Consider the following 54,370-nt stretch of genomic DNA (forward strand, 5'->3'; position numbering starts at 1 on the left):
CGAGGAACGGCCGAGCATGTCTTGGGTGGCGTAAAGCCGAAGGGCCGAGGAGCGGCAAGGTATGTCTTGGGTGGCGTAAAGCCGAAGAGCACGACGCAGGCGGGCAGGCCGCGCAGGCGTGGTCTCGGGTGGCGTAAAGCCGAAGAGCCGAGGAGCACGACGCAGGCAGGCAGGCCGCGCAGGCGTGGTCTCGGGTGGCGTAAAGCCGAGGAGCACGACGCAGGCGGGCAGGCCGCGCAGGCGTGGTCTCGGGTGGCGTAAAGCCGAAGAGCCGAGGAGCACGACGCGGGCAGGCAGGCCGTGCAGGCGTGGTCTCGGGTGGCGTAAAGCCGAGGAGCACGAGGCAGGCGGGCAGGCCGCGCAGGCGTGGTCTCGGGAGGCGTAAACCGAAGAGCCGAGGAGCACGACGCAGGCGGGCAGACCGCGCAGGCGTGGTTGCGAGGGCCATGCGGCCGAGTGACACGGCGCCGGACGAGGTGATAGGCTCGGCCGAGAGACAACTTAAGCGGGGAGGTCGCGCTGAGGTGAACTCGACGGCGAAGGGCCGAGAAGCTTGGCGCAGGTAGGCTGCAGCCGAGTGACACCGCTCAGAGGGGCAGGCCGCTCTGAGGGGAGCTCGGGAGAGTGTGGCCGAGGGGTTCGGCGCAGAAGGGCCGACCGCGCAAGCGTGTCTCTGGAACATGGGGCCAAGGAACACGACGCAGGCGGGCAGGCCGCGCAGGTCTGTCTCGGGAACATGGGGCCAAGGAACACGACGCAGGCGGGCTGGGGCCGCGCAGGTGTGGTCTCGGGTGGCGTAAAGCCGAAGAGCCGAGGAGCATGACGCAGGCGGGCAGGCCGCGCAGGCGTGTTCGCGAGGGCCATGCGGCCGAGTAGCACGACGTGCGTCGGGCTGATCGCGCAGGCGTGGTCACGAGGGCCATGCAGCTGAGTAGCATGACGCAGGCCGTGGAGGTAGGCTGGGGTCGAGCGAAAACTCAGCCGGGCAAGCCGTGCTGAGGTGGACTTGACAGTGCATGGCCAAGGGGCTCGGTGCAGGAGTGTCGACCGCGCAAGCGTGTCTCGGGAACATGGGGCCAGGGAGCACGACGCAGGCGGGCAGACCGCGCAGGTCTGTCTCGGGAACATGGGGCCAAGGAACACGGCGCAGGCGGGCTGGAGCCGCGCAGGTGTGGTCTCGGGTGGCGTAAAGCCGAAGAGCCGAGGAGCACGACGCAGGCGGGTAGACCGCGCAGGCGTGGTCACGAGGGCCATGCGGCCGAGTAGCAAGACGTGCGTCGGGCTGATCGCGCAGGTGTGGTCGCGAGGGCCATGCGGACGAGTGACACGGTACAGGGGGACAGACCACGCAAGTGCGTCTCGGGCATTATGCAACCGATGAGGTCGGCTCGAGCCGAGGAGGTCTCGGACAGGCCGTGGCCGAGGAAGTCTCGGGCCGAGAGATTACTCAGGCGGGCAAGCCGCGCATGGGGCCGAGGTAGCAGGTTGCGCCGTCAGCCGAGGAGCTAGCGCGGGCTGGCCGCGCATGGGGCCGAGGCAGTAAGCTGCGCTGTCAGGCGAGCAGCTGAGGCGTGCTGTCGCGCATGGGGCCCAAGGGTCAAGGCAGCGGGCTGCACCGTCAGCCGAGCAGCTGACGCGGGCTGGCCACGCATGGGGCCGAGGAGCCGAGGCAGCGCATGAGGTCGGCTCGGGTAGAGGAGGTCTCGGACAGGCTGTGGCCGAGGGAGTCTCGGGCCGAGAGGTTACTCAGGCGGGCAAGCTGCGCAAGGGGCCGAGGGGCCGAGGCAGCGCATGAGGTCGGCTCGGGTAGAGGAGGTCTCGGACAGGCTGTGGCCGAGGGAGTCTCGGGCCGAGAGGTTACTCAGGCGGGCAAGCTGCGCAAGGGGCCGAGGAGCCGAGGCAGCGTGCAGCGTGTTTGCTGCGCATGGTGCCGAGGGGCCGAGGCAGCGTGGTGCTGCGCACGGGGCCGAGGGGCCGAGGCAGCGGGCTGCTTGCTGCGCATGAGGCCGAGGAGCCGAGGCAGCGCATGAGGTCGGCTCGGGTAGAGGAGATCTCGGACAGGCTGTGGCCGAGGAAGTCTCGGGCCGAGAGGTTACTCAGGCGGGCAAGCTGGGGCCGAGGAGCCGAGGCGTGCGGGTTGGTCACGCGCGTGGGGCCGACGCGGGCGGGTTGGTCGCGCGCGTGGGGCCGAGGGGTCGAGGAACCGAGGCGCGCGGGGTGCCGACGCGGGCGGGCTGTTCGCGCGCGGGGTGCCGACCCGGGCGGGCTATTCGCGCGCGGGGTGCCGACCCGGGCGGGCTGGCCGCGCGTGTGTCAGCCGAGGAGCTCTCGGGCATACCGCGCAAGTGCGCCTCGGGCATTATGCGACCGAGGTGGTAGGCTCGGGCCGAGCGACAACTCAGCCGGGCAAGCCCGGCTGAGGTGAACTCGACAGCGTATGTCCGAGAAGCTCGGCGCAGGCGGGCGGACCGTGCATGGGGCCGAAGGCCGAGGCAGCGTGCAGCGTATTGGCTGCGCATGTGGCCGAGGAGCCAAGGCAGCGGGCTGCTTGCTGCGCTTGGGGCCGAGGAAGCGTGTTGCTGCGCACGGGGCCGAGGCGCCGAGGCAGCAGGCTGCTAGCGCGGGCTGGCCGCGCATGGGACCGAGGCAGCAGGTTGCGCCGTCAGCCGAGGAGCTGAGGCAGCGTGTTGCCGCGCACGGTGCCGAGGGGCCGAGGCAGCGTATTGGCTGCGCACGGAGCCGAAGGGCCGAGCGGCGCCGAGAGGCCGAGGTAGCGTGGGGCCGAGGCAGCAAGCTGCGCTGGCTGGTCGCGCGCGTGGGACCGAGGGGTCCAGGCGCGAGGGGCCGAGGCAGCAAGCTGCGCTGGCTGGTCGCGCGCGGGGCGCCGACGCGGGCGGGCTGTTCGCGCGCGGGGTGCCGACGCGGGCGGGCTGGTCGCGCGCGTGGGACCGAGGGGTCCAGGCGCAAGGGGCCGAGGCAGCAAGCTGCGCTGGCTGGTCGCGCGCGGGGCGCCGACGCGGGCGGGCTGTTCGCGCGCGGGGTGCCGACTTGGGCGGGCTGGCCGCGCGCGTGGGGCCGAGGCAGCTCGGCGCAGGCAGAGACCAGCCCCAGAAGTCGCTGCTTCTGGTGCAGGTCGGTTGCAGCGAAGCAACCAAAGAGAAAGCTAACGTACCGTCATTCCGGGCCCTCCTTCTAGCGCCAAAATGTTACGGTGAGTAACTTTTTAAGCCGTGGCCTCGGAGCCGACGCGGCTCGGTTCTGGGGCTCGGAATGTCGGGGATCTCGGGCTTAGCTCCCTCGGGGTCTCCCGGTCGGGATCGGTCGTTCAGGGCGGTAGATCGGGTCGGCAGCTCCGCAGCAGCGCCAGGAAGAGGCCACTTCGTCTTCGTTCCTGCACACAGGTCGGGTCGGAAGCTCGGCCCGACCCCTCCGACGAACAAGTTAGAGGAAGATGTGGAGGGGGTTTTGGAGGACGAAATGCCTCCATACAAGGGTGGTTTGTGAGTGTGTCCTCCTCCTCTCCTAATGGATGAGAGGGTATTTATAGGGGAGTATTCTGCAGGATGCACCTCGGTCAGCGTGTTCGGCCTGCCTTTTGCAGGATGTACCTCGATCAGCGTGTTGGACCTCGGTCAACGTGTTCGGCCTGGCTTTTGCAGGATGTACCTCGGTCAGCGTGTTGGACCTGGCTTTTGCAGGATATTAGTGTGCCTCGGTCAGCGTTTTGATCAATTCCGAGGTGCATGATGTCATTTGGAGCAGCTGAGACTGTTTGCCATTTTTTCCCTTAACAGGAGGTTTCGGGGAGACTGACCTTTGCGGACGAACACGCAAGGGTGCCGCATGACTTAGGCAAAACTAGCTAAGTCTGTGACAGATGGTATCAGACTGGGACAAGCACCCATATAAACACCTGGCATACAAATCTGAGGGACCTATTGGGGTTGCGTTGAGGGCAGTCAGCACACGCGCGACCGTTTGGGAGAAAACGGGCATGAAGATGTAGGAAAAAGGAGTCGCTCGGAGGAGCGAGCATCTGAGACTGGCATTCGGAGGAATGGCAAACCCTTCGCGCAAGAGGCACCACGAGGACAAGCAAGCTGGGAAGAATGTGAAGCGCACAAAGGTTCGGATGGCTGAGTTCGAGCTACGGCTCAACGTTGACAACAACACTTGATGGTGCTCAAGGCAAGTGAGGCGCTTGGTAAATGATGAGACAATGCAAGGTGGAAAGAGTTGCTCAGCGATCGAAAGAGCTGTGCAAAGCTCACAGAGGTGAGAGGAATTGCTAACTCAAAGAATTCGGTGCTCATGTAAGGGCTTGCATGCGGATGATGGAATGTTCGTGGCCATCCCAAGGCGACCGAAACTCGGTGCCAAGGAGCATTGAAACTTTCTCTTCGGCATGTGAAGGATACGTCCGTGGAAGGCTAAAGTATGCAGCAAGTTCAGCATGTTGCTAGGGCTTGAGTGATGCAGCGGGGGCTGTATTGACGTAGAGTCGCAATCTAGCAAGTGCGTTTGCAGGAGGCGGAACAATGCACAGTTTGTTCAGCAAATCGGAGTAGTCTAAGGGGATGGTGGTCTCCGAAACGAAGAGAGATGTTGCTACAATATGACAGTTATTTAGGAGGGATAGATCTCGGTTATCCAGAGGGAGAATCATGTGCAACAGATCGCACATGTTGAGGAGGAGTACCTAAAAAACAACAACTCCACGAAGCTCAATGGACCGAGCGAGCGATGAGGAGTCGTTGAATGATCTCACTTAAGAGAATGCATTGGTGGATGCATTGCGAGATCAAGTGAGAGAGCGATCTAAAGCAACATAAATGAAAGCACACTTGGGAGTAGATATGATGATCAGACTCAAGGAAGGGCTGACCCGAGGAATGGTGGGCGTGAGGGCCACCATCAACTCAATGCAAAACGAGGAGCGGAGCAACTTGGGTGTAACTTGGCGAAGTACCCAAGCCGTATGAAGTGAGCTGGCATAAAAGATGGAACATGGAGCGGAGGCACAAAGCTTTCCTTGGACAGAGGTCAAGGATATGAACTCTTGCAAAGGCAAGAGTAGGATCATGTTGTTCCATGGGTCATTCATTCTGACGGAGCGGACTCATCTTGTATGGTGCCAAAGACGAAAGAAGTTTATGGGCACATGCACCTTATCTCAGAGAAGCATTTGATGGAGGAACTAAGGCAACTCAACTTGCGGAGGCGAAGTTGGGTTCAGAATGCCTTGGCATGGGGCAAGAGGATGCGGAGGCAGGTATTCTTGAAGAATATGCCATAGTGATGCCATTCAAGTTACTTGAAGGAAACGATACGCAGTGGAGATTGTGCTTGTAGGGGCAGAGGCCCAGGATCCAGACAATGGTGCACTAATTATAGCGAAGTTGGTGGACTTCGGGAGCTACTAGGCGATGGATTGTCCTAGAGCGATGCTTCAACTAAGTGTGACCTAAGAGCGGGTGGATGAAGGTCGATTGTCAAAAGAGCGAACAAAACGAAAGTGGAGACCCTGCGATGTATTGGCAGAGGCTACACATAGAGGGTTCACAATTCAAGTTCATCCCACAATGATCAGAATGCATTGGAGATGTCACCAGGAGGCGACATGGTGCAGCGGATCGTGGTGGAAGCAGTTCGTGGCAATGCGATTCACACGACACAGTCCCGTGAGGGACTTTATCATATGGAGGTATGATCGGGAGCTACTGGGAGCTCCACTTCGGTGAACAACACGACGGTAAGAAGAGCGAGTTCCTACCTTATCGGTGCGCTACCTTAGTAGTTGTCGTTCTTGTTTCTTTAGTCCCTTCAGTAGTTCCTATACCTGTCATGTTTCTTGGATTATTTACAAGTGGTATTCAAGCTCTTATTTTTGCAACGTTAGCTGCGGCTTATATAGGTGAATCCATGGAGGGTCATCATTGACTAGCTTTCAAAATAGTCTTTTTATTATTACAAAATAGTCTTATTATTATTATTATTAAGTAAGTTTATCCCAATTCATGCGTGGTTCAAGATAATCCAATTGGTTGGGGAACATAATAACGTATTACTATATGACTTAGAGTTTTAGGAGAAAAGATGGACGGTATTACAGAATTGTAAAAAAAAAAAGAAGGGTTGGGGAGGTTATACTAGATGTATGTAATGTCTATAAGCTCAGACCCGTCTATGTTTCTAGGAATGATTCTAGAATCCGATTTAATCTAAAAAAAATACGGGTGATTTACGTTATGGAAGAAACAAATATATATGTTATATTAGAATGACATTAGATATTCATTAGTTATATAAGGCTATCCCTATCATCCTATATAACATCACTATATTACATAATTACATGCTATTACTTAATTACATACTATTACTATTTTTTATAATCATAACTTCTACTCTGTAATCATAATATAATCCTATACATAATATAAAATATAATCCTATACATAATATAATCCTATAATGATAATATAATATAATAATAATATTAATATAATAATAATATAATAATAAATATAATAAATATAAGTAAATAAATATAAGTAATAAAATAAGTATTAGTTAACATTAATAATTAGTTTAATAGTTAATATTAATATAAGTATTAATATTCATATGTAAAATATCTAAGTATCAATTAAGTATTAGTTAATATAATCATTTATAATTATATTATCGATAATTATTAGTATTAATTATTACTATATATTGATATTGGTACTACTTCATACTTTTATATTACTACATATTGATATATTGATATTGATTTGTATTGGTATTAATTTGATTGATATGGATTGCAGCTCACACTGCATTTAGTCACACTCCATGAGCGGGGCCTTGCTGGAGGAACTCCGGGCGCGCTATAGCATCTCGGAGGACCATATCCTCAGTGCTCCCGAACCGGGCCAACGGGCGTATGACCCAGTCCAGAAGGGCTTCGCCTTGACCCTCGACGCCCTGGAGGCGGGCTTGCGTTTTCCTCTTCACCCCCTCATAGCATCCTGCCTGTCTCTCTGGCGGATTTCGCCATCTCAGGTGGCGCCAAACTCTTGGCGTTACCTGGTGGTATTCCTGGGGGAATGCCATTATGCCAACATCACCCCCACTCTTAACCTCTTTCTTTCCTGCTACCGCCTCTGCAGGGGTTCGTGGGGCTATTTTTTGTCAGCCCGGACGGGTTTTCGAGTCGGTGGTGCCCCTTCCAGTAACAAGGGATGGAATGGGAGGTTTTTTTATGTCAGCCGTGCGCAGGACTGGGGTTTCGAGGTTCGGTGGTCCGCGAGGGCGATCGATAACACCACCCCATGTTTGGGCGAGGCAGAGCGCCAAGCTCTGGTGAGGCTCAAGGAGATTCTCCCTAGGTCGCAGGCCATCCGTACCATGACCGAGCAATGGCTGGTCGAGGCGGGCCTCAGCCCGACGCCTATGGGTATGTTTGGTTACGTTTTGTCCGGGCGTTTTGCGTGGTTGGCTCCGGGTACTAACTTCTTTTGTTTTTCGTAGATATGGTGAACCTGCACTCGCTCCTGGGGGGTCAGGGTTCGGAGCCCCCCCTTCCAGCTTCGCCAACCGATCCGCAACCTCCTACTCCCGCTCCGTTGACCGACCCGCTACCCGGCTCGGCGGGCGCCCCGCTGGAGGTCGAGGCTGGGCGCCCTTCGAAGAAGGCGAAGACAACCCCGTCGAAGGGGCCCGAGGCGAGCTCTCATCGTGGAGGGGCAGTCCCCAGTCGTCGGATGGCCGGGAAGGGTCTTCGCTCTGTCTCCGTGCGCGACCTCTGCCGGCTTCCTGCTAGAGACGGGGAGCCGTACCTGACGCGGCTAGCGAGCGAGATCCTACCCGGTGAGCTCAGCGACCCTCTAGTTCCCCGCTGGGAGGGTTTGTCCCGAGGGTCTAAGGTGTGGGCCGGAGGGGATCCCTCCGCGACGTTCCTCCGAGGCGCGCTCCATCCCGATATGGCTCGGGACTTGTATGTCCTGCCCTCGGAGGCGTTGCTCAACAAGTCGGCCCAGTCACTGACCTGGGTAAGCGTGCTCCTGCTTTGCCGATTCATTTGTCCGATGCCGGCCTCCTTGACCTGTTTCCTTCTATGCAGGGTCTCCACTACGCGGTGGCCCTGATGGACAGGGTGCGCGACGCCGGCCGGGTCATCGGGGGCCTGGCCAGCCGCAACGCTGAACTCGTCCTGCCAGGTTGAAGAGGTTCGAGCCGAAGCTGGTCCAGAGGCCGTGGTGGCTGCCGAGCAGCATGCGTTGGACCTGGAGGCGGAGGCGGCGTGCCTCCGGTCGGGGCTCGAGGCCTCTAAGAAGGCGAATGAGGGACTCCAGAAGACAATAAGGGTGGAGCGGACTGAGCTCCGCCTGGTGAAGACGGAGGCGAGCGCCCTCAGCAAAAAGCTGGAGGAAGCGAAGGTTGAGGCGAAGACGGCCTCGGAGGCGCTGGCGGAGGAGGCCCGTCTCCGACCCGCGAGGGACAAGGAGCTCCTCGAGGCCTACAAGAGGTCGGAGGGGTTCGAGCTTGGGCTGACGCGGACGGGGCGGGTATCCTTTGAATATGGATACTGTATCGCTACGTCCCGTTTCTGTGCTCGTCACCCGGGTCTCGAGGTGGAGGAGGACCCTTTTACCCCTCACCCCGAGGACCGGGGGGTGGATATGTTAGGATCGAGAGCACTAAGAGGGGGGGGGGGTGAATTAGTGCAGCGGATATCTTTCTGTGATTAAAAACGAAAGCTGCGTTTGTTCGATAAAAACGATTTCGATGTAAAAGCTGATTCTAAGATTACTTAAGATCAAGCGCAGTTTACGTCTAAACACAGTTTACGTTTAAACTCAGTTTGCGTCTAAATACAGTTTGCGTATAAACGCAGTTTTGTGTCTAAACGTAGTTTTACGTCTAAACGCAGTTTTGCGTCTAAACTCAGTTTACGTCTAAACGCAGTTTTACGTCTAAACGCAGTTTGCGTTTAAAAGTAGTTTTACGTCTAAAACACAGTTTTACACAGTTTACGTCTAAACGCAGTTTTACGTCTAAACGCAGTTTGCGTCTAAACGCAGTTTTACGTTTAACGCAGTTTGCGTCTAAAAGTAGTTTTACGTCTAAAACACAGTTTTACGTTTAAACACAGTTTCAAAGAGATCTGATTTTAGAAACTCGTTCGTAAAAGCGCAGAAGACAGTTTTGCAGAATCAAAACGTAAATGTAAATTGATCGTACGAAAAACAGAGATTTACGTCTGAATGCAGATTCGAAAAGATCAGCACTTAGAACTTGTTCGTAAAGGCGCAGAGAGCAGTAGTTATGTAGGAGGTTTGCAGCAATGATAAGGAACTCAAAAATAAACGCAAACCAGAGATTTAGAGTGGTTCGGTCAGTCTTGACCTACTCCACTTTTGGCTTCCTCTACCGACGAGGTCACCGACGTCAACTAGCTGCCTTCCTTCAATGGGCGAAGGCCAACTGCCCTTTTACAGTTTCACTCCTTTTGACGGGCTCAGGAGACAACCCTTACAGATCCTTTCTCTCCTCTCTTTACAACTCAAGACTTGAAGAACAGAAAGAGGAGAACTTTTGGACTTTACACAAGTTTGAGCTCTTAGAATCACAGAAAAGATCAAGAATTCGTAGTGGATCTATATGCTTTCTGTGCTGAATGGGTGGGGTATTTATAGGCCCCAACCCAGTTCAAACTTCGAGCTCAAACCGATCAAATCCCGGAATTCCGGGATCAGGCGGTTGCACCTCTTGACTGGAGAGGTTGCACCGCCTGGCAGAGCTCGAAGTCTGAGCTCAGGCGGTTGCACCTCTTGACTGGAGAGGTTGCACCGCCTGGCAGAGCTTGAAGACTGAGCCCAGGCGGATGCACCTTCTCTGTCAGGGGTGGTTGCACCTCTCTGCCAGAGCTCGAAGACTGAGCTCAGGCGGTGCATCTCCTGATCAGAGAGGTTTCACCTCTCTGCCAGAGGTGGTTGCACCTCTCTACCATAGGTGGTTGCACCTCTCTGCCAGAGCTCGAAGACCGAGCTCAGGCGGTGCATCTCCTGGCCAGAGAGGTTGCACCTCTCTTCCAGAGCTCGAAGACCGAGCTCGGTGATTGCATCACCTAGCAGAGCTCGAAACTTGAGCTCTGGCGGTGCTACCTCTTGACAGAGGAGGTTGCACCGCCCAGTCTCGTTTGGAGACTAAGTCCTGGGCGGTTGCACCTCTTGGCTGGAGCGGTTGCACCGCCCAGTCTCGTTTGGAGACTAAGCCCTGGGCGGTTGCACCTCTTGGCTGGAGCGGTTGCACCGCCCAGTCTCGCTGGGAGACTTAGCCTGGGCGGTGCTACCTCCCTGCCTGGGCGGTTGCACCTCCCACAGCTTCTTGGGTCCGAATGGGTTGAACCATTCGACCCAACATGAGTTCTTCAGGGGCCCAATTGCCCCAGGATTAAGCTAATGGGATCACCTCCCATTTCTAACTTAATCACCGTGCTAACTACGATTAAATTTAAGACAATTTCTGCAGCTTTGCTTCGGTACGTCAATCGCTTCTTCCGGCGAGTTTCCGGCGAACTTCCGTCGATCATCCGATGAACCCTCGGTGATGCTTCTGCGGACTTCCGGCAAACTCCTGGACTTTGCGACGATCCACTTGGCGAGTTCCAACGAGCTTCGCTTGGCAAGCTTCCGGACTTCTCGGATCTGTTCTCGCAGAACCTCCGACGACCGTCCGAACTTCCGTCGAACTCTCAAACTCCCAACGTGATCATGATCTTGACTCTGGAGCAACTCCTGCTGCTTGTCTATCTTTCATCATAGTTAATCCTGCACACTTATCTCAACACACAGATTAAACAACAAATGACAATTGACTTCATCATCAAAATCCGAGATTCAACAGGATATGCCCGAGGAAGTCCCCTTCGACGATCGCCTAGAGGTCCCCCAAAAATAAAGGGTTTTTGAATTTGTTTTTGTTGGTCGGGTTTTGTAAGTCGGGTCCTGTATTTTGGTTTGCTGTCTTCAATAAAAGGAAAGACTTTTCTCCATCCGCTTTATTGTTCCCTTCTTCGTTTCCTAGGCAAAAGCTTCTTCCTTCGGGAGAGAGTTCTTCTTCTTTAAACGGAAAAGGTTTCTTCGTTTCAGACGAAAAACTTCTTAAGGTTTCCGACGTTCCAGGTTCTCGGCAAAGGAGAACTGTCCATCGACGTGAGGTGGTAAGCACCCAGTCGGACTACCTTGATGACCCGATAAGGTCCCTCCCACTTGGGGGCCAGCTTTCCCCTTGCTCGGGTCGGGTCGCTAACCTCGACCCTTCGTAGGACTAGATCGCCTAACTTGATCGGTCGGGGTCATACCTTTTTATTGTAGACCCTCGCAACGGCTCTCTGGTAAGAGAGGGCTTTCAGGTGCGCGTCAGCGCGTCGCTCCTCGAGCACGTCGAGGCTGGCACGAAGTCCTTCGTTCGAGACTTCCTCGTCATAGCTCTTTGTCCGAAGGGTGGCGACAGCCATCTCGGGTGGCAAGACGGCTTCGGTCCCGAACGTCAAACTGTACGGGGATTCTCTGGTCGCGGCCTTAGGAGTGGTGCGCAGTGACCATAGTACGCTGGGGAGCTCGTCTATCCAGGCCGACCGGGCTGCGGACACTCTTCTTTTGAGTCCGTCCAAGATGGATCGGTTGGTTACCTCTGCCAGCCCATTCGTCTGGGGTTGAGCCACGGAGCTGAACCTCAGTTGAATGCCATGATTGGCGCAGAATTCCTGGAACCTTCTGCCGGCGAACTGAGGTCCGTTGTCCGTGATAATGGCCTTGGGCAACCCGAACCGAGTTACCAGGTTCTTCCACACGAACTTCTCCATTTGATGTTCCGTGATCGTCGCCAGCGGCTCAGCCTCAACCCACTTTGTGAAGTAGTCCACTCCTATAATTATGTACTTCCGCTGTCCAAAAGCCGGTGGGAAAGGTCCGAGGAGGTCCAAACCCCACTGCGCAAATGGCCATGCGCAGTCGATGGGGCTGAGCGGGACCGCGAGTTGTCGGGGAGTGCGGGCGTGCTGTTGGCACGAGCTGCACCGCTGTACGTAAGCTTTCGCGTCCCGGCACATGGTCGGCTAGTAGTAGCCTTGGCGAAGTATTTTGTGCGCCAAGGTTCGCCCGCCGATGTGCTCGCCGCAAACCCTTTCGTGGGTTTCGGCTAGGACCGCCTGGGCTTCGTCAGGCTCCAAGCATCGCAGGAGGGGATAGGTGAAGGACCGTTTGTAAAGTCGGCCGCTCTCCTCGGTGTACCATACGTGTGTGCGACGCAGGCGCCGAGTCGCGGCTTCGTCGAGGGGAAGGGTTCCGTCCCGCTTGAAGCGTAGTAGCTCCTGCACCCACATGATCGGGGCGTTGCCTGAGGCCGTAGTCGCCACTTCAATGGCGCGAGCAGGGAGCTCCTCAACCTCTGGCCGTGCCTTGGAGGTCGGTTTTGACACCAGCTTAGCTAGGACATCGGCTCGTTCGTTTTTCTTCCTCAGAACATTGGATAAGGTAAAGTAGCGAAACTTTGGGGGTCAGGTCCCTTACCCGTGCCAGGTATTTCGCCATGGTCGCGTCCCGAGCTCTGTATCCGCCATTGAGCTGCTCGGCCACAAGTTGTGAGTCGATGAGGACGCGTATCACGGCCACCTGCATTTCGAGGGCCAGCCTTAGTCCCGCTAAGAGTGCCTCGTACTCCGCCTCGTTGTTGGTGGCTTTGAACCCGAAGCGAAGGGATCGCTCGAACGAGCGTCCGTCAGGGGCGAGGAGGACCAGCCCTGTGCCTGCGCCCTTTGAGTTGGCCGAGCCGTCGACGTGTAGGGTCCAAGCTTCGGGGGCCCGCTTGAGATCTTATGTCATGTTCGCCGAGCTCCACCGCCCATTTGAGGAGCCGTCCCGCAACATCAAATTTCGTTAAGACCTGTTGAAGGGGTTGGTCGGTGACGACCTCCACCGGGTGTTCTTGGAAGTAGGGGCGCAACTTCCGAGCTGAGAGCACTAGGGCGAGCGCGAGCTTCTCTATCGGCGGGTAACGCTCCTCAGGTCCACTCAGGACGTGGCTGACGTAGTAGATCGGGAGTTGTTGGCCGGAGCTTTCCTTGACCAGGACAAAGCTGACCGCATGCTGGGAAGCCGCCAAGTAGAGGCCCAGCCTCTCGCCCGGAGAGACGGAGGCGAGCCGGGGAAGGCTGGCCAAGTGCTGTTTCATTTGTTTGAAAGCCTCCTCGCATTTTGATGTCCACTGGAAGTTCTTCGGGCTTTTGAGCGCTTTGAAGAACGGGAGGCAGCGATCGCCCAATCGGGCGAGGAAGCGAGACAGGGCGACAAGTCTCCCGTTAAGTCGCTGTAGGTCTTTGACCATCCGGGGAGACTGCATATTGATTATCGCTTGAACCTTCTCCAGGTTGGCATCGATTCCTCTCTCGTGCACAATGAATCCAAGGAACTTCCCGGAGGGGACGCCGAAGGCGCACTTCGCGGGGTTGAGCCGCATGCCGAACTTGCGTAGCGTGGAGAAGGCCTCGGCTAGGTCGGCGAGGTGTGCTCCGGCCTCCTGGCTCTTCACGATCATGTCGTCCATGTAGACTTCCATGTTCCTTCCGATTTGATGGGCGAACATCTTGTTTACCGTCCTCTGGTATGTGGCCCCGGCATTTTTTAACCCGAACGGCATGACTTTGTAGAAGTACACGCCTCGATCGGTGAGGAAGCCTGTGTGCTCTCTGTCGCCGGGTGCCATCCTGATCTGGTTATACCCTGAGTAGGCATCCATGAAAGAGAGTCGCGCGTGATCGGCTGTTGCGTCGATGACACGGGAGTGTCTAATTTACTACAATCTGATTAATGAGCCTTGATTATGATCTAGTATCTTTTTTTCAGTCAATAATGATGCCTCATAATCTTTATCTCAGCACACTCAAATATGACAGCTCATCAGCATATTCTCTGCACAAAGTTAAAGCTGTTTGAAGGTGCTTTTCTTCAAGACAAAGGAATGCATTAAAGGAGTTGGTTGGCAGCTGTGAACATTTCTTCATTACCAATGAGTGCATTAAAATAGTTAGTTAGTAGCTGTAAACACTTAATTTCGAAATTTCCTATGCATGAAGGGTTGTTTCATGCACCAGTATTTATTTTGGTGTTTAGAACTTAGAAAGGAGTTTAGAAACTGATGATATCTGGGCAGAAGCTCTTAGAGAACCCCTTAAACTCTGTATCTCTTGGCTGCGTCCTTGAGTGGTGAGTCTTTTATTTTCTAGTTCTGTATCCTCGTTTAATTTCCGTTGGGTGGTGAACTTTCTGTATCCCATTGCGATTTTAAACTTGGTGGTGAGCAACTTTTTCTCTCTGAACGAATTTTCCATCGGTATTATTTGGAAATCCATTCTGTATTTTTACCCTCCCCGGTATCAGATTGGTATCAGAGCTAAAGGCTAGAGATCATGGCAAGGCGGAATGGAAAAGGTGTAGTTGGTGAAGGTAGCGACCATGGAGATGACGCTGAGTCGTTGAGGCTGCAGCTACAAAAATTGCTGCATAGCCTACAAGAAAAAAATGAAATAATCGACGAACTTCAATGTAGACACAACAAGCATGAAAATGACACTCGAGAGTTTACTTCTGATGATGAAACACCTTATCTTCCAAGGGAGTCAAGAAGATGTCGGAGAAGAAATGAAGTCCAAGACGAGTGGCAGAATAAATATAATCCTAGATTTGATATTCCAGAATTTGAAGGAAAAATAAATGTTGATGACTTTATCGATTGGCTTAATACAGTAGAAAGAATCTTCGATTTTCATGAACCACCAGAACAAAAGAAGGTCAAACTTGTGGCACTCAAACTCAGGCGGAATGCATCTTTTTGGTGGGAAAATCTGAAGAAACAAAGAGAACGTGAGGGGAAGAGTAAGATCGTTACATGGGAGAAAATGAAAAGGGAGCTAAAGAGAAAATATTTACCTGATAATTATAGACAAGAGATCTTTCTCAAAATACATGATTTCAAGCAAAAAGATCTTAGTGTGGAGGAGTACACTGCAGAATTTGATAATTTGATGTTAAAAGGAGAGCTTGTGGAACCGGAAGAGCAAACAATTGCAAGATACTTAGGAGGTCTGAAGTATGAGATTGCTAAAGTTGTTCAGTTACAGCCATATTGGTCTTTAAATGATGTGAGCAAGCTGGCATTAAAAGTTGAAAAGCAACAGAAGTTTGAAAAGAGTTTTCGGTATGGATCAAAAGAAGGCTACACAAAAGGAGGAAGTTCCAAGCCTACTGTCCAAAGCAAGGTGATATCGAAGGTGCAAGAAAAGGGTGAAGAGTCTGCTAGCAACAAAAAAACACCTAATTCTTCTACCCCAAGTGGCCGAAAATGCTTCAAATGTCATGGTTTTGGGCATATTGCTTCGGATTGTCCAAATAGGAGGATTGTAACTTTGGTTGAAGATCATAGTGATGGAGGCGAAGATGAAGCTGACGACGAACCAAAATACGATGATGATGAGGAAGAGATTACTTATGCTGATCATGGTTTGTCTATTGTATTGCAACGTAGTTTACAAGTGTCATATGTGGCCGACGATGAAAGTTGGGTGAGAAAAAATGTGTTTCACACTAAATGCACTTCTCTTGGCAAGGTGTGCTTGGTGATCATCGACAGTGGTAGTTTTGAGAACGTGGTTTCTTTGGAGATGGTGCAGAAGCTGAAGTTGGATACGATCCCTCATCCACATCCATACCAATTATGTTGGTTGCAAAAAGGAAATGACATCAAGGTAACTAAAAGATGTTTAGTTTCATTTTCTATTGGCAAGTATTATAAAGATAAAGTGTGGTGTGATGTTGCCCCTATGGATGCTTGTCATTTACTATTGGGAAGACCATGGCATTATGATAGAAGAGTGTTGTATGATGGATATAAACATACTTATTCTTTTAAAGTGAATGAAATGAAGATTATCTTAGCTCCATTACAACCTTCTGAAATCAGTGCGCCAAAGAAGGAAGTTAGTGCTTTTATTTCTTATAGAGAATGCAGATATGAATTGGACAAGGGTGGTCATGTTTTGGCCCTAATGGTAGTAGAGGAGAACGAACAACATAAGGAGACACCGAAAATCATGCAACCAATCCTAGAAGAATTTCAAGATGTTATACCGGAAGAGATTCCACATGGCCTTCCACCTTTGAGAGACATTCAACATCACATTGATCTTATTCCGGGAGCTGTTCTACCTAATAAGGCTGCATACAGAATGAGTCCTAAAGAACATGAAGAACTTCAAAGGCAAGTTGATGAATTAGTGAAAAAGGGGTTAATTCGGGAGAGCATGAGTCCTTGTGCAGTTCCAGCCTTGTTGGTGCCTAAGAAAGATGGTTCTTGGAGAATGTGCGTGGACAGTCGAACCATCAACAAAATCACAGTAGACTATCGCTTTCCCATTCCAAGGTTAGATGATTTACTTGATCAATTGTGTGGTGCTTATATTTTCTCTAAAATTGATTTGAGGAGTGGCTATCACCAAATAAGAATAAGGCCCGGAGATGAGTGGAAAACAGCGTTTAAAACTAGAGAAGGCTTATATGAATGGTTGGTTATGCCATTTGGACTATCTAATGCTCCTAGCACATTCATGAGATTTATGAATCACATACTTAAGCCATGCATTGGAATATTTGTTGTAGTTTATTTTGACGATATATTGGTGTACAGCAAAAGTGAAGAGGAGCATATGAGTCATCTGAAAGAGATCTTTCTTATTTTGAGGCAGCAAAAACTTTATGCTAATCTAAAGAAATGTGATTTCTTTACTTCTAGTGTGGTGTTTTTGGGGTATGTTGTTTCAAAAGACGGAATCATGATGGATCAAAGTAAAGTTGAAGCTATTCTCAACTGGCCAACACCTGCTTCATTACATGATGTGAGGAGTTTCCATGGCTTAACATCTTTTTATAGAAGATTTATCAAGGGTTTCAGCTCTATTGTCGCTCCAATCACCGAATGTTTGAAATGTGATAAGTTCAAATGGACTAGTGAGGCTAACGATGCTTTTGAGCTTTTGAAAAGAAAAGTTACTGAAGCTCCTATCTTAGTTCTACCAAATTTTGATAATGTGTTTGAAGTTGAATGTGATGCATCTAATGTGGGAATTGGTGCTGTTTTGAGTCAAGACGGAAAGCCCATTGCATATTTTAGTGAAAAGCTGAATGATACAAGAAAGAAATACTCTACTTATGATAAGGAGTTTTATGCGATTTATCGAGCTTTGTCTCATTGGAGTCAATATCTTCTTGCCAAGCCATTTGTTCTATATTCTGATCATGAGGCATTAAAGTTCATTAATCACCAGCACAAGCTAAACAAGAGGCATGCAGCTTGGGTAGAGTTTTTACAATCTTACAACTTTACAATCAAGCACAAATCTGGTGTTCAAAATGTAGTTGCTGATGCATTGAGCAGAAAACATGTAGAGTTTAATGCAGGAGATTTGGTCTGGATTCATCTAAGGAAGGAGAGGTTTCCACCGGGCAAATTTGGAAAATTGAAACCAAAGGCTGATGGTCCATTCAAGGTACTTAAGAGAATTGGCAGAAATGCTTATGAGATAGAGCTACCTGAAGATTACGGAGTTTCCCCAACATTTAATGTGGCTGATTTGAGTCCTTTTTATAATCATATTGATGAATCAAACGAAGACTTAAGGACAAGTCTCATTCAACAGGGGGAGATTGACACGGGAGTGTCTAATTTACTACAATCTGATTAATGAGCCTTGATTATGATCTAGTATCTTTTTTTCAGTCAATAATGATGCCTCATAATCTTTATCTCAGCACACTCAAATATGACAGCTCATCAGCATATTCTCTGCACAAAGTTAAAGCTGTTTGAAGGTGCTTTTCTTCAAGACAAAGGAATGCATTAAAGGAGTTGGTTGGCAGCTGTGAACATTTCTTCATTACCAATGAGTGCATTAAAATAGTTAGTTAGTAGCTGTAAACACTTAATTTCGAAATTTCCTATGCATGAAGGGTTGTTTCATGCACCAGTATTTATTTTGGTGTTTAGAACTTAGAAAGGAGTTTAGAAACTGATGATATCTGGGCAGAAGCTCTTAGAGAACCCCTTAAACTCTGTATCTCTTGGCTGCGTCCTTGAGTGGTGAGTCTTTTATTTTCTAGTTCTGTATCCTCGTTTAATTTCCGTTGGGTGGTGAACTTTCTGTATCCCATTGCGATTTTAAACTTGGTGGTGAGCAACTTTTTCTCTCTGAACGAATTTTCCATCGGTATTATTTGGAAATCCATTCTGTATTTTTACCCTCCCCGGTATCAGTCGACCAGCTGGTCGATCTTTGGGAGGGGGTAGCAGTCTTTAGGGCATGCATCGTTGAGACTGGTGTAGTCAACACACATCCTCCAGCTTCCATTGTGTTTCTTCATGAGGACTACATTGGACAGCCACTGAGGATATTTGGCTTCTTCTATGAAGCCCGCGGCCAGGAGCCGGTCCACCTCCTCTTATATCGCACGTTGTCGATCAGGGGCCTGGCGCCGGGCCTTTTGTTTCACCGGGCGGGCGTCAGGTGGGATGTTGAGATGGTGCTCTGCGACCTCAGGGTCGACGCCCTGTTAGGATCGAGAGCACTAAGAGGGGGGGGGGGTGAATTAGTGCAGCGGAAATCTTACAGCGATTAAAAACCAAAAGCTGCGTTCGTTCAATGAAAACTATTATGATGCAAAAGCTAATTCTCAGTTTGTATCTAAGTGCAGTTTGCGTCTAAGCGCAGTTTGCGTCTAAACACAGTTTGCGTCTAAGCGCAGTTTGCGTCTAAGCGCAGTTTGTGTCTAAACTCAGATTTACGTCTAAACGCAATTTTACGTCTAAACGCAGATTTACGTCTAAACGCAGTTTTACGTCTAAACGCAGATTTACGTCGAAACTCAGATTTACGTCTAAACTTTGAAACTCGTTTGTATACTCGCAGAAGACAGTATGCAGTTGAAATCAAGACGTAAACGTGAACTGAGAACTAATGATTGTGAGAGGAAAGCCGATTTACGTCTAAATGCAGTTTTACGTCTGAATGTTGAAACTCGTTCGTAAAATTGTAGAGGACAGTTTGCAGTTATCAATAGGATCAAAATGTAAGTGTAAACTGCAAAAAAACTATTTCGTAAAAGCACGGAAGACAGTTCTGCAGAATCAAACGTAAACGTAAACTGTAATGTACGAAAATACGAATTTACGTCTGAATGCAGATTCGGAAGAACAACACTTAGAACTTGTTCGTGAAAGTGCAGAGAGCAGTAGTATTGAAGGAGGTTTGCAGTAATGATAAAGTGCTCAAAGATAAACGCAAACCAGAGATTTAGAGTGGTTCGGTCAGCCTTGACCTACTCCACTTTTGGCTTCCTCCACCGACGAGGTTGCCGACGTCAACTAGCTGCCTTCCTTCAATGGGCGAAGGCCAAACTGCCCTTTTACAGTTTCTCTCCTTTTGACAGGCTCAGGAGACAACCTTTACAGACCTTTCTCTCCTCACTTTACAACTGAAAACTTGAAGAACAGAAGGAGGAGACTTAAAGGCTTTACAACACTTTTGAGCTCTTAGAATCACAGAAAAGATCAAGATTTCGGTGTTGGTCTGTGTCTTTTCAGTGCTGAATGGGTGGGGTATTTATAGGCCCCAACCCAATTCAAATTTCGAGCTCAAAACGATCAAATCCCAGAATTCCGGGATCAGGCGGTTGCACCTCTTGACTGGAGAGGTGGCACCGCCTGGCAGAGCTCGAAGTCTGAGCTCAGGCGGTTGCACCTCTCGACTGGAGAGGTGGCACCGCCTGGCAGAGCTCGAAGACTGAGCTCGGACGGTTCCACCTTCTCTGTCAGGGGTGGTTGCACCTTCCTGCCAGAGCTCGAAGACCGAGCTCAGGCGGTGCATCTCCTGACCAGAGAAGTTTCTCTTCTCTGCCAGAGGTGATCGCACCTTTCTGCCAGAGGTGGTTGCACCTCTCTGCCAGAGGTGGTAGCACCACTCTGCCAGAGCTCGAAGACCGAGCTTAGGCTGTGCATCTCCTGGCCAGAGAGGTTGCAGCTCTCTGCTAGAGCTCGAAGACCGAGCTCGGTGGTTGCATTGCCTGCCAAAGCTCGGAACTTGAGCTCTGGCGGTGCTACCTCTCGACAGAGGAGGTTGCACCGCCCAGTCTCGCTTGGAGACTTACCCCTGGGCGGTTGCACCTCTTAGCTGGGGCGGTTGCACCGCCCAGTCTCGCTGGGAGACTTAGCCTGGGCGGTGGCACCTCCCTGCCTGGGCGGTTGCACCTCCCACAGCTACTTGGGTTCGAATGGGTTGAACCATTCGACCCAACTTGAGTTCTTCAGGGGCCCAATTGCCCCAGGATTAAGCTAATGGGATCACCTCCCATTTCTAACTTAATCACCGTGCTAACTACGATTAAATCTAAGACAATTTCTGCAGCTTTGCTTCGGTACGTCAATCGCTTCTTCCGGCGAGTTTCTGGCGAACTTCCGTCGATCATCCGATGAACCCTCGGTGATGCTTCTGCGAACTTCCGGCAAACTCCTGGACTTTGCGACGATCCACTTGGCGAGTTCCGACGAGCTTCGCTTGGCAAGCTTCTGGACTTCTCGGATCTGTTCCCGCAGAACCTCCGACGACCGTCCGTACTTCCGTCGAGCTCTCGAACTCCCAACGTGATCATGAACTTGACTCCGGCGCAACTCCTGCTGCTTGTCTATCTTTCATCGTAGTTAATCCTGCACACTTAAAACAAAACTTCGATCGAGACAATTAATCCTAAGCAATTAACCAAGTTGTCCGGCATGTCATTGGTCCCTCGACGCTTCGTCTGATTCTTCGGCGCATCGTCCTCTCCTGCGGCCTATTGCCCAATCGGCCAGTTGACTCCGCAACTCCGATATCCTTGGCACAATACCCGCTCTTCTTGGCCCGATGCCCGAGTCCACGGCCCGAAGCCTTCTGTCGATACGTCGACCGATCCACCAGCTCGACATCCAATCTTCTGACATGTTCCTCCGGCACAACATGATTTTCCTGCTTTAATTGTCTCATCCTGATCAAAGCATCCTGCGTCACTCAAAACGCAGATTAAATCACAAACATATATCAAGTAGTTTCATCATCAAAATACGAGATTCAACAATCTCCCCCTTTTTGATGATGACAACCACTTGATGACGGAGTTAAACTTAACTCCCGGAGTTTAAACAAACTCCCCCTATCAATATGCCATATTGATAGAACCTTGACTTCAAACTGAATTCAAGTCATTGCAATATTCATCATGAATACTTGCAACACGTCAACATGAACATATGCATAAACTTATGCATCACATGTCATGTCATCAACATACTTCTCCCCCTTTGTCATCAACAAAAAGGAGAAGTACCACAATCAAGTGTTTGTGATATGGTTTAACTCATTGCATGAAAAACATATTATCAAGTTTTATCATCATGCATTTTTGAAGCCAGAAAAATTTAGCAAAGGTTACATCATGCTTCGAACATTCAAGCTATCAAGTTTTAGATATGCAAGTTTTGCAGCATACAAGATAGCACTTTTAGAACATGCAAGCTAGCAGTTTTGAGATGTTCAAGAAAGCAACTCTTGCTTTTTGAGATATACAAATTTGTCAAGTTTTGCTAGATGTGCAAGTTAGCATTTTTGCCTCTTGAGATAGGCAAGATAACACATTTGCTTCTTTTGAGATAGCAACTTTTCGCTTCTCTTTAGACTACAAGCTAGCAATTTTTACGATATACAAGTTTCACAATATACAAGCTAGCAAAAACTTCGAAAGCAAATGCAAGATAACTTTCTTGTGTAGGCTTATGATTATTGCTTCCTATTGTAATGTGCATGTTGCAAGTCTTGCTTCTTGAGATATTCAAGATAGTGATGTTCAAGAAGACAACTTTTGCTTCTTGAAATATGCAAGTTAGCAATCTTTGCTACTTACGATAGGCAAGCTAGCAATCAAGTTTTTGCATCTTCTTGACTTGTGCAAGCTAGCTATCTCTCCCTTTGTCATTGTCAAAAAGAAAGGAAGAATACAGTTTTGTAGTTCTTTTTCCTTTTACAATGATTTCAAAATCATGACAAAGGATGAATAATTAAGTTATGAATGTCAAGATAATTTTTCATCATGAATATTTTATCATTGCATGCATCATTATCATAAGTTGAAGTATTACATGCATAATATCATATCATCATTCATAATTACATTAATGTGTAACTTAGCACTCATAGCTTTTTAAATCATGATTTACATCATATGCAATACATCACATCATAATTAGAAGGCACAAGTATTGCATGCATAATTGCAAATCATAAGTGTTTCATATCATGATGGTATCAATTTTGTCAAATTATATCCTACCATGCATGATCAATACTTCTCCCCATTTTATCATTGAAAACAAGAAGGAAGTAGGGAAGAGCATAAAAGTGTAAATTATTTCGATCATTTCAAGGCATTTATAGAATTTTTGAAACATAGGAGAATGATTAATTTAAGCATGCAATGTTTCAATCCAATTCAAGTCATGAATACCAATACTTTCATATTGTGAGTATCAATTCATGAATACCAAAAGATATTATTTGTGATTTCAATTTTGCAAGATCATGATTATGATTTAGACATAACTTATTCAACTCAAATCGTCAACTTGAAACTCATAATCAAGTCATTAAAATTAATTTCGAGATTCACAAAATATCATGAAATCAAAAGACAAGTTGCATTTCATTTGAAGAACTCCTTTTTGATAAATGTAGGGAGCATAATGAACGATCTTGATTTATAAAGAGCTTCATGTTATAATTATCAAGATCATGATTATGATAATTATTCTCTTTAGCAAAGAATCACAGAAGTACTTTATTTTTGCATAAGAAATCTCATTGTATTATGATTTATAAATTCTTTTTCTGCACATGAATTATAGGAGATATGTATGTGAAACAAATCTTTGCAAGCAAAGACACAATCATTCATAATTCGAGATGGAATTTATAAGCAGGAATCATTTCATCAAATCCATTTTAGAAAAATATTTTTCATAAGTGTATGAGAAAATCCGATTGTTAGGATACCAATTGTTAAGTGAATCCGAAAATGAAATTAGTACTTTCATGCATTCGGATAAGATTTTGCTATAGATTTTCAAGTTCAATTATGAAGATAAAACATGCTCATGATCATAAAAATTTATGTATCCAAAACATATAATTTCCAACATGTTATAATGTAAAATCATCATGGCAAGTAAGTGTTTTGAACATTGAATCAAGAATGTCCGAAAAATAATCTTAACACGTTCATGCATTCGAGCACATTTTTGCCATAGTTTTTCAAATATACTCATGAGAATAACACATGCTTATTATCAGCTTAAAATCTCATGCATAAACTTGTTAATCAAAATATTTAATTTCATCATTATGCATTTCTTCAAATCAAACATTATTTTTAATCAAAATCGAGAAATAACAATGGAAATCAACGTAATACATATTATTACTTTTTAACCATGATTTCATATTTTCACTCAAGATCATTTTATTTGTTTATCATAAAATATGCAATAATTTCATTTTCGAAATTACTAGCATGATCATAATTTTTGTATTTCTATTTTAAAACATGTAATTTTCAAGAAAATTATTCTAAAAGAAAATATATCATGAAAGCATCAAGTAATTTCAAAATAAATCAGGGGGATTTTGATTACCTTTTCATTGAAGGTAGTTAAGGCGTAGTTTGCCACATCGCCTTTCTTGATTTTCTCCTCGTCTTCGGAGGAGCTCGATTCATCCCAATTTTTGTTCTTCCTCTTGCGTTTAAAGCATGTAGTTCGATTCTTTTTGCTTTTTAATTTTCGTTTCATTTGTAGTTTAAGTTCACCATCACTTGAGCTTATGCTCGAGTGGTCTTCAAATGTTCTATGTCCCAAATCCTTCCTGTTCTTTGGAAGGTTGTTTTGTTCATCATTGTCCTCATCACTTGAGTTATCGCTCAAGTGGCATTCATTTGTCCAGAGTTCCAAATCCTTCCTGTTCTTTGGAAGGTGATTTTCAAGTTCTTTACGTGCATTGCACGTCATTTCATATGTGATCAATGAACCAATTAGTTCTTCAAGTGGAAATTGGTTCAAGTTTTTCGATTCTTGAATAGCAGTTACTTTTGAATCCCAAGTTTTAGAAAGTGAGCGCAAAACTTTGTTAACGAGTTCAAAATCCGAAAAGCTTTTACCAAGTGATTTTAAACCATTGACGACATCCATAAAACGGGTGTACATGTCAACAACGGTTTCGCTTGGTTTCATATGAAAAAGCTCGAAATCATGCAGTAAAATATTAACTTTCGAGTCTTTGACTCTACTAGTTCCCTCGTGCGTGATTTCAAGAGTGCGCCAAATATCGAAAGCCGTTTCGCACAAAGAAACCCGATTGAACTCATTTTTGTCCAAAGCGCAAAATAAGGCATTCATAGCCTTTGCGTTTAAAGAGAAATACTTCTTCTCCAAAACCGACCATTCGTTCATCGGTTTAGAGGGAAGTTGAAAGCTGTTTTCAACGATATTCCATAAATCCAGATTTAGAGAAATCAAGAAAACTCTCATTCGAGTTTTCCAATAAGTATAGTCCAATCCGTTAAAGAACGGTGGACGAAAGACCGAAAAGCCCTCTTGAAGAGCCATTTCTCTCGGGTGTAAATCCGAAATGAGAAATACCCCGCTCTGATACCAATTGTTAGGATCGAGAGCACTAAGAGGGGGGGGGTGAATTAGTGCAGCGGAAATCTTACAGCGATTAAAAACCAAAAGCTGCGTTCGTTCAATGAAAACTATTATGATGCAAAAGCTAATTCTCAGTTTGTATCTAAGTGCAGTTTGCGTCTAAGCGCAGATTGCGTCTAAACACAGTTTGCGTCTAAGCGCAGTTTGCGTCTAAACTCAGATTTACGTCTAAACGCAATTTTACGTCTAAACGCAGATTTACGTCTAAACGCAGTTTTACGTCTAAACGCAGATTTACGTCTAAACTCAGATTTACGTCTAAACTTTGAAACTCGTTTGTATACTCGCAGAAGACAGTATGCAGTTGAAATCAAGACGTAAACGTGAACTGAGAACTAATGATTGTGAGAGGAAAGCCGATTTACGTCTAAATGCAGTTTTACGTCTGAATGTTGAAACTCGTTCGTAAAATTGTAGAGGACAGTTTGCAGTTATCAATAGGATCAAAATGTAAGTGTAAACTGCAAAAAAACTCTTTCGTAAAAGCACGGAAGACAGTTCTGCAGAATCAAACGTAAACGTAAACTGTAATGTACGAAAATACGAATTTACGTCTGAATGCAGATTCGGAAGAACAGCACTTAGAACTTGTTCGTGAAAGCGCAGAGAGCAGTAGTATTGAAGGAGGTTTGCAGTAATGATAAAGTGCTCAAAGATAAACGCAAACCAGAGATTTAGAGTGGTTCGGTCAGCCTTGACCTACTCCACTTTTGGCTTCCTCCACCGACGAGGTTGCCGACGTCAACTAGCTGCCTTCCTTCAATGGGCGAAGGCCAAACTGCCCTTTTACAGTTTCTCTCCTTTTGACAGGCTCAGGAGACAACCTTTACAGACCTTTCTCTCCTCACTTTACAACTGAAAACTTGAAGAACAGGAGGAGACTTAAAGGCTTTACAACACTTTTGAGCTCTTAGAATCACAGAAAAGATCAAGATTTCGGTGTTGGTCTGTGTCTTTTCAGTGCTGAATGGGTGGGGTATTTATAGGCCCCAACCCAATTCAAATTTCGAGCTCAAAACGATCAAATCCCGGAATTCCGGGATCAGGCGGTTGCACCTCTTGACTGGAGAGGTGGCACCGCCTGGCAAAGCTCGAAGTCTGAGCTCAGGCGGTTGCACCTCTCGACTGGAGAGGTGGCACCGCCTGGCAGAGCTCGAAGACTGAGCTCGGACGGTTCCACCTTCTCTGTCAGGGGTGGTTGCACCTTCCTGCCAGAGCTCGAAGACCGAGCTCAGGCGGTGCATCTCCTGACCAGAGAAGTTTCTCTTCTCTGCCAGAGGTGATCGCACCTTTCTGCCAGAGGTGGTTGCACCTCTCTGCCAGAGGTGGTAGCACCACTCTGCCAGAGCTCGAAGATCGAGCTTAGGCTGTGCATCTCCTGGCCAGAGAGGTTGCAGCTCTCTGCTAGAGCTCGAAGACCGAGCTCGGTGGTTGCATCGCCTGCCAGAGCTCGGAACTTGAGCTCTGGCGGTGCTACCTCTCGACAGAGGAGGTTGCACCGCCCAGTCTCGCTTGGAGACTTACCCCTGGGCGGTTGCACCTCTTAGCTGGGGCGGTTGCACCGCCCAGTCTCGCTGGGAGACTTAGCCTGGGCGGTGGCACCTCCCTGCCTGGGCGGTTGCACCTCCCACAGCTACTTGGGTTCGAATGGGTTGAACCATTCGACCCAACTTGAGTTCTTCAGGGGCCCAATTGCCCCAGGATTAAGCTAATGGGATCACCTCCCATTTCTAACTTAATCACCGTGCTAACTACGATTAAATCTAAGACAATTTCTGCAGCTTTGCTTCGGTACGTCAATCGCTTCTTCCGGCGAGTTTCTGGCGAACTTCCGTCGATCATCCGATGAACCCTCGGTGATGCTTCTGCGGACTTCCGGCAAACTCCTGGACTTTGCGACGATCCACTTGGCGAGTTCCGACGAGCTTCGCTTGGCAAGCTTCTGGACTTCTCGGATCTGTTCCCGCAGAACCTCCGACGACCGTCCGTACTTCCGTCGAGCTCTCGAACTCCCAACGTGATCATGAACTTGACTCCGGCGCAACTCCTGCTGCTTGTCTATCTTTCATCGTAGTTAATCCTGCACACTTAAAACAAAACTTCGATCGAGACAATTAATCCTAAGCAATTAACCAAGTTGTCCGGCATGTCATTGGTCCCTCGACGCTTCGTCTGATTCTTCGGCGCATCGTCCTCTCCTGCGGCCTATTGCCCAATCGGCCAGTTGACTCCGCAACTCCGATATCCTTGGCACAATACCCGCTCTTCTTGGCCCGATGCCCGAGTCCACGGCCCGAAGCCTTCTGTCGATACGTCGACCGATCCACCAGCTCGACATCCAATCTTCTGACATGTTCCTCCGGCACAACATGATTTTCCTGCTTTAATTGTCTCATCCTGATCAAAGAATCTTGCGTCACTCAAAACGCAGATTAAATCATAAACATATATCAAGTAGTTTCATCATCAAAATACGAGATTCAACACGCCCGTCATGTCCGATGGGGACCATGCGAAGACGTCGGCATTTTCCCGTAGGAGACCGACGAGCTGCTCTCGTTCCCGCTCTGGTAGTTCCAATCCGATCTTCACGGTCTGGTCCGACCGAGCTTCTTGCAAAGGAATGTCAACGGTGGACCCCGTCGGCTCGGGATGGGGAGTCAATTTCTTCTTTTCCCGCAGATCTTCCAGGGGCGATTTGGTCCTGGCTCTCTTGCCCAATGATACGGCGGTAAGGTAGCACCGCCTGGATTCTCGGGGGCTTCCCGTAGCTTCCCCGACTCCAGCATGAGTTGGGAATTTAATGGTCTGGTAGTAGGTCGAGACGACCGCTCTAACCTTGTTGAGGGTCGGCCGACCGAGTATGGCATTGTAGGCGGTAGGAAGGTCGACCACCAGAAAAGTGGCCATCACAGTCTTTGACTTCGGTGGGGTCCCCAAAGTCAGGGGCAAAGTAATGGCCCCCAGGGGTGATATTGAATCTCCCGTGAAACCGGTGAGCGCCGAGCACATCGGGCTCAGATTCTCCCTGACCAAGCCCAGCTTTTGAAAGGCGTCGAAGTAGAGTACGTCGGCCGAGCTCCCCGTGTCAACCATGATCCTCCTCATCTGTGCGTTGGCTACCCTGGCTGATATTACCAAAGCGTCGTCGTGGTCGGGTCGCTCAGTAGCTCCGGTTGGGAAGGTGATCTCGGGCTCCGGCTCGTGCCCCGAGGCTTCGTCAGGCGCGGCTCGGGCATACGCCTTCCTGCCCGACATGGAACCTCCCCCTGATGCGGGGCCCCCGGCTATCACATCGATGTGCTGCTCGACGGGACCTTCTGGGCGAGGCGACTGCTCTTTGTTCGGCCGGAGGTACCGGCCAAGGTGACCTCTGAGGATAAGCTCCTCGATTTGCCTCTTCAGCTCGTAGCATTGCTCAGTGTTGTGCCCGTGCTGCCGATGAAATCGACAATATCTTGATCGGTCCACAAGCTCCCGCGGGTTCCTCATCGGGCGAGGGTCCTTGAGCAGTCCCTTCCCCTTTTCGTGTAGAAATATTTCAGTCCGGGACGAATTCAAGGCGGGAAGAGGAGGCCTCGGGTCGGGTCTGTCCAACTTTCGCCGGGAGGCGGCGGGTTGTTGCTGTCGGGGCGGTTCTGTCTTGACCTTTTTGTGTTCCTCCCGCCTTCCAGACATCCAAGTCTCCGCGGCGATGAACTGACTGGCACGTTGGAGCATCTCGGGGACCGCGACGGGGGGTCGCTCTACGAGCGACCAAAAGAACTTGGAGGGGCGCAGGCCTGTCATGAACGCCTTCATCAAGAAAGAGGGGTGAGCATCCGACAATCCACGGATTTGGGTTGTAAATCGGTTCACAAAGTGGGAGAGGGGCTCGTCCTCTCTCTGGTTGAGCCCGAGGAGTAATTGCTAGTCATAGGTGCCCAGCAAGCCAATCACGTGAGTGATGGCACGTGTGACTTGATACATAATCTTTTTGCTTATTATATTTTGGCGTATATCACTTTATAACTATTGCATAAATGCATATATATTGTGATGTCCTTGGATTTGTGCAATGGGAATCGGATCGTGATGAGATCACGATAATGAGATCGATTCACCTTTAAACACATATCCTAAATAATCCCGGTCATAGGTTACTCGAGAGGGACATCGTGATAACCGGATAGACTGGTGTGCTGTATACCCGTCCATATGATGGATGCAGCTGGTCTCATAGCTGCTCGTGTAGGGACACTAGGGATACAGTACAGGTGCTCATTGGAGAATGAGTTCACTGATTGATCCGCTTACGGAATGCTGGATGGTTGATGATGCCTTATTGTTAGACAATGATTCCGTAGTCCTAGTGGTGTATCTGGTCCTTAGACTTGAGACACCAAGGATGTCCTGTATGAGTGCTCCACTCTTTGATACCAGACTTATAGGTTTGGCTGTTCCCAGATCTAGTACAGTTGGTCATTGGGAGTGGTAGTCGACCTTACGAGGGCTATTGAGTGTCGACAGAGGATCATCCACTCTCGGCATCATGAGAGGAATATCTCATGTGTTCTTGCTCAGACAAATCCCTGGCCAGGGTCATTCGGGTTGAGAGAGAAAGAGTTCTCCGGGAGAATCCGATTAGAGCGAGACTCGAGTAAAAACCGTATGGGTCTGACAGCACCATGCTCGATATACGGTCTCTGGGATATTAGATGGAGGAGGGACTATAGGTACATGGTAACTGAGGACAGACAGGTCCAATGGATTGGATTCCCCTGTATCGTCTGGGGACTACGGCGTAGTGGCCTAGTACGTACGTAGTCGATGAGTCAAGTGAATTATTATAGAGATAATAATTCACTCAGTCAGAAGGAGTTCTGACAGGTATGACTCACGGCCAGCTCGATATTGGGCCTAGAGGGTCACACACATATGGTAGGCATTGCGATGAGTAGAGGTTCGGATATGAGATATCCGACAGAGCCCTTGTCTTATTGGATGCAGATCCAATACCCACTAGGGAAGGACCCATTAGGGTTTGACACGGGATCTCTATAAATAGGAGGGATTCACAGCCTCATAGGCTAGAGTATTTGCTTGCCCTTCCTATTATCCTCTCCCTCTCCACCTCAGAGCAGGCCTGGAGTTTTTGAGGAGCGTCGTCGCAACCCTGCTGTGTGGATCACCGCTAGAGAGGAGGACGCTTGACCTCCTTCACCCTCTCCTAAGGATCTGTAAGGAAACAGGGATATACGATCTCCCTAGGTAACACAATCTCTATACGCAGTTTTGTGTTTTGCGGATTTTTGCGCACCAATCTTCGCACGACGACGAACATCTTTTTGGGAATCGGGGATTTTTGTTTTCTTGTTCTTCCGCTGCGCATATGATGTCGCCCCCCATGATTTCACAACAGTGGTATCAGAGCCAGGTTGTTCGTGCGAATGATTGATTTTTGAACTGCGTGTGTTGTGTTTAGGAAGAATATTGACGTCAAAATCGTTGACGCAAAAGCGAGGAAGGGCAGCAACAGTTGCTGCCCTCGATCTGCATACCTGCAGCCACCTGCAGCGGCAGCCGCAGCCGCACCCAGGCAGCACAGCGCCGGCGCATGCGCAAGCGCTGTGCCTGCAGCAGCCGACCGGCGGTCTGCTTGCAGCAGGCTTGCTGCTGGCGGGGCTGGCAGCCCACGGGCAGAGGCGCCGCAGGGCAGCGGCGCCTGCCGCCGCTTCTCCCGCAGGCGAAACCCCCCCACAGGGGCGGCCGCCCGGCGGTACAGCACCGCCTGCGGAGGCGGCGGCGCCCACCCGCAGCGGCATCGCCGCCAGCGGGCGTGCCGCCTGCAGGCGAGGGCAGTGCCCTCGCCCCGCCGCACAGGCCGCCGCCGGCAGGGTGGCGGTGGCGGCAGCAGCGAAAGGGGGAAAGGGTATTAGGGTTTTCTGGGCAAAAGACAGTTTTGCCCCTCGGAATTTGAGAAATTCCAGTTTCTGTCTTTTGTCCAAATTACGAAAATACCCTTAGGAATTGAGAAATTCCCTACATGTCCCTTATTTCAGAAAAATATTAATTAATTAAAAAGTTTAGTTGATTATTATTTTTATTATTATCTAATAGTCCTACATGATGATGATTATTTATACATAAGATGTATGATGTGTGGACGGATGATCATGGACCGTGTGATGTGTGTACTTGTGATTATTATTATTGAGGTCTGCGAACCTCCATTATATTTCTCGTTTATTGTCGGGCCTGCGTGCCTATGATTGAGTTGTAATCATATGAGGAGGTGCAGCGGGAGCGTGGATGCGATAGCGGGACCCACGAGACGGACGATCGTGATGCATGGAGATGCATCAAGATGTCGACGGAACCGACGAGGACGAGATGAACGATCATAGGGCATGGAGATGCACCGTTGCACACATAGATCTTGATGTGAGTGATTAGGCCTACTGGCTCGGGCCTAATCATATTAGGTTGTGGTCCATGATCATCTGATGTGATTGCTTATACATATACTAGATATGTATATATATTTGCATGCGATGTAGATATATATTAAATATGTATATGTGTGACATGTCATATTAGGAGACCAAATTATAGAAACATCTCTCGATAATATTAAGTCGGTAAACGTGAGGCAATTAGATTGACTCACGTGGCCTTCCATCGTTATGAGTAGGAACCGATTCCCGGTGTAGGTTGAGTTGGTCGAGTCCCTCGAGACTCACCTATATCGCGATTCGCTATCTTGCTTACGACATAGAGATGTCACCGGTGACCTGAGGGCATGGTATGCTTGGTCGAGTCCCTCGAGGGTATATCATCAAATCAGACTCATCTTGTAACGAAGGTGTTGACTTAACCGAGCATCATGGTTGGTCGAGTCCCTCGAGGCCATGGTGATTCGGAGGCCGAACAGGACGGGAATCACAAGGAGTTGTGATCTGCAAGAGTTGCCTACCTTTTAGGCTTAGTGTGATTGGTCAAGTCCCTCGAGGTTACACTAAGACGCTGATTGGATCTTGATCCCCACTAGAAGTCTGCCGGAGACTTCCGTTTCACGTGCTGAGGGTGTCGCGTGACTCGTTAGTAAAATAGTGGGAGCATATTAAGATAGAAGTCCATATCTTGATAGTTTATTTCTTGCAAAATCTGCATGTTATTCATTTTTGCTACATCTTTATTTTCAGAAAATGTCGTTTTCAAATCCCTTACATGGCATACTTGATGTCAACCGCCTCACTGGTCCAAATTATATGGATTGGCTCCGTAACTTGAGAATTGTTCTCACAGCGGAGAAAATCGTGTACGTCCTTGATACAATGATGCCTACGCCCGAAGAAGGGGCAAGCGAGGATGAGATCGCTCGCTACGTGAAGTACATTGATGACTCCACTCTTGCTCAGTGCTATATGTTGGGCTCTATGACTCCAGAGTTACAGAGACAACATGAAAAGATGGATGCCAGATCCATTCTCCTACATGTCCGCAAATTGTTTGAGGAACAGGGAAGGACTCAACGATATGAGATATCCAAGAGCCTTTTCCGCGCTAGGATGACTGAGGGGACACCGGTTCAGAACCATGTCCTAAAGATGATTGAGTGGATAGAGAAACTCACAGGTCTAGGAATGGTCCTAGAGGATAACTTGTGTGTGGACATTGTGCTTCAGTCCCTACCAGATTCCTTTTCACAGTTCATAATGAATTTTAATATGAACAAGCTTGAGGTGACTCTCCCAGAGCTCCTCAATATGTTGAGGGAGGCAGAGAGTACTATTAAGAAAGAGAAGCTAGTTCTCTACACTAGTGAGACCAGAAAGAAAAGGAAAGCAGAAAGGTCCCTTAAGAAGGGAAAGGGCAAGGGCAAACGAGGTAAAGCAAAGGTTGCTAAGAAAGACCCAGCAAAGAACAAAGGCCAGTGCTTCCACTGTGGTAAAGATGGGCATTGGAAGAGAAACTGCAAAGAGTACATTGCAGAAAGGGCGAAACAAAAGCTTGATGAAGCTTCAGGTACATTCATGATCAGTCTCCATTTGTCAGACTCTTATGATAACACATGGGTATTGGATACCGGTAGTGCTTATCATATATGCAATTCATTGCAGGTTCTGGCAAGGCCTAGGAGACTAGAGAGAGGCGAGATGGACCTCAAGATGGGTAATGGAGCAAAAGTTGCTGTATTAGCTGTTGGCGAGGTCGCCCTACATCTGCCTAGTGGAGCTTTTATTGCATTAGATGCATGTTATTTTGTTCCTTCTATTATCAAAAACATTATTTCCATTTCATGTTTAACAGTTAGTGGATATAAATTTGTTTTTGAGAACAATGGTTGTTCGATATTAATAGATGATAAGATCATCACGAAAGGAACATTGCATAATGGTTTATTTATGTTAGACACCACTCCACATATCATGAATGTAAATGTGTCTAAAAGGAAACGAGATGAGTTGAACAGTGCATACCTGTGGCATTGTAGGCTAGGTCACATCCATGAAAGAAGGATTCAAAAGTTGCTAAATGATGGATATCTAGATCCATTCGACTATGTGTCATATGCAACTTGTGAGCCTTGCATTCGTGGAAAACTGACCAACTCTCCATTTAGTGGAACTGGAGAGAGAGCCACTGAGTTGTTGGAACTCATACATAGTGATGTATGTGGACCCATGTCAACTCATGCCATTGGAGGTTACTCCTACTTCATTACATTTACTGATGATTTCTCAAGGTATGGATATGTGTACTTAATGAAGTACAAGTCCGAGGCTTTTGAGAAATTCAGAGAGTATAAGAATGAGGTGGAGAACCAGACTGGAAAGAGTATCAAAACTCTTCGATCAGATCGAGGAGGTGAGTACTTAAGTACAGAGTTTACTCACTTCCTCAAGGACCATGGGATATTATCCCAATGGACACCTCCTTATACACCTCAGCTCAATGGTGTCTCTGAAAGGAGAAATCGTACATTATTAGATATGGTACGGTCCATGATGAGTTTCGCTGACCTACCTATCTCATTCTGGGGATATGCCCTAGAAACCGCAGCTTACCTTCTGAACAGAGTTCCAACTAAGTCGGTAGTGTCTACACCATATGAGATATGGAAAGGGAAGAAGTCTGATCTTAAGGTTGTTAAGATTTGGGGCTGCCCTGCCCATGTTAAAAGACACAACCCCGATAAGTTAGAATTAAGGACAGAGCGATGTAAATTTGTGGGATACCCCAAGGAAACTTGTGGGTATTACTTCTATCATCTCGAGGACCAAAAGGTCTTTGTAGCTAAGAGAGCAGTGTTCCTTGAGAAGGAACACATTCTTGACGGAGACAGTGGGAGAATGATAGAATTGAGCGAGGTTGGAGAACCAAGCTCAAGCACCACTCTACAGCTCGAGTCTGTTCAGGTACCTAATACACAAGTATCAACTTTACGCAGGTCTGATAGAGTATCCCATCCTCCTGAGAGATATGTGGGACATATTAGAGCAGAGGATGTAGAGGATATTGATCCTCAGACCTACGAGGAGGCTATTATGAGTATAGACTCCGGGAAGTGGAAAGAAGCCATGAATTCTGAGATGGATTCTATGTACTCCAATAAGGTTTTGAACCTAGTTGATGCACCCGAAGGTATTGTACCCATCGGTTGCAAGTGGATCTTTAAGAAAAAGATCGGAGTAGATGGAAAGGTAGAGACCTATAAAGCAAGGCTAGTGGCTAAGGGGTATCGTCAAAGGCAAGGTGTTGACTATGACGAAACTTTCTCACCCGTAGCAATGCTAAAATCCATCAGAATTCTATTGGCTATTGCAGCACACTATGATTATGAGATCTGACAGATGGATGTGAAAACCGCATTCCTCAACGGGAACCTCGAGGAGGAGGTGTATATGATGCAACCTGAGGGATTCGTGTCCAAGAACTGCCCAGATAAGGTGTGTAGGTTGCTTAGATCCATTTATGGACTAAAGCAAGCTTCCCGAAGTTGGAACATAAGATTTGATGAGGCAATCAGATCTTATGACTTCGTTAAGAACGAAGATGAGCCTTGTGTATACAGAAAGGTAAGTGGGAGCGCTATTACCTTTTTGGTGTTATATGTGGATGACATCCTCATCATTGGGAATGACATAGGAATGCTATCCACAGTAAAGGCTTAGTTATCTAGACACTTCTCCATGAAGGACTTAGGAGAAGCATCTTATATCTTGGGGATTAGAATCTATAGAGATAGATCCAAGAGGATGCTTGGCTTGTCCCAGTCCAGGTACATAGAAACTATTGTCAAAAGGTTTGGCATGGAAAATTCCAAGAGAGGTCTCATACCGATGAGACATGGGATATCACTTTCTACGAGTATGTCCCTAAAGACTCCAGAAGAAAGGGCGAACATGGATATGATACCTTATGCCTCAGCAATAGGGTCTATCATGTATGCCATGCTATGTACTAGGCCTGATATAGCGCATGCTCTGAGTGTCACGAGCAGGTATCAGGCGGATCCAGGCTTGGAGCACTGGAAAGCAGTAAAGTGTATCCTTAAGTACTTGAGAAGGACTAAGGATCTTTTACTAGTATATGGAGGTAATAGCCTTAAGGTTGAAGGCTACACTGACTCAAGTTTTTAGTCTGATGTCGATGATAGCAAGTCGAATTCAGGGTATGTGTACACCTTGAATGGAGGAGCAGTGTGCTGGAAGAGTTCCAAGCAAGATACCACTGCTGACTCGACCACAGAGGCGGAGTACATTGCTGCATCAGATGCAGCAAAGGAGGGAGTCTGGTTGAAGAAGTTCATCACAGATTTGGGAGTCGTGCCGGGTAGCGAGGAGCCGATCTCCTTATATTGCGACAACTATGGGGTGATTACTCAAATAAGGGAACCCGGGTCTCATCAGAAGTGTTCTGAGGAGGTTCCAGCTTATAAGAGAGATCGTAACCCGAGGAGATGTAGCAGTGGAAAAAGTTCCATCCGAAGATAACATTGCAGATCCACTGACAAAGCCGTCATCTCAGATTGTCTTTGAGCGTCACAGGGGTCTGATGGGGATCAGACACATAGGTGATTGGCTTTAGGTCAAGTGGGAGATTGCTAGTCATAGGTGCCCAGCAAGCCAATCACGTGAGTGATGGCACGTGTGACTTGATACATAATCTTTTTGCTTATTATATTTTGGCGTATATCACTTTATAACTATTGCATAAATGCATATATATTGTGATGTCCTTGGATTTGTGCAATGGGAATCGGATCGTGATGAGATCACGATAATGAGATCGATTCACCTTTAAACACATATCCTAAATAATCCCGGTCATAGGTTACTCGAGAGGGACATCATGATAACCGGATAGACTGGTGTGCTGTATACCCGTCCATATGATGGATGCAGCTGGTCTCATAGCTGCTCGTGTAGGGACACTAGGGATACAGTACAGGTGCTCATTGGAGAATGAGTTCACTGATTGATCCGCTTACGGAATGCTGGATGGTTGATGATGCCTTATTGTCAAACAATGATTCCGTAGTCCTAGTGGTGTATCTGGTCCTTAGACTTGAGACACCAAGGATGTCCTGTATGAGTGCTCCACTCTTTGATACCAGACTTATAGGTTTGGCTGTTCCCAGATCTAGTACAGTTGGTCATTGGGAGTGGTAGTCGACCTTACGAGGGCTATTGAGTGTCGACAGAGGATCATCCACTCTCGGCATCATGAGAGGAATATCCCATGTTTTCTTGCTCAGACAAATCCCTGGCCAGGGTCATTCGGGTTGAGAGAGAAAGAGTTCTCCGGGAGAATCCGATTAGAGCGAGACTCGAGTAAAAACCGTATGGGTCTGACAGCACCATGCTCGATATACGGTCTCTGGGATATTAGATGGATGATGGACTATAGGTACATGGTAACTAAGGACAGACAGGTCCAATGGATTGGATTCCCCTGTATCGTCTGGGGACTACGGCGTAGTGGCCTAGTACGTCCGTAGTCGATGAGTCAAGTGAATTATTATAGAGATAATAATTCACTCAGTCAGAAGGAGTTCTGACAGGTATAACTCACGGCCAGCTCGATATTGGGCCTAGAGGGTCACACACATATGGTAGGCATTGCGATGAGTAGAGGTTCGGATATGAGATATCCGACGGAGCCCTTGTCTTATTGGATGCAGATCCAATACCCACTAGGGAAGGACCCATTAGGGTTTGACACGGGATCTCTATAAATAGGAGGGATTCACAGCCTCATAGGCTAGAGTCTTTGCTTGCCCTTCCTATTCTCCTCTCCCTCTCCACCTCAGAGCAGGCCTGGAGTTTTTGAGGAGCGTCGTCGTAACCCTGCTGTGTGGATCACCGCTAGAGAGGAGGACGCTTGACCTCCTTCACCCTCTCCTAAGGATCTGTAAGGAAACAGGGATATACGATCTCCCTAGGTAACACAATCTCTATACGCAGTTTTGTGTTTTGCGGATTTTTGCGCACCAATCTTCGCACGACGACGAACATCTTTTTGGGAATCGGGGATTTTTGTTTTCTTGTTCTTCCGCTGCGCATATGATGTCGCCCCCCATGATTTCCCAACAGTAATGCCATGGACGGTTTAGGTCGGGCGTACGCCAGGAAGTTAAGCTCGAAATCCTTGGCGAGCTGGTCGAAGGAGGCGATGGTCCCAAGCGTCAGGCCGCCGTACCACGTGCGGGCCGGCCCGCGCAGAGTCGTTGGGAATGCCCTGCACATCAGGGCGTCGGAAGTGCCGAATAGCGCCATCTGGGTGCGGAAAGCGGCCACGTGGTCTGCCGGGTCGGTGGCGCCGTCATACGCATCCAGAGAGGGGAGGCGGAAGTGCAGCGGGATCGCCTGGTTTTGTATCTCGGGGGTGAATGGAGATCCTTGGCGTCCGTCTGCCCCGAGCTCTCCCTTTGACTTGCGGACTTCCTGTTGTACCTCGTTAAGCCTTTGACTGACAAGGCGTAGCTGAGCCCGTAGGGCATTAGTCGAGTCGGCGGTCGGAACCTCGGGCTTGGGTCAGCTTGCCGCGTCTTCTGCTTCTCGGCTCCCGGGCCGAGCTGCGGGGTTTTGAGGTGAGATGGGGAGCTCAGGAAGTGGTACGTGAGTCTGGATAGGGGTCTCCCGTTGTGGCGAGGGCCGGGTCGCGTGCGGAGGGGTCCGTTGGGAGACGATCGGGATGATGGTCTGGACCATGCTTGTCAGGGTTCGGACTTGGTGGGCGAGGTCGTGAAAAGCCTCGGGTGATACCGACGACGGGCCGGCAGGCGCGCCGTCGGGGGGTGATAAGCTTGGGTCATTGAATAGTCGCCAGTAGCGCTCCGATACCGCCGCGGGGCGGTCGTCGTGGATTTCATTATGCGGGGGATGCTCCCCCAAGGCGGGGAGCTCGGTAGTTGAGGATCCGCCGAGGCGGATTCGCTGATCGCCTGACATTTGGACGGCCCCTCCTTCTAGCGCCAATCTGTTACGGTAAGTAACCTTTTTTAGCCGTGACCTCTGTGTCGACGCGGTTGGTTCAGGGCTCCAAATGGCTGGGATCAGACGCGGCTTCCCCGGGGGTGCTGTGGTGACTGATGTAGGGGATCTGACTGGAAAGTTCCACGGCGTCAAGTGGGTTCGGCAGCGGTCGAGTACCTGCACACAGGTCGGGTTGGTGGTTCGGCCCGACCCCTCCGACGATCAAGTCAGTGATGGTGGAGAGGAGTTTTTTGGATGAGATCGTCCCCCTTACCTGCTAGGAGCCAGAGGGTATTTATAAGTGGGTTTGATGTTACCTGATGTGCCATCCTGTCGGGGCAGGGTCGTACCCCTGATGGCGTCTGTCGTCGTGGTCGTTGCGTGGAAGGCCGAGCTACCGCAGGGTATGGGGGGTGTCAGTCAGCGCCTTCCCCTGCCTCGGCCGGCCATGAGGGGTCAGCCGAGGAGGTTGTTTGGGTATGGCGAGTGTGGGTGCGCGTCGTGTCGTTGTTAATGCACGTTCTGGGGCAGTGTGCCGCACAGGGTGTCCGACGTGGGGGTACATTACGTCAAATCCGGGGTGTTATGTCAAATCAATTTTTTACCCCTATCAATAAATATTTTGAGTCGATGTAGACCATGATATATGATTTTGACTATTAAACGGTTCTTCTTAACAATCTCATGACTTCTGCCACTCTTAAACATCGGTTGGAGATCGGAGATTAGTGCAAAACCTAATCAAATTTACTTGTGATGAAAATAAAAACATAAAGAATATTCATTTTATCGAGGTCCTCTTATATAATCATAGATTTAGATTTGGTACACATATTTGTAAATATATTATTAGAAAAATATTGTGCAAGCCATAAATGGTAGAGGTTGTTCAAATTGAACCTAACCAAGATTTCAGTTCGGATCAATTGAATTGAACTAATTTATTTTATATATATATATATAATTATTTTAATTATAAACTGATTAATTGAATCGAATTAATCGAATCGATTAAATAAATTTGAATCGATTACGATTCAAACTATCTTATTTTAATCAAATCTAACTGAAAACGGTTTGAACCAGATTTTATTACGTCGACTGACACAACACATGGATATTGTTCGATTGGAGGAGCTCAAGTATATAGATATATTCATCAATCTCTATAAATTATGTAAGTATGTAGCCTTATATTATATTATATAGTTTGATATATTAAGATTCCTCACCTTAATAGACAATTGGACTCCAAAAAACGAAAAAGAAAAAAGTTCAAGCCGTTCTTACGTTTCCATGAATTGTCAAACAAGAAAGTTTTGTTTTGTTCTCCGTCACCTTGACATCGGGAAATTAAATCTGAGACTCCTTCCTGTGTACTTTGGCTCGTTACCACAGCTTGCATGGCGGGAGAGGCGCGCTGCAGAGCCCCGTGTTTCCTCTGAAGCCCTCCGCCGTCAAGGGAGCCCGATGGCGCGGTATCCGACCGCTGAGCCTGTTATCTGACACATCGAACTCGGTCAGTCGCGCGAGGTCCAGCACGCCCTCAGGTATGATCCCGGAGAGCCCGTTCCCCGCCATCCTCACCTCCTTCAGCGCCGCCAGCCTCGCCATGGACGCCGGTATCCCGCCGCCAAGCTCTGGGTTGTGCGACACCACTAGCCTCTCTACTGTGTCCATCGCGGCCAGCTCCCCCACGCCCTCGTCAAGCCCCCCGGTGAACCGGTTGCGTGACAGATCCAGCGTCCGGTAGTGCCCCAAGGGGTCCTGCGTCCCCTTCGCCAGCACTGGCCGCAGCCGGCCGTACAGCTCGTTGGAGTGCAGGTCCAGGTCCATCAGCAGCGTCAGGTTCTTGAACCCCTCCGGGATCCCCGAATGCAGAGTGTTGTTGGAGAGGTTGAGCAACGAGAGCCCGGTCATGTTGCCGATCCACGGCGGGAGATCCCCCACCAGTCCGTTGCTGGAAAGGTCGAGGATCGAGATGGACGACGCCGACGACAGCCAGTCAGACAGCGGACCGGAGATCCCTGTGTCCGCCAGGACAAGCTTGAATATGTTCATCTGGCCGAGCCAGCTCGGCGGCCTGCCCAAGTGCATCAGGGAGTTGAAGGAGAGATCCAGCTCTTGGAGGTTCCGCAGCCGGGAGAGCTCGGCGGGGATTGGACCACCGAGGCGGTTCCGCGACAGGTCTAACGTCTGCAGATTGGCCAGGTTGGCGAAGCTGGAAGGGATCCTGCCGGTAAATCGGTTGTTGGAGAAGAAGATGTCCGTGAGCGTGGCGAGGCGTCCTATAGCGGCGGGCAGCTGACCGGTGAGCTTGTTGTTCTCCAGTATCAGTCTCTCGATGCTAGGTAGGCCGCCGATCGAATCCGGGATGCTCCCGGTGAGCTGGTTCTCCGACATCCTACAGAACTGCAGCGAGACCATACCGGCGATGGAAGGCGGAATGCTTCCCGTGATGCGGTTCTGGTTCAAGTAGAGAACCACCAGGTTTTTGAGCTTGCCTATGGAGCTGGGGATGCCGCCGGAGATCTTGTTCTCTGAAAGATCAAGAACAGTGAGCCTTCGCAGCAATCCGATCTCCATGGGGATGGAGCCGGTGAGGTGGTTGCCATGGAGGTCTAGTGCCTCCATTGCAGGTACCCGCCCGATGGATGCCGGGATGCCGCCGGTTAGCCTGTTGTTGGAAAGAGAGACCACGGAAAGAAATGGAGAGGTGAACATGGAAGGGGGAAGCGATCCGGAGAGGCGGTTGTTGCCGAGGGAGAGCTTCCGGAGTCGGGTGAGGTTTGCGAAGGCGGAGGGGATGCAGCCGGTGAGTTGGTTGGAGTCGAGGAGGAGGTGTTCAAGGCGGGAGAGGCGGCCGAGGGCGGGTGGAACGGGGCCGGCGAGCTGCTTGAGGTTGCTGAGATCGAGCAACCGGAGGGAGAAGAGGTCGCCGAGGGCAGGCGAGAGACTCCCGGCAATGGAGGCGTCGGAGATGAAGTCGGGCCCGGGGGAGAGGCCAGGGCGGGAGACGTTGACGACGCGGCCAGTGGCAGTGTTACGGTAAATAACGTTCTGGCCGCGACTTTGGGGTTGACGCGGCTAGTTCAGGGCCCCAAATGCCTGGGATCGGTCGTGTCTCCCTTTGTAGGGCTTGAGATGGCGGATGCAGAGGGTCTTGCTTGAGAGCTCCGCCTTGACGAACCGGGTTGACGATGGTCGGGTACCTGCACATAGGTCGGGTCGGTATCTCGGCCCGACCCCTCCGACGATCAAGTTAGTGGGAAGGAGTATTGTATTGGGTTCGAGATCCCCCTTGTGCTGGGAGCCGGGGGGGGTATTTATAAGGGGGGTTGATGTTACCTGATGGGCCATCCTGCCAGAGCATGACCGTACCTCTGACGGCGTCTGTCGCCGCCGTGGGCGTTGCGTGGAGAGCCGAGCTGCCGCAGGGTATGGGGGGTGTCAGCTGGCACCTTTGACTGCCTCGGCCGGCCGTGATGGGTCAGCCGAGGAGGTCGTTCGGGTACGGCGGGTATGGGTGCGTGTCGTGTCGTCGTTAATGCTATTTCTGGGGCAGCGCGTCGTACTGGGCGTCCGACGTGGGGGGGTGTATTACGTCAAATCCGGGAGTTATGTCAAGTCAGTTTTTTACCCTTATCATATGCCCCACCCGAAAGGAGCTATGCATCGGCTTTACGCGTAAGGAGTTCGATGCATGGTTCCCTGCTTCAACGTGCTGTTCAGGTGGGTCTGAGAGGCGTGCCGTAGTTGGATCGGTCGCGCGAGTACTTCCCGAGCAGAGCTTAGCCGGGATACGCAACTTGGTCGGGAGGCTGAGCGGGGTCGGCCTAGGGGCCATTAGGGTCGATGAGGGTCGAGAGGCACTATGCAGGTGGTGCGATCGTGCAGGCATGACTGGGGAGATGCGAAGTTGAGGGTCGAGGAACACAACGCAAGCGGGGTGACCGCATAGGTGTGACTCGGGGCGGTGCAGAGCCGGAGAGCCGAGGAGCACAACGCAGGCGGGGTGACCGCGCAGGTGTGACTCGGGGTGGCGCAAAGCCGGAGAGCCGAGGAGCACAACAGGCGGGGTGACCGCGCAGGTGTGACTCGGGGTGGCGCAGAGCCGGAGAGCCGAGGAGCACAACAGGCGGGGTGACCGCGCAGGTGTGGCTCGGGGTGGCGCAGAGCCGGAGAGCCGAGGAGCACAACAGGCAGGGTGACCGCGCAGGTGTGGCTCGGGGTGGCGCAGAGCCGGAGAGCCGAGGAGCACAACAGGCGGGGTGACCGCGCAGGTGTGGCTCGAGGTGGCGTAGAGCCAGAGAGCCGAGGAGCACAACAGGCGGGTTGACCGCGCAGGTGTGGCTCGGGGTGGCGCAGAGCCGGAGAGCCGAGGAGCACAACAGGCGGGGTGACCGCGCAAGTGTGGCTCAGGGTGGCGCAGAGCCGGAGAGCCGAGGAGCACAACGCAGGTGGGGTGACCGCGCAGGTGTGACTCGGGGTAGATTGACCGAGGCGCTCGGTGCGGGTGGGCCGCGACCGAGGTGGTGGGTTCGGGCGTAACGTGACCGAAGCGATACTTGACTTTCGATTAGCGTTAGGTCGTTTTGACCGTTGTGCGGGCACGGGCGGCCGGGTCGCCTTTTGCCTGGGAAAGGTCAAAGGGCCGTGCCTTTCGGGCGTCGTCGGTTTTCGAGGTTGATATGATTAGGGGCTCCGTACTTCATACTGCACCGCATTTAAGAGCCGCACCAGCCGAAGTTATGGCGATGCGACCTTTGCGTCTTCGCAGCGCGGCTCAGGAGGGGAAAGGTCGTCGTTTCGGCGGGAAACAGGCTATAAGTATCGCTCCGTCGGTCCCTTTCACTTCTTGGTACCTGCTTTTGCTTCAATCCCTCCTTTGGGTGTCCTAGTCCGGCACTTCTTCAGCCGCCCTTCCTTCCCAAAAGCTCGGTAAGGATGGCTTCCCCTCCTTCATCCCTTCCTTCTCCGCCTCCTCTTCCCGGTGCCGCCGGTGAGGGGGTGGCGTTGGTGAGCTCCCGCTCGTCGTCCGAGGAAAGGGCCACCAAAGCCCTCGAATCGCTTATGTGGCCGCACGACCTCGACTCCACCGTGAGCGAGTCGTCGCTCGGCCTCCTCCGGGACCGTTACGGTATCCCGGCGGAGTTCACGCTCATTGCTCCTGAGCCGGGGCAGCGAGCGTATGACCCTATACCCAAGGGCTTTGCCCTAACAGTAGACGCCTTTGAGGCCGGGCTGCACCTTCCGTTCCACCCCGTCATTACCGCCTGCGTCTCGTGGTGGCGCATTTCCCCTTCCCAGATGGCGCCGAATTCTTGGCGCTATCTGGTGGCGTTCCTTGGGGAATGCTATTATGCCCAGATCGGCCCGAGCCGGTCCCTTTTCCTCTCCTGTTTCCGTCTATCCAGAGGGTCGGGGGGCTATTATTTGTTCGCCCGACTGGGTTTCCGTGTCAGTGGGGCTCCTTCCAGCAACAAGGGGTGGAAGGAGCGCTTCTTCTACGTTTGCCATCCGAGGAGTTGGAGCTTCGGGCTCCGGTGGGCGGCGCGCGCAGTCGATAATACTGCCCCGGCCTTGGACGAGGGGGAGCTCCGAGCCCTTCGAAGATTGAAGGAGATCCTCCCTTCTTCTCGAGTCATCCGAAAGATGACCGAGGCGTGGCTGGTCGAGGCGGGCTTGAGCCCAGTACCTCGAGGTATGCCCTGAGAAGGTGGCGGTGGGCCTTCCAATTTTGCTTTTCTTTTTTGGAATACTAACCGAGGTCGTTGTGTTTGTGCAGGGATGGTGAAACTTGCCGTGGTGCGTGGAGGACGCATTTCGTCGGCCGCATCTCCGCGGCGCCAGGTCGGCCCGAGCGCTGACACTAGAGAGGCGCCGGTGGATCTCGAGGATGCCCGTCCTCGAAAGAAGGCAAAGGTCGTAGCTCCGAAGAAACCGACTCCCCCAAGGGCTCAGGAGAGCGCAGAGGCGGCGGAGTCGGGCTCGCACGATAGGCAAGGAGGGCGAGGTCGAGGCGAGGCAGGCCTGAGCAACGTGGTCGCAGGAAAGGCGCCTCGGGATCCCTCGATCCGGGACTTGTGTCGTCTTCCGGCGGGCCCGCCGAACGACTTCTATCATGCACGCCTGATGGGCGAACTTTCTGAGGGCCAACCTTCTGACCGGTTGGTAGCTTGGTGGGCGGGGCTGACCCGCGGGACCCGGGTCTGGGCCGACGGGGAGACCGCGGCCGCGTTTGTCCGAGGGGGGCTGCACCCTGATCTGGCCCGCGAGATGTACACTCTGCCGTCCGACGTCCTGTTCGGGAAGTCGGTGAAGTCGCTGTTGTGGGTAAGTGTTCCGCTACCAGCTTCCTGCTTGTGGTGCTCCCGAGGGTCGTTCTGACTTTCTTCTTGCAGGGCCAGCACTACGCGATGGCACTGGCAGACCGGGTTCGCGACGCGGGTCGGGCCCTTGGAATTCTGTGCGACCGCAACGCCGAGCTGCGCAAACAGCTCGAGGAGGTGCGGGCCGGGGCGGCTCCGGAGGTGGTTGCGGCGGTCGAGCAGCGTTCCTCGGAGCTCGAGGAGGAGGCGATGCATCTCCGAGCTGAGGCAGGGGCGGCCGACAAGCGTGCGTTGGCGCTGGAGGCCGAGGTCCTTCGCTTAAGGTCCGAGGCGAAGGCGGCCGAGGAGGAGAAAGGCAATCTCCGGGGACTCCTGAGACTCGTCTGGCCCGAGACGAGGCAGCCGTCCTGACCCAGCGGCTGGAGGGCGCACTAGCTGACGTGAAGGGGGCTTCAGAAGCCCTGGCGGCCGAGCGGGAGCGGCGGCCGGAGAAAGAGGAGGTAATCGAGGCTTATAAACAGTCCCCGGGCTTCCAGCTCGGGCTGGCTCGGTCGGGGCAGGTTACCTATGAGTACGGGTACCGAATCGCCCTTGGCCGGTTCCAGACGAGCCATCCCGGGCTGGAAGTGGAGGCGGATCCGTTTGTCTCGCATCCTGAGGATTTGGATGTGGACATGCCGGAGGAAGTTCCCTTTGATGATGGCGTGGGAGGATCTGACGGTTAGGGCGGTCTGGAGGTCAGCTCAGCCGAGCAGCTTCCGTATTTTGTAATTTTCGTGACCTTCGGGTCTGGTTGCGGTTGTAGCCCCTTGCTTTGTAAAGAAAACTTCCTCCCAGTACGTCTTTCTGCTTCGAAAGTTGGGCCTTGTAATCCCATGCTTCATGAATAAAAGAATCTTTTTCCAGTGTCTTTTAAGCTCCGAAAATTGCAGAACTTCAATCTTGGGAGCTGGGGCATTGGCCTCAGACGAAGAACTTTCTAAGGTTCTGGACGTTCCATGTCCTTGGCAGGGAGGAACCGTCCATTGTTGTGAGTCGATAAGTACCTGGTCGAACCACGCTGGTAACCCGGTAAGGTCCCTCCCACTTGGGGGCCAGCTTCCCCCTCGTTCGGGTTGGGTCGCTGACTTCGGCCCTTCGTAGGACCAGATCGCCTAACCTGATTGGCCTAGGTCGCACCTTTCTGTTGTAGACCCTTGCGACGGCTCTCTGGTGAGAGAGGGCCTTCAGGTGTGCATCGGCGCGTCGCTCCTCGAGCACGTCGAGGTTGGCGCGAAGTCCCTGGTTCGAGGCCTCCTGGTCATAGCTCCTCGTCCGAAGCGTAGCGACAGTCATCTCGGGCGGTAGGACGACCTCGGTTCCGAAAGTCAGGCTATAGGGGGATTCTCCGGTCGCAGCCTTGGGGGTGGTGCGCAGTGACCACAGCACGCTGGGGAGCTCGTCCGTCCAGGTCGATCGGGCCGCGGACACTCTTCTTCTGAGGCCATCCAGGATGGATCGGTTGGTTACCTCGGCCAACCCGTTCGTCTGAGGGTGGGCCACCGAACTGAACCTCAGTTGAATGCCATGACCGGCGCAGAATTCCCGGAACCTCGTGCCGGCGAACTGAGGTCCGTTGTCGGTGACAATGGCTCTGGGCAACCCGAACCGGGTCACAAGGTTTTTCCAAACGAATTTCTCCATCTGGTGTTCCGTCGTCGTGGCCAGTGGCTCGGCCTCGACCCACTTTGTGAAGTAGTCTACTCCCACGATTATATACTTCCACTGCCCAGAGGCCGGTGGAAAGGGGCCGAGGAGGTCCAGTCCCCACTGGGCGAACGACCATGCGCAGTCGATGGGACTGAGGGAGACCGCAGGCTGTCGGGGCGCGCGGGTGTGTTGCTGGCACGAGCTGCACCGCTGCACGTAAGCTTTTGCGTCTCGACACATGGTTGGCCAGTAGTAGCCTTGGCGTAGTATCTTGTGCGCCAGGGTCCGCCCGCCAATGTGTTCGCCGCAGATCCCCTCGTGAGTTTCAGCCAGGACGGTCTGGGCTTCGTCAGGCTCCAAACACCTCAGTAGGGGGTAGGTGAAGGATCGTCTGTAAAGCCGGCCACTTTCCTCGGTGTACCACGCGTGTGTGCGGCGCAGACGCCGAGCCGCGACTTGTCGAGAGGGAGGGTTCCATCTCGCTTGAAGCTCAGTAGCTCTTGCACCCACGTGGTCGGCGCGCCGCCTGGGGCCGTGGTTGCTACCTCAATGGCGCGAGCGGGAAGCTCCTCTATCTCCGGCCATGCTTCGGGGGTTCGCCTTGACGCCAGCTTAGCGAGCGCGTCGGCTCGTCCGTTTTCCTCCCTCGGAACATTAGATAATGTGAAGTAAGGGAATTTCGCGGTTAGATCCCTTACCCGCGCCAGATATTTGGCCATGGTCGCGTCACGAGCTTCGTATCCACCGCTGAGTTGTTCGGCCACGAGTTGCGAGTCAGTGAGGACGTGTATTGCGGCCACCTGCATCTCGAGGGCCAGCCTTAATCCGGCTAGGAGCGCTTCGTACTCCGCCTCGTTGTTGGTGGCTTTAAACCCGAAGCGGAGGGAACGTTCGAATGAGCGTCCGTCGGGAGCGAGAAGGACCAGCCCAGCTCCGGCACCCTTTGAGCTGGCCGAGCCGTCCACGTGTAGGGTCCAAGCCTCAGGAGTTCGCTCGAGGTCTTTGTCCACCCGAGTCAATTCCACGATGAAGTCGGCTACCGCCTGAGCCTTGATGGCAGTTCTGGGCACGTAGCTAATATCATGTTCTCCGAGCTCCACCGCCCATCTGAGGAGCCGACCTGCAACATCAAACTTTGTTAAGATCTGCCGAAGAGGCTGGTCGGTGACGACTTCCACCGAGTGCGCCTGGAAGTAGGGGCGCAACTTCCGAGCCGAGAGCACCAGGGCGAGTGCGAGATTTTCTATCGGCGTGTAACGCTCCTCAGGTCCTTTCAGGACGTGGCTGATGTAGTAGATCGGGAGTTGTGTGCCGGAGCTTTCCTTGACGAGGACAGAGCTAACTGCGTGCGGGGAGGCCGCCAGATAGAGTCCCAGCTTCTCGCCGGGAATGACGGAAGCGAGTCGAGGGAGGCTGGCCAAGTGCCGCTTCATCTGTTTGAAAACCTCCTCGCATTCCGATGTCCATTGGAAGTTCTTCGGGTCTTTGAGCGCCTTGAAGAAAGGGAGGCAACGATCGCCCGATCGGGCGAGGAAGCGAGACAGGGCGACAAGTCTACCGTTGAGTCGCTGCAGGTCTTTAACTGTCCGGGGGGACTGCATATCGATTATTGCCTGTACTTTCTCTGGGTTGGCATCGATTCCTCTCTGGTGTACAATGAACCCTAGGAACTTCCCGAAGGTGACGCCGAAAGCGCACTTTGTGGGGTTGAGCCGCATGCCGAATTTGCGTAGCGTGGCGAAGGTCTCGGCTAGGTCGGCAAGGTGTGTTCCGGCTTCTCTGCTTTTCACAATCATGTCGTCCACATAGACTTCCATGTTCCTCCCGATTTGGGGGGCAAACATTTTGTTTACCGTCCTCTGGTATGTGGCTCCGGCGTTTTTCAACCCGAACGACATGACCTTGTAGAAGTATATCCCTTGATCGGTGAGGAAAGCCGTGTGTTCCCTGTCTTCGGGTGCCATCCTGATCTTGTTGGGAAATCATAGGGGGGGCGACATCATATGCGCAGCGGAAGAACAAGAAAACAAAAATCCCCGATTCCCAAAAGGATGTTCATCGTCGTGCGAAGATTGGTGCGCAAAATCCGCAAAAACACAAAACTGCGTATAGAGATTGTGTTACCTAGGGAGATCGTATATCCCTGTTTCCTTGCAGATCCTTAGGAGAGGGTGAAGGAGGTCAAGCGTCCTCCTCTCTAGCGGTGATCCACACAGCAGGGTTGCGACGACGCTCCTCAAAACTCCAGGCCTACTCTGAGGTGGAGAGGGAGAGGAGAATAGGAAGGGCAAGCAAAGACTCTAGCCTATGAGGCTGTGAATCCCTCCTATTTATAGAGATCCCGTGTCAAAACCCTAATGGGTCCTTCCCTAGTGGGTATTGGATCTGCATCCAATAAGACAAGGGCTCCGTCGGATATCTCATATCCGAACCTCTACTCATCGCAATGCCTACCATATGTGTGTGACCCTCTAGGCCCAATATCGAGCTGGCCGTGAGTCATACCTGTCAGAACTCCTTCTGACTGAGTGAATTATTATCTCTGTAATAATTCACTCGACTCATCGACTACGGAAGTACTAGGCCACTACGCCGTAGTCCCCAGACGATACAGGGGAATCCAATCCATTGGACCTGTCTGTCCTCAGTTACCATGTACCTATAGTCCCTCATCCATCTAATATCCCAGAGACCGTATATCGAGCATGGTGCTGTCAGACCCATACGGTTTCTACTCGAGTCTCGCTCTAATCGGATTCTCCCGGAGAACTCTTTCTCTCTCAACCCGAATGACCCTGGCCAGGGATTTGTCTGAGCAAGAGCACATAGGATATTCCTCTCATGACGCCGAGAGTGGATGATCCTCTATTGACACTCAATAGCCCTCGTAAGGTCGACTACCACTCCCAATGACCAGCTGTACTAGATCTGGGGACAGCCAAACCTATAAGTCTGGTATCAAAGAGTGGAGCACTCATACAGGACATCCTTGGTGTCTCAAGTCTAAGGACCAGATACACCACTAGGACTACGGAATCGCTGTCTGACAATAAGGCATCATCAACCATCCAGAATTCCGTAAGCGGATCAATCAGTGAACTCATTCTCCAATGAGCACCTGTACTGTATCCCTAGTGTCCCTACACGAGCAGCTATGAGACCAGCTGCATCCATCATATGGACGGGTATACAGCACACCAGTCTATCCGGTTATCACGATGTCCCTCTCGAGTAACCTATGACTGGGATTATTTAGGATATGTGTTTAAAGGTGAATCGATCTCATTATCGTGATCTCATCACGATCCGATTCCCATTGCACAAATCCAAGGACATCACAATATATATGCATTTATGCAATAGTTATAAAGTGATATACGCCAAAATATAATAAGCAAAAAGATTCTGTATCAAGTCACATGTGCCATCACTCACGTGATTGGCTTGCTGGGCACCTATGACTAACAATCTCCCACTTGACCTAAAGCCAATCACCTATGTGTCTGATCCCCATCAGACCCCTGTGACACTCAAAGACAATCTGAGACAACGGCTTTGTCAGTGGATCTGCAATGTTATCTTCGGATGGAACTCTTTCCACTGCTACATCTCCTCGGGTTACGATCTCTCTTATAAGCTGGAACCTCCTCAGAACACTTCTGATAAGACCCGGGTTCCCTTATTTGAGTAATCACCCCATAGTTGTCGCAATATAAGGAAGTCGACTTGTCGCTATCTGTATCGACTCCCAAATCTGTGATGAACTTCTTCACCCAGACTCCCTCCTTTGCTGCATCTGATGCAGCAATGTACTCCGCCTCTGTGGTCGAGTCAGCAGTGGTATCTTGCTTGGAACTCTTCCAGCACACTGCTCCTCCATTCAAGGTGTACACATACCCTGAATTCGACTTGCTATCATCGACATCAGACTGAAAACTTGAGTCAGTGTAGCCTTCAACCTTAAGGCTATTACCTCCATATACTAGTAAAAGATCCTTAGTCCTTCTCAAGTACTTAAGGATACACTTTACTGCTTTCCAGTGCTCCAAGCCTGGATCCGCCTGATACCTGCTCGTGACACTCAGAGCATGCGCTATATCAGGCCTAGTACATAGCATGGCATACATGATAGACCCTATTGCTGAGGCATAAGGTATCATATCCATGTTCGCCCTTTCTTCTGGAGTCTTTGGGGACATACTCGTAGAAAGCGATATCCCATGTCTCATCGGTATGAGACCTCTCTTGGAATTTTCCATGCCAAACCTTTTGACAATAGTTTCTATGTACCTGGACTGGGACAAGCCAAGCATCCTTTTGGATCTATCTCTATAGATTCTAATCCCCAAGATATAGGATGCTTCCCCTAAGTCCTTTATGGAGAAGTGTCTAGATAACCAAGTCTTTACTGTGGATAGCATTCCTATGTCATTCCCAATGATGAGGATGTCATCCACATATAGCACCAAAAAGCTAATAGCGCTCCCACTTACCTTTCTGTATACACAAGGCTCATCTTCGTTCTTAACGAAGTCATAAGATCTGATTGCCTCATCAAATCTTATGTTCCAACTTCGGGAAGCTTGCTTTAGTCCATAAATGGATCTAAGCAACCTACACACCTTATCTGGGCAGTTCTTGGACACGAATCCCTCAGGTTGCATCATATACACCTCCTCCTCCAGGTTCCCGTTGAGGAATGCGGTTTTCACATCCATCTGCCAGATCTCATAATCATAGTGTGCTGCAATAGCCAATAGAATTCTGATGGATTTTAGCATTGCTACGGGTGAGAAAGTTTCGTCGTAGTCAACACCTTGCCTTTGACGATACCCCTTAGCCACTAGCCTTGCTTTATAGGTCTCTACCTTTCCATCTACTCCGATCTTTTTCTTAAAGATCCACTTGCAACCGATGGGTACAATACCTTCGGGTGCATCAACTAGGTTCCAAACCTTATTGGAGTACATAGAATCCATCTCAGAATTCATGGCTTCTTGCCACTTCCCGGAGTCTATACTCATAATAGCCTCCTCGTAGGTCTGAGGATCAATATCCTCTACATCCTCTGCTCTAATATGTCCCACATATCTCTCAGGAGGATGGGATACTCTATCAGACCTGCGTAAAGTTGATACTTGTGTATTAGGTACCTGAACAGACTCGGGCTGTAGAGTGGTGCTTGAGCTTGGTTCCCTAACTTCGCTCAACTCTATCATTCTCCCACTGTCTCCGCGAAGAATGTGTTCCTTCTCAAGGAACACTGCTCTCTTAGCTACAAAGACCTTTTGGTCCTCGGGATGATAGAAATAATACCCACAAGTTTCCTTGGGGTATCCCACAAATTTACATCGCCCTGTCCTTGATTCTAACTTATCGGGGTTGTGTCTTTTAACATGGGAAGAGCAGCCCCAAATCTTAACAACCTTAAGATCAGGCTTCTTCCCTTTCCATATCTCATATGGTGTAGACACTACCGACTTAGTTGGAACTCTGTTCAGAAGGTAAGCTGCGGTTTCTAGGGCATATCCCCAGAATGAGATGGGTAGGTCAGCGAAACTCATCATGGACCGTACCATATCTAATAATGTACGATTTCTCCTTTCAGAGACACCATTGAGCTGAGGTGTATAAGGAGGTGTCCATTGGGATAATATCCCATGGTCCTTGAGGAAGTGAGTAAACTCTGTACTTAAGTACTCACCTCCTCGATCTGATCGAAGAGTTTTGATACTCTTTCCATTCTGGTTCTCCACCTCATTCTTATACTCTCTGAATTTCTCAAAGGCCTCGGACTTGTACTTCATTAAGTACACATATCCATACCTTGAGAAATCATCAGTAAATGTAATGAAGTAGGAGTAACCTCCAATGGCATGAGTTGACATGGGTCCACATACATCACTATGTATGAGTTCCAACAACTCAGTGGCTCTCTCTCCAGTTCCACTAAATGGAGAGTTGGTCAGTTTTCCACGAATGCAAGGCTCACAAGTTGCATATGACACATAGTCGAATGGATCTAGATATCCATCATTTAGCAACTTTTGAATCCTTCTTTCATGGATGTGACCTAGCCTACAATGCCACAGGTATGCACTGTTCAACTCATCTCGTTTCCTTTTAGACACATTTACATTCATGATATGTGGAGTGGTGTCTAACATAAATAAACCATTATGCAATGTTCCTTTCGTGATGATCTTATCATCTATTAATATCGAACAACCATTGTTCTCAAAAACAAATTTATATCCACTAACTGTTAAACATGAAATGGAGATAATGTTTTTGATAATAGAAGGAACAAAATAACATGCATCTAATGCAATAAAAGCTCCACTAGGCAGATGTAGGGCGACCTCGCCAACAGCTAATACAGCAACTTTTGCTCCATTACCCATCTTGAGGTCCATCTCGCCTCTCTCTAGTCTCCTAGGCCTTGCCAGAACCTGCAACGAATTGCATATATGATAAGCACTACCGGTATCTAATACCCATGTGTTATCATAAGAGTCTGACAAATGGAGACTGATCATGAATGTACCTGAAGCTTCATCAAGCTTTTGTTTCGCCCTTTCTGCAAGGTATTCTTTGCAGTTTCTCTTCCAGTGCCCATCTTTACCACAGTGGAAGCACTGGCCTTTGTCCTTTGTTGGGTCTTTCTTAGCAACCTTTGCTTTACCTTGTTTGCCTTTGCCCTTTCCCTTCTTAAGGGACCTTTCTGCTTTCCTTTTCTTTCTGGTCTCACCAGTGTAGAGAACTGGCTTCTCTTTCTTAATTGTACTCTCTGCCTCCCTCAACATATTGAGGAGCTCTGGGAGAGTCACCTCAAGCTTGTTCATATTAAAATTCATTATGAACTGTGAAAAGGAATCTGGTAGGGACTGAAGCACAATGTCCACACACAAGTTATCCTCTAGGACCATTCCTAGACCTGTGAGTTTCTCTATCCACTCAATCATCTTTAGGACATGGTTCTGAACCGGTGTCCCCTCAGACATCCTAGCGCGGAAAAGGCTCTTGGATATCTCATATCGTTGAGTCCTTCCCTGTTCCTCAAACAATTTACAGACATGTAGGAGAATGGATCTGGCATCCATCTTTTCATGTTGTCTCTATAACTCTGGAGTCATAGAGCCCAACATATAGCACTGAGCAAGAGTGGAGTCATCAATGTACTTCACGTAGCGAGCGATCTCATCCTCACTTGCCCCTTCTTCGGGCGTAGGCATCACTGTATCAAGGACGTACACGATTTTCTCCGCTGTGAGAACAATTCTCAAGTTACGGAGCCAATCCGTATAATTTGGACCAGTGAGGCGGTTGACATCAAGTATGCCACGTAAGGGATTTGAAAGCGACATTTTCTGAAAATAAAGATGTAGCAAAAATGAATAACATGCAGATTTTGCAAGAAATAAACTATCAAGATATGGACTTCTATCTTAATATGCTCCCACTATTTTACTAACGAGTCACGTGACACCCTCAGCACGTGAAACGGAAGTCTCCGGCAGACTTCTAGTGGGGATCAGGATCCAATCAGCGTCTTATTGTAACCTCGAGGGACTCGACCAATCACACTAAGCCTAAAAGGTAGACAACTCTTGCCGATCACAACTCGTGATTCCCGTCCTGTTCGGCCTCCGAATCACCATGGCCTCGAGGGACTCGACCAACCATGATGCTCGGTTAAGTCAACACCTTCGTTACAAGATGAGTCTGATTTGATGATATACCCTCGAGGGACTCGACCAAGCATATCATGCCCTCAGGTCACCGGTGACATCTCTATGTCGTAAGCAAGATAGCGAATCGCGATATAGGTGAGTCTCGAGGGACTCGACCAACTCAACCTACACCGGGATTCGGTTCCTACTCATAACGATGGAAGGCCACGTGGGTCAATCTAATTGCCTCACGTTTACCGACTTAATATTATCGAGAGATGTTTCTATGATTTGGTCTCCTAATATGACATGTCACACATATGCATATTTAATA

General features: G+C 50.0%; 1 protein-coding gene across 1 annotated transcript; it reads right to left on the reverse strand.

Moving 5' to 3' along the window:
• Nucleotides 1-39,626: 39,626 nt before the first annotated feature.
• On the reverse strand, nt 39,627-41,702 carry LOC135666208 (probable leucine-rich repeat receptor-like protein kinase At1g35710). Its single transcript, XM_065177777.1, has 2 exons — nt 41,691-41,702; nt 39,627-41,429 (listed from the first exon to the last, which is right to left on the reverse strand). Exons 1-2 carry the CDS (start codon nt 41,700-41,702, stop codon nt 39,732-39,734), a joined length of 1,710 nt encoding a protein of 569 aa, XP_065033849.1. The 3' UTR covers nt 39,627-39,731.
• Between the last annotated feature and the right edge of the window lie 12,668 nt (nt 41,703-54,370).

This window comes from Musa acuminata, unplaced genomic scaffold (genome assembly GCF_036884655.1).
Source record: "Musa acuminata AAA Group cultivar baxijiao unplaced genomic scaffold, Cavendish_Baxijiao_AAA HiC_scaffold_1077, whole genome shotgun sequence".
Classification (NCBI taxonomy): domain Eukaryota; kingdom Viridiplantae; phylum Streptophyta; class Magnoliopsida; order Zingiberales; family Musaceae; genus Musa; species Musa acuminata.